This window comes from Danaus plexippus, chromosome 2, assembly GCF_018135715.1.
Source record: "Danaus plexippus chromosome 2, MEX_DaPlex, whole genome shotgun sequence".
NCBI classification, from domain to species: Eukaryota; Metazoa; Arthropoda; class Insecta; order Lepidoptera; family Nymphalidae; genus Danaus; species Danaus plexippus.
Window position 1 is genome coordinate 8,292,683 of NC_083537.1, and position 72,089 is coordinate 8,364,771.

Consider the following 72,089-nt stretch of genomic DNA (forward strand, 5'->3'; position numbering starts at 1 on the left):
TTAAAATTGGTTAAATTACTTAAAAACATACTTGGACTCTCATCAATGTCAGATATACTATGACGTCATTTGGGTGATTGCATTACTATCCAAACTAAATGAGTCATCAAGATTTCTTCATAATCTGTGGACGATAACCGCTCTTTTCAATAGCAATATTGGACCCGAACACTTGCATGCACATGTACAAACATATGTATATGATATATTCTTTTAAATATCCCAAGTTTGATAAAAACTAAATATTATTTTGTTGTCCTCTAAATTTTTAATATAGACTTTAAGTTTAAAGACTTCATTTATGTTCAACTTAAAAAGGAATAACAGTTATTATGTACACATAAATATAGATTGTTATTTTTTTCAAGTCAGTAACGCTAAAATAATCTCGTTTTTGTAGCTTTTACAATATCCCGTGGGTTAACATCACGTGCGAACCATATTTTTTGTTGGAATGAAAGCCATAAAAAATGTTAGCGTAAAGTGAAATAAAAATTGGACTAAATGTTGGCTTCATTTGAGAATTTAATAGTAAAGAATAATTGACAAAATTTACACATCAACGAAATGTCAGAACTGACTGATAAAATTCTGTAGTGTTGTCTGTAAACATAATGTAAGACTGACCTTTTCTGTTGCAAAAGTGATTTAAGCGAATTAAACCTTGTACTCAATAAATTAATTGAATCTATAATTTTTATTTCAGTACTTGGATTCAAAAAGCGAAACAATAATATTAATCACATTGACATAACAATAACATTATATAATATAAAAGGAAAATGCTTTCCTAAACAATTAAACCTTCTAATCAACATTGATATCGATTAATAAAACACTGAAATTCTGAATTCATTCGAGAACATATCCTAGCGGTATTTATAAGAACATCGAACCGGATCTCACGCCACAAGAAAATAGGAAAATAGTGAAAATTTTCCCTTCAATTGATTTCGAATGAAAACTGACGATAGGAGGGTAATTGAATATATTGAGTTAACCTTCGCATAAAGTTATGGCTTTCTTTACATTCGATTCCTCTGTGTTTGCTTACAATGAACTTTGAATTATTCTTATAAAGGTTTCTAGATAACGAAAATGTTATTTAAGTCATGAAATTAAGATGGAGATACTACTACTGAATAAAGCCTCTTACTTTTTCTCCAACTCATCGTCTAAGACATGACAATTATTGTACATTCATTTATGTTTCCAGTGATTAGCGCAGGACGACCTGTGGGTTTGCACTGGATATGATATTGTCCTAAAATGAATAATGTACTTTAATAAGGCTTTATTTCATGAAAAAGAGGACAGTAAAATACACTATTAATTGAACTTGTGAAGTGTCATTAATGAGGGCAAGTCAGTTCAAATACTAGCTGCGTATTGTCATGTGAGCCAGTTTAAGCAATAAGTAAAGCCTAACGAATTTACCGTAAATATTGATTGGATAACATTCCTACATCCTAAAAGAATAAGTCAAGCTATCAAGTACGCGGTATCAAAAGTCAATTAGGGTCGTCTCGGCTAAGCACGTCTCGCGTCAGTAGCCATTCATTCGTGCAAGTATTCGGCAGTTGTTTAGTTTTTTGTTGAGTGTTTCATGATTATCTTGTCGATAAATATTTTGCTCGATTTAAAACGTTGGTCTGCAAGCTGCATTATTGTAATTACTGAGAGTTTTGTAGCCCAAAACAGGTAGAAATTGAAATGTATAGTTACATTCCCATTTGCTAATAAATTATTATTAAAATTTGAAATTTGATCTTAGTAACCGGAATCGTATGGAGTCTAACGTTATTAAGGTCCTGGAAATTACATTTAAAACTACGCTACACTAAATATATCACCAGTTTTTAATTTATTTTATTATAAAATTTCAAAAACATAAAAATATAATATTAGTACTACAAAGCAACTTCACAGCAGATTTCACATTTATTCTTTAAATATAAATATCTTACGAGTCTAGAAATGATATGCAATGTAATAACAACCAGCAGAACTTTTGTAAGATTGATCGTCTTTTATCAATAGATACAGTATAAATAACTTATAAATTTACCAAATTATTTTGGTGGACCAATTTTTCTGACATATCACTTATATAAGTTTTTATATAGAATCTGGAAGAAACAACATTCATAAATTTTGAAGGGTGGAAATAATTGGAAGATAAATAACGTTTAGTTAAATTTATACCACAAATATTGAAGAAATACCTCGTTAGGTTAGCTAACTAATTAATATGTAATTTTTATTTTAGGATACAGACTTTATCTCTTTCCTAGGGATACCAAAAAAATCGTGTTTACGTTCGCATTAGGAATTAAACTTGGTGGGATAGCCTTAGAATCTAAGCCTTAGAACATTTAATTCTTTGACCTTGGATTTATATAGGACTGGATGCTGTTGAAATACTAAAAAGCTACATTTTTACCTTCCTTACCTTTTTAATGCCTTTCTTTGTCTCAACTCGATTGTCACGTTTATTTTCATTAATTCAATAAAACCAGTCGCTCGTGAAACAAAATTTTATCGTCGTTTTTATTACAATAAGCATTATACCTTCCTGTGTAATTGTCACTTCTGATTAGATTTACCTCTCGTTATTAATTTTTAATTCCTTAATCGCATACCGATGTTTTAGATTAAGTTTTTCTCAAAGCAGAAAATAATTATTCTCCATCGTATCCTTACAATTCTAAATTCTTAAAATATTTAAAGTTACTAAGTGAAAAATATCTCTTTATTCTCAAGTTCATATAACTAAATGGCTAGTGACTACTCTCACTCTTTAATGGATACTTGTAACTTGTTGGTTTTTTTTCATTTAAATGAAACTAATATTTTTTGGGATATACTACGACTAGACGAGATGTAGATGTAGACGTCTGTTCGTGATCACGGTTGCTGAAAAGTAACCGAAACGTCGGGAGTATGTAGTTTTAAAATTATTAAATCCGCGTAGTCTATTCGAAATATATTAGTTTCATTTAAATGAATAAAACTCTCGAAAGTCTTAGCTCTCATTGTTGGTTTGAATTAAAAATTAATTTAATTTGTCTTTTTAATTCAATTAATAATTTAAAATTAATTTCTAATCACGTTGAAGCAATATAAAGCTCTTAATGTGTTCTAATCACATTGAGGAGTAGCTTGTATAAACATATTCGTTAATTTTGAAGACGTTTGTTCTTTATCCTATAATTGGGTATATATTTTCATTAATAATTAATATAAATCATTACTACACTTACGTTTATCACCTATTGGTTAAATATTAAGATCTTTCATAGAATATGAATATTCACAAGGGTAAGAAAGACTTTCAGGTAGAAAGACACATTTATTTCAAATTATTTACTTATGTGCTAAAACTATACTAAAAATTGACAAATAAATTTTACCTTATCTAACATTTATAAATCGCTAACACACATTTATTGCAAGCACAATATAACCGGTCTTCCTAGCAATTTATTCCAGCATTAGCCTCTGCGTTCCTGCTCAAACTCCTCCACTTTGCACGGTCTTTAATATAACCGTCTAAATTAAATATTTAAAACATGTTGCTCAGAAAATAAATTTTAGTAACGTTCTTCAAATTTTGAAAAATTAAGTAACTAATAATGAAGTTACACTTTAGAATACATGTATTTAATATATTTATTTATAAAAGAGAATATATTATCATTTCCCAAGACATTTATTTCTCTCATTTTAAGATAAGCTCAATCTGCGGTCGAAGGCCTATCGGTAACTTTACTAATACCTTCTAATTAGTCACATCTGTATGTTCTTTAGTTCAAAAATATTATTAGTAAGTATTATTTTGTATTGAATAAGAAAGACATCGATTTTATTTATGAAATTAATTCTCATTGTAATATTTTATCAAACAAAAAAAAATATACGAAATTGGGACACATCTGGTTAATAAATAATATAACTCAGCTAGAAGTAACGTAACTTAATTTATCTGTAACAAGATATACTTTCTCTGCGCTTGCGCAATTAAGTGGAGCATTGAGAGTAAAATGTACCCAAATTTCATCAAGCCGTTCACCAGCTCCGATAGCCGTGATCGTCTAGTGGTTAGGACCCTACGTTGTGGCCGTAGTAACCCAGGTTCGAATCCTGGTCACGGCAGCGAACAGCTGTCGCGGCGGAGCTTTTTGTTTTCTTATTTAATTACATGAGCTAAGTTAAGCTCAGCATGTCACAGTCGACTTTTTAATTCTTATTTACCAAATACATATTATGATTGTTATCACTACTTAATAAAAAAAAGTCGCCTTCTCTATCCATATATCCCTATATATATATAAATCTTTAAAATTAAGCAACGGATTTTGATACGGTGTTTTTTAATAGATAGAGTGATTGAAGAGGAAGGTTTATATGCATAATAATATCCACTAAATAGTGGAGAAATAGTGTACTAAGTATTGTACACATTGAAAAGGTCTACAGAACACTCCGGGATGGTATATGTCTATCTCTTATGGATATCCCACATTAACATTTTTTGTCATTTACTCTTCACGACAAATAATGGCTAGTTTTCGAAGCGATTTTTACCAATACAGCATTAGTCATTATCTAATTTAATACTTTAAATGCATTGTGGTTTGAATATAGATCTATATGATCCTATATGATTTAAATTTTATACCCGTCGAAAACAAGAGCGGGCCGCTATGTTTTGACATACAACATTCCGAGTTTTTATGTAGTGTATTTAGTATCAGCATTACACTCGTGCGAAGCCGAGGCGGATCGCTAGTATACTATATTCCTTAATTACCATATAATATTTTTAAAACTCTAGTCTCTTATATTCGCAATATAAGGTAGCTGCAAGCGTTGGCTCTAGTTATAATTATCATTATTGACAGAGGGTTTAAATGACAAAATAATTTACATTTTTATAGACATGTGTATATAAGTTCATGCCCTTGTTATTTCAAGAGTATTACTACACTTTTAAATAATGAGGGTATGCTTAAGAATAAGAACAAGAAGTATTGATTAAGCTTCTCTCCACAACATTAGTAAAACTTTAATTGTCACGTTCAGTGTAACTATTGTGTTTTTTTGTTATACCGGAGTGCCAAAAGCAAACGCATTAAGACGCTCACTAACAGTCCAAAGGTTTCCATTGAATAATTCACTACAATAAATACTTATGTCTCTTTTATTTAATTCAAGTTTAAACTGATTCAGTATTAATGAGATCTAAGATTTTCGCGAGTTTTATTCATTTAAATGAAACTAGTATTTTTCGGATAAACTACTACGAGACGAGATCGTCTGCCCGTGATCACGGTTGCTGAAAAGTAACCGAAACGTCGGGAGTATGTAGTTTTTTACAAAAAATTAATCACGCGTAGTTTATCCGAAAAATACTAGTTTCATTTAAATGATTCAGTTTTATTGAGGGATAACATGCTAAATATTTTATCAGTTTCAAAAAACTCTATTAATAACTTTAATAACACAATGATTCCTTTTTTGATGAATTACGTTTTTAATATTAAATCAATTTTTATCCAATACTAATATAAAGTCTTAAGTTCATTCTGTTCTTTGTTTTAATTTTGATTCTATCATAGAATTTGTTTAATATTAGAAAACATTTACATTATAAAGGTACTAAGTATGTAAATTAGCACATCATATACCCAATCCCCACAGACGCTACACAGATATAACTAACTGATATATATGTATATATATTCTACATTAAGTAATTACTATCGAAAGCGCAATTATCGAAACCTTTTAATTTCTACTGCAATGCCTATTTTCTATGCTAGTTTATCGTATAGTATATTTATATTGAATTAATAAATAAATTTGCAATTTTAAATTTTTTTCATTTTGCACTACACACAAAAAAATTTTCAATATGCTAATTCTGCTTTATATTATCTTGTTTCTACCTATTTCTATTAGTGATTAACTTTAAATGAGACTTTATTCATATGTCTGTAATTAATAGACTTAATTTTTCAGTAATTACCATAATTTCATTAAAATATTTGGGTTTATTTGTCATATTTAAATCTACGCATCTCTCACAAGCAGCCACATATTTTAAAATACTCCTTTAATTATTTTGAATTAAACAATATACTTATTTCACGAATACTCTGCATATCCTAGAGGCTATATTTTATTACTTATGACTGATTTAAAAAAATTTAATCTGACTAGTTGCATATTGCAAGAAAATTAAAAAGTCCTTGTCAATTTTAAAGATTTCAGGCTTTATCATGTGAACTTTACACTAAATACGGAGCGAGAACTTGCAAAACAATCAAATTATTAGTAAATATCTTCAAGACGAATTCCAATAATACTAATAAGATATTACTGTTTTTTTTTTTATTATAACTATTGAAATTCGATTTCAAGTCGAACTTCAGTTCACTCGCAAAATTATTTGTTAATAATATTTCTGAACACCAATATTTATTATTAATTTTAACCCTCACTTCATATGAATTAATTCTATTTAAATCTCATTCTTTCAAAGAAAATACTTTATATTTTAAAAAATGTAAGATTTTATTTTTCTGTATTAGTACTTTACTATGGGGTTGTGATTTATTTATTTTTTATAACAATGAACGCAGAGGAAAATAACCGGAAAATTATTTATAATTATAGTATACGAGTATTATTTATTTATTATTTATATTTTCTGACACTTTTGCCTATTACTTCATTATAGATTATAACTATGACAAAGCAGTGGAAGGGTGGAATAAACATGAATAGAAATCGGATTTTAAAATGCAGGTAGTTTGCTTTTCCATTGTTTAACGTTCTATTTATTACCTTTAAAGTTTTTTAACAACAGTGGTTTAGGAATAGTTAAATTTTATTCATGCAAACAAACGTGCATATAATGTTCCCTGTACTAATAAATAGTCTTCAATCTCCTATATGACGTGATCAGAAACTAAGAAAAATCTAAAAATATATTAAATTTAAAAAAAAAAAAGTGAAATTCCTTAAATCTAAGCCAAATAATAAAGCCTTTACTTAAGTGTTCTGTTGTTAGCTTGAAGCTGTTTTCAACCAAATTTAATATGTTTATTTTATTAACTATCTGTGTAGTTTTAATCTCTACGATTTTGACAAAAATATCGACTAACTGGTCGATAACACCTCACACTTGTAAAGCAGACTTTTATCGATAGATTTCCTCTATAGTTGTAGTCGATAGTTTCCCTCTATACCAGCATTTGGCTTGGCTTCAGTATATTAAATTGCGTTCTAAGTTTCCTCTGCAAAAGCTGTAACTGATATTTCTTAGGGTTTGAGAAGGTTCTATTTCTCTTTATTATATTGTGAAATATAATAGTTACTGGATAAATACTTAAGTTTTTTTACTTCATATTTCGAATATATATATCGGCGCTATCAGCACCAATGATGGACGCAACATAACGATAACTTTCGGCAGTCAACAATTATTAAAAAACGTACTGGTATTCATAATTTTTTGTAAAAGTAAAACAAAATCAAACACTGTTTAAAAGCAGAATAGAAGTATGTATGAGTTTTGGTAGAAATACGACGTTTGGACATACGACGATAAGGTCAATTCGTGTGGTCCATTGAAGAATGTGATTATAAAGACCCTTCAAGAAATACGAGGATAATTATAAGAAATGAAGTTTCATTTTAAAATATCATGGAGCCTATTGAAAAAAGTGACGACCTAGCTCGTCTCTCTCTTTAAATACAATGAATTTGTACCTTAATCCGATATAAATATTATTCGCATATATATCGTTATTCGCATTGGAACTCCACATACCTTTTTGATAGCTCAATATAAGTGGAACAAATTTAAGGCTATAAATTCTGCATCCAACCCTCATATTAAACAATGAAGACACATTTACACTTTGTTGACGTCGGAGTCTTATTTACTGGAAAAGTGAAATGAAGTGTAGAAATTTACATAATTGAGAAAATACGTGTCAATGTTAGGAGCAATGGAATGTAAATGTTATATTTTGTGTATGTATTTATTCGATATCTCTTAAAGAATGTTCAAAAACTGACACCGGTATGTATCAGTACTTAATATGAATGTGGTTTTCATTATTTCGGTATAAAAGTATTAGTTATTTAAATTTATAAACAAGTAATAGTTTATCCTAAATTAATAATTTACTTTATTTAAGAAATCTTGTATGTAGCATTTAGAGAAGTCCTTAATAATAAAAACTTATCTAAATTAAATCAAGAAAAGTCTCTTAATAATTTCTTGTTAAATTAATGTGTATAATTTTCTAAGTCTCTTAATTACGATATGTCTAAATATTTGTGAATCTTAAATCATTAATGTAAGAGTGTTCACAGTTTAAAACATAATTTATAAAAGTTCGTTAATATCCCGTCACTTTGGGTAACTTACCCACTACTAGTTATACGATCTATTTTCTTATCAGTTACTTAGGTTCAAAGGAGTGTAAACCAAAACTCATATAGTGGAAATTGAATTAAAAAACTATATCTTTCTTATCCCCTTTTGGCTATTACGCACGACACAGAATCTTTTTTTGTTATATGAGTATATATATATATTTGTGTATGTATGTGTGTGTGTGTGTGTGTGTGTACCAACATTTGTATAATATAAGCAAACAGTGATTTTCAATTTTGCAAGACCTTCCTCCGCGTTTTGTTGTCCGCGTCAAGTATGTATGTATATAAATAAAATTCAAATAAGAAGTGAGAACTTAATAAAAGACTTCCAATTTATTTTTTCCACAAGAAAGTAATAATCCCAATAAGAAAGTTGAGATGATAAATCGCTCCTTAGCATCTTTTGGATAGGTGAACGACATGTTGATGGTAAAATTGGTACATCAATCTACTGATAATAGAGTATACCCTCCTCAGAAATAATTTCTAAATACAATTGAATCCAAATTTCACATAGTGGCACAAAAAATATATTCCTAAAATTTTGTAATATTTCTTACGTTTTACCGTTTAGAATAAAAAAAAAACTATAATCGCCTTATAATTCTTGAATGATAAATTAAAAGTATCATAAAAATTTATCACCTTTTTATTTCCATCCAACTTTTTGATATCAAAGTGGCAAAACATAAAAGTGTTGAAAAGGGTTGCATAATAAAATCGTTTTCTCAATCTACCCACTTACCGTAAATATGTGATTTATGTGAAATAAATCGCCCAGCGCTACTTAATCCTTTTTCACAGTATTTTTTTACTTGGTTCGATCAAATAACGATCAAATGACTATAATCTTACAGGTTTCGTCATCCACACTTTCTTCATACTGGCACGAGAGTAATGGACAACAAAGAAAAACTGGTAATCTAAGGGTTCCGTAACAAAGAATGGATTAAGCGGTGATCGTTTCATTGTAGAAATTCTGTGAAAAATATGATAAAATCCATGAAAGTACCAAATAAAACTATTAAGCAACAAAACTCTTATTTTCATTCATAGCGGACCAGAGCCTTCTGTAATTAACGTTATTTTCTCGCGAGCATCAAATATTCGAAAGCAAGGGAGTAAAATTGGCTTATCTTAGATATTGTTTACTAAGTGTTCCTTCACTGCTCCAGGAAACAGAATTCCTAACTCCTGAGTATTAAATCTTATATTCGAAATCTTTACGCTATCCCAAAAACGATTTTAGCGGACAAGACGATATTCTTTCGGTATTTGTAATCGGATGAAAATAGAGTTAAATATGATGTTATGTTATTTAAAAAAAAATCTTAAAAATTTATATTTTGGTATAGCTTACTCTAGCTACAAGTATTATCAACATAATTGGATGAAGATTTAACACCTTGAGATTAGTTTGAAAGCTTAGAAAGGAGTTTAACTTTGTCTATAACCAGCCATAGAAAAGACACATACGTTCAAATCAAACACAAACAAATACTTTGGTTACTTCAACATAGGACTTTTTTATTTACACTTACAAGAAATTCTAATTTTAATTACATTTAAAATAACTTTCATAAAGCACATCGCGTGGTAGAATATCAACAATTTATATATAAACCCGTCAAAATTAATGAGGTGCAATTAATACTGACAATTTGATTTTGTGATCCACTGAATAATATTAAATTTACCGAAAGTGAAAAGTGACATAAAATAAAAATTCCTGACTTAGTTAAAATCTATTCGAGACAAAACTTAAATAATATTGATGATTCCTGAATTGCTTCGTTATTAATAAGTAAATAAAATAATAATTTCAGTTTCGACAAATACTCAAGTATCCCTTTTTTTAAACAGCCATTACTTTCTTTCAAGAACATGGATATAAAAAAGAAATGTATATTGTATAGGAAATAAAAATACTTAAGATTTGGACGTTTCTTTCATTTAAAATAGTCATTGTACTTATCTAGTACCTCTGCGCTGTGTCATTTATAGCCAGAACAAAAAATTTAAATAATTGGGCCAACAAAATGTTTAGTAATATTTACAAAACTCTATTTATGTGCTTGCTATTTTCTAGTCGTATAGTTAAAATAAATATCATTGTTACTCATTTTTATTTTAATGAAATGAGCATTTGGTATACTAGTAAAGTTAACTTGTTTTTTTCTTACATAAAAGAGTTATGACGCTTATATTTCAATTTTGCAAATGAAAGTTTTAAGTGAAATCATACATAAATCTTTTGTAAATGAATTTTTTGTTATTTTATTTACGTGGCTGTAATTAAGTTCCGAAAACATGCTTTGTAAGTCTTCACTTGGGTTTTGTCCTATTTCTTAGAAATAATTTTTCATTAACTTCACAAAATACACAGCCATAGAAGTTCTAACTAGAAGTGATTATGAATATTTTGACGTCACTAGTTGCAAAACAATCAGGGTACAAGTCAAAAATCTTTCAGACACCACTATTTGCCAATAGTCTTGCCATATCTAGATTAAAATTGAGGAAAACTTACTCATATTGAAATTAATAAATAATTTATTTGAACAATTATTTCTAATGGCATCCTTTTTAACATTTAGGAAAAGACTAAACTGAATGATTTTTAAACCACGATTAAGGATATAGGCTACATTTTTTTATGAGACTGCTGGCAAACGAGCAGACAGCCTACTTGATGGGCAGCAATCACGTTCGATCATTGATATCTGCAACACAAGAGACGTTGCGGATTCGTTGCCAGCCTTGATTATTGAGGACGGCGGAAAGGGTGGGAATAGGGAAAGGCCAGGAAAGTATGAGAACAGGTAAAAGTGAAACCGGCTGTTACTCATCGGACGAAACGCAGCCATTAAACAATTTTGCACGCCGAACTTCCGTGAGAGGGCGGTACTTCCTCCGTCGAGCCAGCCCATGTTCGAGCTGTAGTAACTGACCACAGCTACGCTCTACCACCTTACTAACCTAGGTTCATTTGTTAAAATGTGTATGAACGACCGGACGAAATCACAACCAACAATGGTAAGATGATAGAATAGACCGATAAATAAATTCTTTGGAAAAAAATTCAACAAATATATTAAAGTCAATGAAATATTATCAGTAGTTAGTGCAAGAAATTCACAAAACTAACAAAAAGAAATTCCTATCATAGTATAATTTAATTGAAAGACCACTTATTTACAAATGTCTTAGCAAAAGATTTTACATTGGAAACAAACCGTAACAATAGAAGCGTGTAGTATATCGGGAAAACTAAGTAATATACATTTTACGTAGAAAATGACCCAAGTATCAGAAATAATATTTATATTACAGGTTTAATATTTAATTTTACACATAATACATTTTCTTAATATTACGAAAACTTACTTCACTTATGCGTAATGAGTATCGGCAACATTTAATCAATAAAAAATAACTTAAGATAAGTGTCATCTGTGTAATATTTTAGTAACCGGAATGATAATTACAATTTTACTGGTCTCAGCCACAAAAGTCCCTTGATAAAGTGCAGATGGCGCTGAATTAATGTTTTATTTTTGGAGGGAAAACACGTAATAAAAATAAATTTAAACATAAACGTTTAATGAAACGATTAGTTTAAAAATAATTTTCGAGGGGTTCCCCGAGTATCTGTTCAAGAGTACGAACAGCGTTCTTTGTGGCGCTTTCAATTCTTTGATCTCCGTCTTCAAGTAACTCGGCGAGGAATGGGACGCTCTCCGCCAGTAGAGGGAGCCAGTTGCTACCCAACTGTGTAGCCATTGCTACCAAACAGTCTAGACCAATAAGCCTACAAATAATGATTAATTCATTAATTTATAGTATCACAATTAATAACTGTATTAAATTCTTGTATGATGTATATATAATTCAAAATACCTGATCTCAGCGTCGTTATGTCTAGTCTTTAACAACACTTGATAATTCAACAGTTTCCACAGTGAATCGTCAGCGGTGGCAACGGCAAACTGAGATATGCAAGGAATTATCAGTTCTGTGGCTCTGGTTTTAAAACTCGTAATTCCACCAACTGTATTCTCCAATTGATCTACCACTGGCTGCATTAGCGTCTCGAATCTATCCTTGTTGAGAAAACTCTGATTGTCATATAAGAACACGATGTGCAAGGTCTTTATGATATAATTAATGAGGAGAATATCTTTTTCCTCGGATTCAAAGTAGAGTTCTTCGGTTTTGCTATTATTACAGGCATCTAATAGGTCTGCAGCGTTTTTGACAAAGTGTCCAGCGAATAAAACAAACAGGCCCTTCAGTCTATCTGCTATAGCACTGCTTAACCTGAAAGTCAAATAAAATAGTATGAAGTTTGTAAATGATTACAATTAAAAGATTATACATATAAACAGATATTAGCGCGTGGTGGGACGCTCGATACGTCCAGCCCAACAAAGACGATATATAAAATTGTTTGGTGAAGCTGGGCCTTACAAAAAATACTTATGTATAGAATTCAATACCTGTAAAATGTGATACTTCTATCTTTATGTCCTTCAATGTTTGTCCTTATAGCCCAATCATATATCTTGAAGTAAAATGGTCTGAAACTGGTTTCAGATAGTTTAAGGACCAGGCTGACCAGCGCCTTGACTACTTCATCCTCAGCTGAATCTATTATATTAGCGTCTACTTTTTTATTAGACGCATCACTTCGTAATTGCAAAGCGGTTAAGAAGAATGACGTTAAATCTTGCTGTAAGGCATTGAAGTCTGCAGTTGTGACGTTAGCGAAGCTATCTGCCAAAATCGACATAACAGGCCCCACTGCGCTGTAATTTTCTTTTTCCAGAATTATTTGATGAGTTTCGTTTGTTACCGGTATTAAAACTCGTGGAGGAATAGAACCGGCTATTTTCTTTTTAATATTCACAAGTTTGGACACGACAGCTGAAACTTTGCTGCATTCTTGGTCTTGTTCTTGCCATTTCGCCAATAATATTGCATACTCGTAAAGTATTTTTTGCAAATATGGACTCAAAAACAATGGTAGACTTTCTACTATCTTTGATATCGCAGTGACAGTACTAAGTAAAACTAATTCTGGAGTTTCTGATTTTCTTTGTTTCTTTAACACTTTGATCAAAGCTGGCATGAATTTTCTAAGACTTCCCAAAGCGTGTGCCTTTAAGTTACTACAGAGTTCAGCTAAACATAGAACTATAGAAGCCATGACATTGCCAGGTATCGAAGCATCACATGTGTAATCCGTGACAGTTTCTAAAACAGGTTTGAAAGGTTCGCGGTTTTCTGCGGCCAACATTCTTGCTAAAAGTTTTAATGATAGTAAAGCTGTTTGCTGATTTAGTTCCAATTCCTGAGCATCCATCTCATCCAAATTCGTATCATGGTTTCCGATAGTCTTCACTATATCTAATAAAGCTGGTAGCAATGAGAAGACGAGTTCTTTGTCTACATCATTAAACATTTCTGGACTGAACTGTATCTTCGAATTCAACAATTCCATAGATTTTCGTCGAACAGTTTTCAGTGTATGTTTTAGCAAACCACGGACAACAGACAGAAACATTGGAGCCGAAAGCAAATTTATTGTGTGATCCAACAGATCGTAGCTATGATGCAGCATAACACGCCAGTATTTAGCTGGGTTCTCATCACCAATCTTCGATACACTTTGAATAAACGTTAATATATTAATTATATACGTCTTATAGTGTGACTCCATTACTCTTATATCAGTAGCTAGAGAATTGTGGTGAATGAATCTCGATGACGATAGACAAGTATTCATAAATGTGACAATAACATACTTGTAATGTCTCAACTGTATCGGTGTGTGGCCATTAACACTAAATATTTCACTTGGGTCTATGTCTGATTCCATAGCATTCTCATCTTTTTGCAAAGGCAATGATTTCATGTATATAGTCAGTTTGATAAAATTCTCCAAGCCCACCTCCGGCGGAAACTCGAGTAGGATGTTCTGTCCGAAGTCCATTCTGTTAACGGGAGATTCTTGCTCTGCCAGATTTCTTGGAGGTGCTTTATCTGGTTTCTTACTATCACTAAAATGAGTAATATGGGTCTCCAGTAACAAAGCCAGAAACACCCATAGGAACTGATTTGGGCCGAGAGTTTCTATGAGTTTCTTATAAAGAGGCAATCTTCTATGTTCGGGTACATGCAAAACAACGTCGGCAAATATTCGTAATACTGGAACAACACGTTTTTGTAACTGCTGGATTTCTTTTTCAGTATATTCATCTACATTTTTATCTAACTTCACTAAAATAGGTATAAGGGTTTCGATTATTTTTGTAATTATTTGGAAGCTGTATGCGTCGTCATGCCTTAACACGGATGACCCCATGAACGTGAATATTTCCATCGTATGATGTAGGACTTGTTCTGGTAGCATGTACGCAGCGTGGGACAACAAGATTAATGCATGATGTTGCGTTTGTGGATTCTGAGTTCCTCGGATACATTGCACAACCAATTCAATATCAAATAAGCCTTTCAGCATTTTAAGCTCCTCTTTATCGGTCTCGCTTCCGAATTTCTTACAGAAATACCATAGAGATGAAAGTATTAATTGTTTCGTATATTCCACGTAAGATTGTTCTTCAAACCGCAAACACTTGTTTAGAATTTGAAATAGCAATGATATGAACGAATTATCCACAGTCATTTTTTTCTTATTCTGGACATATTCTAAAATTGTTACTCCGAGACGCCACTCGTCCGTCTCAGAAAGTTGGTACGAAAGCATAGAAACCGTAGCCTTCTTTTTCTTGGACACATTGCCAGCGGGATCCGCAGCGTTCAGCATTCCATCGAGGATAGGCTTGAAATCTTTGAAATTTAAATGTATTTTCTTCATGACTTTTGAAGCCGCACTCGATATGTTGGGATTGTTACTAAAAGTACCGGCGAAAGTAATGAGATGGATCAGTTGGGTTTTTCTTTCATCGGGAACTTTTGAAAATACTTCTTCATTGATCTGTTTCAACATCATCACACATGGACTAACAAAAGTTTGATCTATGTTCAGAATACATTCTCTGTATTCTTTCAATCCGATTTCGATAGATTTCCAGACATTTTCTTGGTCGAAGGTTGTTGCTGTGATTTTGTTTATTTTACTATAAACAGAGCTAATGAGACTCGAATCGTATATATCGAACGTAAATTTCTTATCTAGCTCATTTTGTTTGATAAGTTTCTCTAACCCATTTAGGGCTGGCAATATAAGAGTGAAAGTGGCGGTATTGTTTATAGATGATAGAACTCTTATTAAGCTGTATCTGACGTGAGATGGAGCGTCTCCGTTTAATATTCCTGATAATTTTAGCAAACAGTTCCTTCTAAATACTTTATGGCCTCCAAATGGTTGGCTGAGAATAGTCTTGAGAGCTTGGGGCAGTTGTTCATTATCAAGTAATAATTCCTCTGAATGTGACATCAACGCTGTGACCAACTCCACATAAATATTTTTTTCAGCATTGTTTTTATTCAAAAGTTTTTGAATGAGGTCAATCGTGCACTTCCTTATGGATAAAACGGAATGATTTAAATCCAAAAGTATACATAAAATAAAAGCATCGGAGTCACAGATCCATGTGAAATCATTTTGATGTGATACAAAATTGGTCATTAGTTTTAAACTTCTGAGCTGAAGTTCCGGGCTTATAACGTCCTTTGGATCAACGGCATATAAAATATGCCCGCATGCTATGTTAGCTATGAAGTCGAATCTTTCGTTGGGGGTTTTAAATAGTTTTTCCAGAAGTTTTTGTAGCAAGCCAGCGTAATGTTTCCCATATAATGAAATCCCACAGCCAGTAATGAGTATTTCATATAACTGTTTGATGAGAATCCTTTCTGGCGTCTCCAGAATGTTGCACCAAGGCGTAGTTACAGATTTCTGATCTAACTGTTCTATGATCCTCGAGAATATGTACAACAAAACTTCAAATACAATTTTATCTTTTCTAGCAAGTTTCATGAATTCTGTCATTGAATCGGAGGCAAAAGATGAGCTTTCAACGGTTGAAACAATGGCTCTCGTTTCGACAGATTTCAATATTAAATTCAGGATGTCCATAGAATCTTGTACCGATACTCCGTTCGGAGAACAAAACTTGAGCAGTATAAAAACATACATATCGAGAGTGTTATCTTTATTCAGTAGATTTATATCAAGTATCCCACCAACATTAATAGACTTTTCCACAAAGAACATTCCAAAAATTATTTGGTTCAATAATTCATAATTGTCACTCATAGATTGATTGATTTTCGATACTTTTTCCTCAAATCCAAATCTTCTACCCCAAGAGGAAGACAATATTTTATATGTGATCTCAGCTGATTCTGTTTCATTTGAAAACAAATATGGAAATATTGCCAGCACTATTTCCTGATTAATTGGGAATGTGTCTATGGAACAGAATTTGAGTATAGCCTTTGTTATAACTGGACGCCATTTTTTAGAGTCTTTTGTAACTATGCGAACAAATGTTTTAGCTAGATCATTTTCATTTAATATTTCACTGAGATGTTCGCTCGAGATGTCCAAAGCTGCATCAACAACATCTATGTTATCATCCTCCAACCTACTCAGGATGGAATCCTTCACGAAATCTAAATTTTCTATCTTCAAAAATTCAAATTCCTTTGCTATATAATTGACCGCTTCAACTCTCATTTCTGGATTAATGTGATTTAAATTCTCGAATAAATAAGTACCACCTACTTTATGAGCCACGGCGGGTTTAAATCCTAGTACTTTTGATAGTTGGACCCTTTTCTGTATAGAAATTTTTGATTCTGAGCTCATTTCTTTCTTTATGACCCTATCAAATACATCGGGATATTTGTTTTCTATGTTTTTCAAAAACTGTGAATACCAGGATGTTATTTTATTTGAGAAGGCATCGTCTTCATCAATAATTTCAATGTCACTTTCGTCTCCATTATTGCTATCTTTTGAGGCATGCAATGAACTCAATATACATCTGAAATTGAAATAAGAATTTCTAATTAAAGAAAAACAGATTATTATAATATTTAATTACTATCCAAAGATCGCATTTATATTAATAGATATTAATTAGTTACTTATGCATTAGTTATATTAGATAACTCTTTAAAAGAGTATTGTATGAGTATTTTTGTTACTATCCTTACTCACCTTACAATTCTTTCAGGTTGCTGATTTTTATGATCGACCTCGTCAACAAATATTTCAGGCAACTGACAATACAAACGAAAGTTCTCAATGTCTTTCTGTACGATATTTAAGACACTCGATAGAAATGCTAAACTGAATGCTTGGATGTTTATCTTTAACTCGACCAATTTCTTCAAATGTTTGCATATATCGTTCATGACATCGACTGAAATGTTACTCAGAACCTCGAGCGGCATTTTCGTTAAGTGCTTCTGATTAGTATAGATCAAATTGATAAGTAAAATAGCATCATACGATAAATCGTACTCAGAAGTGAGTAATCGGACTGTTAACTCATTTAAAGTCTTCTTTTTCAAAGTGGCTTTAGTACATAGATATCCCAATACTACATAAGCGGATGACCTAAAGTCCGCTATAGTGGAATCCAAACCCTTCACAATAGTCGGTAACAGCGCATTGACTATAGATTCAGTGACATATTTAGCAGTGTTTATGGCTCCAATAGCTGTTGAACAGAAAAATGCAAAAACAGTACTCAATTGTGTGGCTCTTTCTCCAAATTCAGTCACAAAATTTGATGTTGTTTTAGCTATAAACTGAAGAGTGGCCGTATTTGATACGCATTGATTATGAAGAACCTGTTTAGTGAGTGGAATACCCTTTTTCTGTATTGGTTCTAACCAGTTCCATCTGGAATTAGGTTTGATGTCTAATATTTGAACAAACCTTATAAATATCTTAGTCTCATGATAAGGTACGATAAGCACCATGATGGCCTCTTGGTTGTATTCATGAATGTGGTAACGATTGACTAACCATTCCAAAGCTTTGTGAGTTGATTGAAGTAGAAAATATGGAGATAATTGTAGAAGAAACTTTTCAATAGTTTGATTTAAATTTTGGTTCACTTCTTTACTCTCTACTGCTCGGTTAAAATCTTTTGAGGCAATGCTGTATAGTGAGTCTTCATACACTCGGAAACCTTCATATAATGCAATTAATTCTTTCAAACCACTGAGACCAATTTCATAAAAAGTATCGCGGTCTTTTAAAGCTGCTTCTTTAGGATCGAAAAGTAAGGAGGCTTTTCTTCTGTCATCTTTATACACTGATGATTGAGGTACTGAGAGCTTTTGAAGCTGTTCTACCAAAGAAGTTGAAGCCATTATTATAAATAAAATTCAACACTTAATTCCTTTTAAGGTTAATTACACTGAAACTTTCTACAATTAACTCATTACAAAGTTTTATCGAGTTGTTAAAATAAGTCCACAAAAGTAAAATACTAAGCACGTGGAAGTGACAGTTCAATTGACAGTTGGGATTAACGATAAATTTGTATATTACCAATGTCCAAAAAAATATTACAGTAAAATTAATAAGATAAAATTTAAAAAATACAGTAATTTTTTTTTTTTTGAAATATATTTAAAAAATTATAATTTATATTTTTATTTTTAATATTCATCATTACTGTACTGAGTCTGGATGTCAATGCCAAGCTCAAGCACAACACTTTCAAGTTTCAAGTTTATCATTTGCTTTACTTAATTTATTTGTTATTTTCAAGCTGCAGAAACGAACTGTTTACGTTTATATATTCTAAAAATCTATAGCGTCATTGTGATTTCTTCGGCAATTTGTATTTATCTGATAATTTTAGAATTGCTTGAGTGTATATTTTTTATAAGTACTGTATAGTTTACTTTTTCAATCCTTTGTTTATTCTCGCACAATGAAACCGAACGTTGGTGTTTTTATATTCTTCTCTATTATATGTTTAAGTTTAGCTTATAAGCCTGTTGTCTTAATTCACGGCATAATGACGGGAAGCGGAAGTATGGAAATGATCAGTCGCAGAATACAAGAGGTACATAAACCAAAATACATAAATATATATTTATTAAATTCGTACAATCGAAAATCAAGCACTATTGAATTTAAAATTTGTGATGCTATATATAAATAATATAAATATATTTTTGAATTTATTATACATCTTTTTTTATTTTATTCAGAAACATCCAGGAACAAAAGTATATAATGTGAATAGATTTGAAAGTTGGTCAAGCTTAGAAACAATGTGGCATCAAGTTTTGGAGATTGGGTTGGATGTAGCAAATATATCTAGCCAACACCCTGAAGGAATAAATTTAATTGGTAACTAAATATTTTGAGTAGATAATTTAGTTCAATATTATTTAACTCCCGTAATTGATACCAGTGCTGACACTGTGGCCCTTATGTTATTGTCTTTTTATTTATTTGTGTTATATCTGTAATCTAAATACTAACTTTACTATGAGCACATTTTTTGTGATCATGTAATACTTACCAACCCCTTTTAATATTTATGTCTTTTAATTTCCAGGATATTCCCAAGGTGGTCTGATAGCGAGGGGGATTGTGCAGACGTTTTCAAATGTATCAGTCAGTACATTTATATCCTTGAGCTCACCCCAGGCCGGTCAATATGGAGGTATACAGAAATATATACATATGTTAATACACATTTTTTAAAAATGTAACTTCATTTATTTAGGTTTAAACAAAAACATTGTCAAAATGACCAAAATTTTTTCTTCTATATAAAATATGAAATACAGTCTGAAAACTATAAAAAAAGATGAAGCAACAACATTATTGTTAGTGAATTATGTTATTATAATGTTTCAGCTGGATTTCTCCACATAATATTTCCTGGATTAGTCAAAGAAACCGCCTATGAGCTGTTTTATTCCCGTGTGGGTCAGCATACTTCTGTCGGCAACTACTGGAAGGATCCGTACCATCAATCATTATATGAGTCTTATAGTGTATACCTGCCCTATATTAATAATCATATCCAGTGAGTATGCACATTATATTTCTTGTTAGTTCTTATTAGACTCATATATAACTCTCAGAAAAAACAATTTGAAAATATTTTTTCTTATTTTTACTCATACAACTGAGTTTTTAATTGGAACAGAATCAGGTATTTAAATATTAATTTCTTCCTCGTATAATTCTTATCAATAGAATAAGTTCAAATATTAAATATTGTACAAACAAAAACCATAATACAATGAATATTATAAATTACTTTTTCATTCTACCCAGCGAGCGGTTCCATGGTGTAATGGTTAGCACTCTGGACTCTGAATCCAGCGATCCGAGTTCAAATCTCGGTGGAACCTGTCTTTTTGTGCTTTATCTGTAACTAAATTTTAACGATGTCAATAACAAATTTAATTAATATAAAACATATTACATATTTATAAGAATATCATCTTATTCCATTTGACGACCACATTGTATAATAATTTATATACTATTTTCTTCTATTGATTATGTTTACTCTATTTACTTAAAAAACAGGTCACACGTTCTGACGATGTGTTCGTTGAATATTTTATCACATCCAATAACTGTTTTTCTCCTTGAAACTGACGATAAACTAAATCAACTTGTTTACATCTTACAGCTGCTGTATCATTCGAGATAATGTTAACTAAACGTAATTAATGATATTATTTTTCACAGATCAGCAAAGTCGGATGATTTTAAAAACAACATGCTCCGTTTGAAGCGCCTCGTCCTGATTGGTGGACCCGATGATCAGGTCATCACGCCTTGGCAGAGCAGGTAAGTGAATTTGTCGTACTAAAATAATGTTGCCATTTAAACAATCTATTCAACAGATAATAAATCTTCAATTCGTATCATGTATTTTTTATAATTACATTATATATGTGATGACAGAAATAATAAAAGAACCAATCAAATTAATTCATCTACGTATCTAAATACCTATTCCTTTGTTTCAGCCAATTCGGTTACTACGACGCCAACGAAACTATAATTGAAATGTACGAACAGGATATATATCTGTCAGATAAAATAGGTTTAAAGACGTTAGACAGAACGAAAAGACTGCATCTGGTGACTGTGCCAGGAGTCAATCATTTCAACTGGCATATGAATGTGTCTATAGTAGATGACTGTTTGTTACCTTATCTCGATTAATGTTCAATTTGAAATAATTTTCAAATACTCTATGAACAAAATTTTTTGATACCGCTTCAAAACCATTTTAACTCTTATATAACTGATTGTATGATCATGAATAATATAAATTATGATAATTAGTAATAAAATTAAGTGATCTGAAGTCAGTTCATTTAGATTTACAATGTTATTTATCTAAATCGGTGCCAAGGAGGTTATAATAGTCAAGTAGTATTAAGTATAACTAGTTTTACCATGTATTGTGATTGTTAAATAATTCACCAGCAGCTCATAAAAATATATTCTTAATGAATATGGCATTTATAGAGAATAAGTCATCCCTGAATAACAAGTCTGCTTATAACTCTACTACTTATATTAAAATACTTATTATTGCAATAAATTAATCCATATCAATACTTAGTGGGAACTATCAATATAAAAAATGTGAAAATTATAATGTATGGTAATTGTATATTTTAAACGGAATGATATAAAATTCAAATGCTGTGACGTAGATAGTACAAAGTACAGCTCTGTTTTTGTAATAAATCGTCGCTGACGTTTGAATTACTGATAGTGATGACGATATTTTTTATCTTACTGTGGCTGAATGATAAGGATCAACGTCGAGGGCGCCTTTTAAATAATAACTTGACTTTTGCTCATAAAACATTAAAAAAAAAGATTTATCTACACCTTACATTCATAATAATTAGTATAAATTAACTAATTGCACAGTAATAAGGTATAAATTAATGTCTGTGATGTAATACATGTATTTAGTATTTAACCATCATATTTGTAGTACATTTGGGTTGTTTTAATACTAAATAGGAAATAATATTTGGCTTAGATTTTAGTTAAGACATTACCGAAGTTATTATGTTGAACAAACAAACATCAACCATTACTAGAAAATTATCCTTACAGGATTACTAGAAAATAGAAAAAATATATACATATATATATTTTATTTTTTTAATTATTAATACAATTGAATCTCGTTTGTAATCTTTTTTTTTATATTATTTAATTGAAGCCAAAGTTTTAATGTATGAAATATAATTTTTAAACGTTTAATGTGATCATGAATTTATATCAATAAGTAGACAATTTTACATTTTTATTTTTAAGGTCATGTCATATTTAGCTACTATATATTTATGAACAGTGTTATACTGAATTTCCTTCTTTAAAAATTATATACTGTATTTTCTCTTTAATTTTTGTAATACTCTAAGCTTACTTTATCTCAAACACGAATGTCTCTGTTTTATAGTCTTATGTTCTTGGAGTGTAATTTATCAATAAAAATTTTACACTTTTGCAATATTTGTTTTATTCGATGATATTTAAATTTGTGGCATTATAATGTAAATCATAGCCAACACATCTGATGTCAATGATTAAAAAAATATATAAACAAAATAAAACACATGTTATAAGAGACACAGTTAATTCTGATGTTATATTAGAATATTTTATTTTTATCCTTACCATCAATGAATCATTTACGTGCAAAATGTGTAGTAAGATAATTTGTGACGTATAAGTTCCAAATAATACCGTATGACAGGTGTTCCCTGCTGATAAGATAATCTGACGCAATGATGAATATACATGTTTTTGAAAAAATTACGTAATTTGTTTTTTTAAGCAATTCTTGAAAACGATTGGAGTTGTTCCATTAGATTTAGGCATAATAACGTATTATCGATTATTTTAAGATATTCATACAGTTGAAACACTAGGATACGTAATAATTATAAAAAAAATATGAACTATGAAATCGTTTAATAGTGAAAAGAAAAGGGGAATTTTGTGAAACTTATATCGCTTCCCCTTACAAGAAATCGAAAAAGAGGGGAAAATGTTGACAATAATTGCAATTTACAATAATTTAATAAATTAATATAATTATACAAACGTTTAAAAATCTCTGTTTTCTTTATGCAGTGATACTTAAAAATTTTCTTTATAAGTTCTACGCAATGTAAAGTAATAGTTACCTTTATAAAAAACATTATGGATTCTTATAACTTAATAAGTTAAATAGTCGATTGATCTACCAACATATAATCCATATAAGGGATTGAAAAATGAAATGCGTAAGTTTATAAGAGCGTCAGGCACGCGCATGCGTATGACTCACCCATAGATGCATTTTTCTTTCGCGCCATTCATTCGCACGGGTTGTCATAGATTAACTGTTATATTTTTAAAATTACGAAACATTTATTATATACAAATATATATCCTGCAAATAAAATACAGTATAGTTTAAACGATTTACATATTTCGTACTTCATAAAGTTACAATGAAAAAATTAAAGTGACACCCAAATTTTATTTACTAATGAATAAATAATTGTCTGTATAAATAATTACTATATAATTTTTCAACTGTTTAATTGTGTTTGCATTTATTGTCTGTTCATTTAATCTTTGTCGTCTAAAAGTTCTAAGAAATGCGGTCTCATATGAGTCACTCGTTATATTTTCTCATACTTAAGATTATGTGAATTTGGTAACAGACGTGATTCATCATGTTTGTTTAAGGAAAAAAAATTAAATGATTCAATTGATAAGTTAAAACTGATAAAGTTTACATAGAATTATTATAACTCAAATTATTGTAATTTATTAGAAATAAGGAAGTTGCAACAGGAAAATCGGTTTCGACAGAACATTGTCAAATAAATTAACTCAAAAGTAAGAATTTTAGTGACGACGTTTAATTATTAATTAGTAGGTACCAATAATTTTTATAACTTTATATTTAATAAAAAATGAATATATAATAGATATTAGATACACCTAGATTCACTTATACACAAACAATAAGAACTAATTTTGAATTCAAGCAAATACTGTGGCAATAATGGCTGGGAATTAATATGGGTGTATTGACGTATTAAACTGACAGCAAATAGGAAGCGATACATATCAAAAATTATTCAGATACTTCTATTATTAGTAAATTCTATGTATAGTGCAGGATATAATGAGGGAAATAACATTTTTTAAGGTCATTGAAATCACGGCCCTGTTATTGACTTCCAACCGGATAAATTAAAACGGTATATTTAATATCCACGCGATTATAGTCTTTATGTCTGTGTAATAGTTCTCAAATTATAATAAACAAGTATGATGCGTGTTTTATGTAACACGGCACCTGACACAGTTATTCAAGGCAAACGTAAGAAATTTACAAAATTTTTAAATTGCACGTGAAAACCCATTCTACATCCGCTGTAAGTTTGTGCAATTTATTGCATTTAAAATATTCTGCCCTTAATGACGCATTAGATGAGGCTTATAAAAAAAGGGTTCGTTGGAAAATATTTCAAATATGACATAATCGAATTCTTTCCAAGCAATCTATTATGAGTGGTGATAATAAGATCTGTTAGATTATACTAGAGATAGTAGACATTAGTCATAATAATTATGACAGTTCTCTGACGCGAGCAAACATCCGAAGACATCATTACGCAAATTTATCTATATAATAAAAAAAAAACAACACAATGTTTGCGTTTTACGAATTTTGGTATCAAAATAAACTTTCGCGGAAGTAGAGCTGAGTGTGTTCATTCTAAGGAATTACAAAATGGATGAAAATAATAATACGAAGAAAATAAACTCTCAGATGACATTTTCTTTTAAATGTGTTGACAGCTGCTTTTCTGCAAATTACATACAACAAGCGTGAAATGATTTCAATAGACTAGTGTCATAGAATTCAGTCTAAATATATTCTAATATTGAGAGCGGTAATTCTTGTTTATTAGACACGTTTAGTACTATTGACAAATATATTTTAATGATATGTTTTATTTCACGGGGAATAACAAAACTTTTAATAATTAAGTTTTTAAAATCAAAGCGTCATTAAATAAACTATCATCAATGAATTAAAATGACGAATACACAGGGGACTCCCTTATCGCCCGTGTGCGCGAGCGCGTGTCGCTGAGCTTATAAACACCGCGCCTTCCAAATTTAAATCATTCACTCGTTGGACTCTACAGCGGTAACACGCAACAAGATAATCATTTCTAGTATCCATATTTAAATTAAATCTTTTAAAATGAAAGTTTACTCCATCCTCGGTAACAAGAAGAAAGTAACTATGGAATCAAATCCTACTCGTCTGAAAGTCGTTGGAAATAACTGCATAGTGAGAGTGACGAAAAATCAAGGAGAAATTGAAGTTATCGGAAATGACTGCAAAGTGGAAGTGATTGATAATATGGGAAACATTAGCGTCGTTGGCAACGGAGGCAACGTTATGATTTGCAAGAGATGGAAAGGCGATAAAGTCTCTCTGGTCGGCCCGAACTGCCATCTTATGGTGAACGGGAAGGACAAAACCCCGCCCACTTACGAAGCCCAACTCTCACCGTTCAGCAAAGATCTGGATGACGTCATCGAATCCATCTTCTCATTTGTGATGCGATGAGTGTCAATGTAACATCAAGTAACATACGCTTGATTGTTTTTAATCGTGTTAGATTTCTCGCCAGAGGAATTAAATGGCTTTAACTGTACCCCAAGTGATAGTGTTTCGGCTCTGCTTCAGCTCAGTAAACCAGGGGAAGGATATTTGTACCTGTGTTATTTTATAATAAAATCGTTCAGAAATTTAAAAAAATAAATTATTTCTTCAATTTTATATATAATAACCCAATTTATAATAAAATTTAATTTTAAAGAATTAATGTATAAAGATATAAATTGTCAACAAAATATAATTTAGATTTTCATCAAAAACTATAAAGTAAAAAAAATTAAGAAATTACAAAGAGATGGTATACTATAATTAATAATAAAAGTGATATCAAATATGTAAGCACAGTTTTATAGAAGCTATTTTACCAACCTTAAATATTATTGATTCAATAATGGCGCGTTTCAAATTGTTGTGGAATATTTTAAATTGATTATTAATAGTTTTAAATCTTATCGCTGGCGTTAGTTGATAAGATGTCTATTGAGATACACATCATCTCAATTCTCAAGCGATGTTTAATATAAAATTTTGAAATATAATATATTAATTTAAGGAGTCTCATTAAGTTATTAGTTAGTCACATTATAATTTGTTTATATTTATTTTTAAGTGGACACCGCGGCTTATACGGGGTCGTCATACTATGAGAATATTTTAATTAAAATTACATTTACAAAATAGTTTACACTGCTACAAATTAGCATAAAATTATTTAGATAGTTTGCTTTCTCGATCTGAATAATTAAAAATTTTGTAACTTCGGAAAATGGCGGAGATTTTTTAAATACAAAATCCGATATTACTTGTTATTTGTTTTTTTTTCGTAGATAAGATTTCCTCCATAGCGCTCAAAAATCTTTGGTGTTTGCTTATCTCTTATATCGTTTTGGAAATGTCTTATATACAATGTTATTTTTACGTAATGATATATTTCTATTGATCGAAATAATATAATATATTGTGGAGTGATTTTGAACCATATTTGTTACTACTAACGTCTTAGTTTCTTATAACATTGCCATATATATATTAAAGCACTGGGCTTGAAGTATGACGTGATTACATATTTAATTTTCAGTATATCTTGTTGGAGTTTGTGTAGTCTTCTTTTCTAATACTTTAAAAAATCGTCAGGAAACTTTAAAAGAGTAAATCTATGTTTCAGTAGATACTGTAAAGAATTATTTTGTGTACTTTATACATATATGTATATACAATGATATCAAAGACTTTCACGAGTATTTATTATATTAAAACTACTCGTTTTTTATTATTTTATACTCGGGTAGTCGGTTAGTATGTTGTTTAAAATAACAAAACATCCGTAGTACATCCCAAAATATTAGTTTTTTTTTATATCCACATATTCCGAAATAACATATTAAATATGCTTAAAATGAATTCTGAAGGAATTTTTAATAAAGTCTTTCGTTATGCTATGTATCTATACGTCGAATTTGAGGGCATTTACCTTAAACAATATTGCTTAAATGAAAAAAAATGGGTTTTTGCTTACGTTAGTAACGTTGGATTTTTAAAGAGATACTTTATATACATAAGTATATATATATATAGATAGATAATTCTTGAGACCTATGTATATATAAGTATTCATATTTTATTTAAAGTTTTTACTTCACTGTAATTATACGTGTTTATGATTTGAGTTATTAACATTGAAAATAATCGATATAACATAATCTGAAGAGTTTTAATGTTTTTTTTTTAATAATATGTTATTTAACTCTTCTGATATTGTTATATTGCACCTAAACACGATTTAGGGACTTCACCTTAATCATTCATTCGCCGACAAAAAGTGCATTTTTTTTGCATCTTTGCTATTACGTCTTTAACTACTTGGATCTTGTGAAAATTACTAAAGTATAAAAGAAGTGAGAAAATTTATATGTTTATATATATACACACGTATGTGTATATATATAAGTATATATATATGGGTATATATATAAACACCTAAGACGACGGAACCTCCCACCATTCCATGGATTCGCCGTGCGGGCGCCGGGTCCATCGCGTTGCAGGGATAGCAAATTTAACAGTGCCTAGCAACCCAGGTGTAGGTTTAAGAGTCCCCTATCTGACGTGCCTTTTACGCTCTCCTCCACCGTCCAAGCTCCTTTCTCTACATAACCAAAATGGAAACGAACCTACTAGGGCTGCCTTCGAAGTACGTTCTAACAATGAATTGATGTTCGTTTTGGACGGGCCCAAGCCTTTTAGCAGGTTGTAGTCTGTAGAAAGATTTGGCTGTTATACCTCTCGCTCCTACTTCTACCGCGTACAAATTTACAACGAATCTATTCTTAGTGAGTTCGTTAGTGAGCTCGTAATACTTGTTGACCTAGATCATTGATGACATTTCTAAAATTTACGCAAATTAAATACGTATCATTCAAAACAGTTTACTGTTATGCTGTGCTAAACATATTGTGAAACGAGTGTTTCGTGACGTCACATCATTATCGTCTAGAGTTCAAGTATAGGTAATATCAAGATAATAAAACTAATTAAACCGGTGATTTCCTGAAAGTCGGGGGACTTTTCAGGAAATCACAGCTCTTCAATACGTACCTACCAAATACCTTCAATTTGTAATGCAAACTATCCTAGTATAGATAATAATTATAATTTTTTAATTAAAACTACATCTTTGTGAAGGAAATTCATTCGTAAGTTTATTTTTTGACATGAATGATGACACAAAATACGAATTCAATCATTTCAAAAATATATAATAATAAACTAACTATGAAATATTTTATTATCTTTGACGAGAATTATGAACAGGCACTAATATTTTTATACATAACTTAATAAATAAAATAAAAGGAATATTAAAAACTTATATTTGTTTTAATACAAAATAATTGAATAAAAAAAAGACAGGTTCCACCGAGATTTGAACTCGGATCGCTGGATTCAAAGTCCAGAGTGCTAACCATTACACCATGGAACCGTTGACAATTTCAGTGAAATAGTGTAATGGATTATTTTGAATTGGACTATTTATATTTTGAAATTTAAATCTATTAATATAATATTCATTTCATTAGTACTAGCTTTCACCAGCTGCTTTATCTCCGATTATTAGTTCTTAAAGACTGACAAAATGATATATCTGTAAATAAATACTTCATATTTACAAAATCTTCCATACACAAGATGGAAATACATGATTATGCAAAACGAAGAATAAGGCTATTTGGTTCTCGGTCTTACGTAATGAGATGGAGTTATGAACAAGAACTTATATTTTGTTTATGTTTAGCCCGGTCTCTACAACTCTCTAACTTCAATATATAATAAATAGCAAAAAAAAGCCTTCGCCAGTAATGTTCTGATACGCGTACTAATTTACTTCACCACACCTGATAAAACACGTCAAAAGTCCCGTTAACCCACTAAGAGCCTCCCGGGCCCCGTAGGTTTTAATGAAAAAGCATCAAATTTCATAATTGACTCCGCCCGTCTTCGGGGACTCACAATTTATTAATCAGAAATAATAATTCACAGGTAATGTCGTTGTACGAGTGAAGCTCTACTGATAACAATCGCTCCGTCGTAAAGGGTTGGGTCCGGTTGGTTCGGCGTTAAACCGGGGTTTAATGTTCAGGTTTTTCACATTTATCGGTAGATCATTGTTTCCACAAGTCGCGATAACAATGATCGATCGGGATTCCTGAATAATTTATCTTATCGTGTCTCTTATATTTTATTGGCATCATTGACTCCCAAACGAAGGACTTTTGGAGGAGAAGTGTCGTATGAAGCTTCACCTTGGCGATAACCTCCAAAGCAATCAAACGATTCTTCTATAAAAGCCTTTAATAAAACCATCGTAAGGCCGGTGCCACCGACTCATAGATTTGAACGTGACACGCTAACAATCCCATGGCGCGTGGAAGAGTTGGCATTTTTTAATTAATCTAATCAGTTAATTTGTGAAGGCGCGCCCGAAATGTTTTGTTATAGAATTAATGGATAACGCTTCATGCTTCAAGTCCTCCTCCTCTGGGACGTGTGCTTTTGGTGATGCAAATGAGGTCATTTGATAGGATTTTGGTCGGTTTTAAGGCGTCATTATGTACTACGTATACATAACAGTCATATTCGAATTTATGAACGTACTAAATTTTAAAGCTCTACCGTACCATGCCGTTGATTTGTTTTGAGTAAAGTAAACTTAACGAAAATACAATAAGAATGAAGATACAAAATAATTTTCTAAGTGAACGTCTCTTTTCAGAATAGCCAAAGGGGCTTTATAAATTATTTTTTTTCGTATTTGTGTAATACATATATTACGTTTATACATAAAAAACTCAGGGAGCAACTTAGTTACTTTACTTGTATATTCTGTGACGATTAAATATTATTGTCCTGGTCTCCACACAAAATATCATCACAGTTAATATTATGTTAGTTCTCATTGAACATTCAATATACCCATATTCATGTTCGGAACTACTTTCGACGCAGACAGTTTTTGGATGGGTGACCGCATCAAAAAACTTCTTATTATTTTGATGTTTTCCAATAACAGTATGTTGTAAACAAAAAATGTATGATAACATTTTCCCTGCTATATAACCTGAACTTAATTATATTCTGTTCCTTTGAATAAATTGTTATTAAAATCAACATTTCCTATTTCCATGTAACAATATAATGTCACTTAAATAATTACGTCCTTTAACAAATAATAAAGAAAATAATGGGAAAACTATAATATGTTGGAAAACCTAATTATTAATTACTGTAATAAATTGATAAAACAAAAAGCACTGACCTTTGGCTGTATGAAAAGGTACGGGATATATATTATAAATTATATGCACATATATATTAATCATACTATTGCTTTAAATATATATTGGAAAAAAAAAATGAGCAACAGAAACGCAAATAACCTGTACAAGACATCGATCCTAAATAATATGAGTTTGAACATAAATAAAATGTGAAAAATATTTAAAAATACATTTAAATTCATTTACAAAGAAGCGTATATAAATAATTATTTTAATACTTATGATTAAAAATATAATAAAGTTATACTTTTTTCTTTTAATACGTATTTACAATAAAAAACATAATGATGCTTTAACCAATCATGTTAAGAAAAATACAGGTCCCACCGAGATTTGAACTCGGATCGCTGGATTCAGAGTCCAGAGTGCTAACCATTACACCATGGAACCGGATGAGGCTAAATGTGAAATACAAGTTTGAGTAGATTTAACTAATAGTTACAATACAATACAAACTAATATTTTCAATGGTTAACATAAAATACAAGTAATGACTATTTTTGTAACTTTATCATTTTTTAATTGAACGTCTTTTATGTTTATCTCCCTATAAGAATGCTCAAAGATATTGAAGTTCTATAACTAGTACGGTTACATACAAACTCATTAATTCCATTAAGAAAAATTAGTTGATTTCGTTTCTGAATTATCAGTGACCAATCAATAGAAAGAATATTTGTATGTGTTTAAGAAAAATATGTTAGTCGCGATAAGTTATATAATATTTATTTAATAAAATTATCCCTTACCTTGAAACCACTCAAAGAAAAACATAAGATATTCAATCGCTTTTCGCTTCATGGCGGGCAGCTGTCAAAATAACTAAAGAGGATGCACAACATCGAAACTCTTTACGTGGTTGTCAAAAATTGAACGTAAATTTTTTGGAAAGTGCCGAAGAGTCCCGAGACGGTTTATCCCTCATTGTAACTCGATAAGATATTTATTGGCGGGAAACAGAAATGGAATGGCTCCTTGGCGGTTACTCGACTTCGCCATAACGCTCACGTCCGCTGGCATTCTACATTTTTATTTTGTCAATATTTAATGTGATGCTCAGAAAGATGACGCTCTCCACGTGATATTAATACGGCGGACGTATTCGAAGATATCTTATTTAATATCTACGGAGGCTCTTTTTTTTTGGAATATTTAAAACCACTTTGAAACTATTAAGGGATAAATATTATGTTTAAAATACTGTGTCAAAAGGAAATGGATAAATTAAATACTCAGCTAAGTATATTTATGGAAGATTAAAACAATATATAATAAATCTTTAAAGCCTGTTTAGTTATCTCTGAAGACAGAAAACTATCATCAAGTCGCGATAATTTCATTATCAAATATCTGTTATACATTTCTTATATACAAATCTCGAGATGAAATATTATAATAAGGCCAACGCGGTGTTTAGCGCTGCGGGCTTACATTTCAAAGCGGTCGTTTAGCGACCGACGTAAAATATAGTTTTTTTACCAATACATGTCATACATCAAAACTAAAAGACAATAAAGATCTATTATGTTGGCAGATAAGATTTTCAAAGAAAAAATCTACATAATCAAGTAAATCTACAAACAAAAACTTTATTATTATTATCTGATATTTATTTTATATAATCTCAGCCTTATAAATATATATGGTACATACATTATATTTAGACAAATGTAATTAGCTGTAATGGAATTCGTTGCAGCACAGCGAATCAGTCAAGGGTTGACGGGGAGTATTCAAGAGACGGTATGAAAAAACTTTTCGAACTACCCACTTTTCATTTCGGATGTAATCTACAACGACAAATGGTCCGGACCTGACTACATTTTGTTTTTTTTTTGTTCGTGTCACGTAGAACTTTCTTCGTGAAATCACTAAAGGGGTTGTTATTTGTACTTTTTAAGGGTTGATGTCAATTTTTTTTATTATAAATTATATATTTAGTTGACCCAACAATTGTATAATCTTTCTTTTTATGTAGCAGCTACGGAATCGAATGTAAAGTTTTGCGAAAAGTACATACCGTTGTCTGTTAGACTGTTATTTTGCAATTAAATGAAATTATGTGTCATTGATTTTCAACTGATACTATTAATATATTTTGTATTAAGAATGAAAAAACGAAGAACGAAATAGACACACCTAGGAATCAAACCTAATATAAGTAAGTTCCGAAACGATTTGTTCTCGTGACACGATATTACCAGCAAGACTGATGGCGGGTATGGTTGCCCGCGATAAAATATTCATTCCTGTGAACACAATAGTTTTGCACTCACCCTGTATATTAAAATAGGTGAACACATACTTCTTCTTTCTTTTCATTTAGTAGTTTTATGGCAAATAAGTTGTTGAATATAGAGGTAGTCTTTAAACTGTTTTTCACTTATATTTTAAGATATAATAAGGAAGATTTTTTTAAATTGTTTTTTCAAATTGATCTATAAACATTATTGAAATTAAAAAAGATGGTTGAAATTTAAGAATTTGAAAGAAAGAATGAAAGAAAGGGCGCAGAATAGTTGCGTGATTTATATAAAGATATTCAAACAGTTATGAAACAAATAATTAGATCCAAATCTTTTTATCACAACGGCAAGTACGTCACCACTTTATATCCGGTTCCATGGTGTAACGGTTAGCACTCTGGACTCTGAATCCAGCGATCCGAGTTCAAATCTCGGTGGGACCTGTTTTTAATTTTATATTTTTTGTATTTTTCGTAACTGCTCTTATAAACTTCACGCGATATAGTTTTTTGATAGCACCGCTGCTTATCGCGATGTCATTCAAAATTTGGTACACAGTGCGGAATTTTACCATATAATATATTGTATGTTTCTCGTATAAAACTAGAGTCATATAATTTCAATCTACATACGTACCTCGGGGGAAATTCGTTATCAATATAACATTTTCTCTCTGTCACTCTGCGAGATGAAACCATCACATCCGATCCGATCGAAATCTTAATCCAATACGCCGCGACAGCTCATGATTTATACTGGGAAGAGTTGGTTACACTAAAATGTTACAACAAAAATAAACATACGATTAATTAATATATAGTTAAGTTATGTGAACAACGTGTTCGTGGTACAATTTCTGATTATTTTTTCAATGTTCACCGTTGCTTCATAATTTTCACATACCTACAAGTTGATACTTAAATGTTGCTATTATAAAATTACAATGTTTCAGTATTATAATAAATTATAATCAGTCATAAAAATAATTCTAAGTATTGTTGTATATTATAATTATTACGGTACGAATGTCGCCACTTGTAACAAATACTATGAACTTAAAATATTATATTTTTGATAAATATAATCAAGTTTCTTTTCACCTACCTTAATTACTTTGATATTAAGCTTGGATTATGAAACATATAATTATTATATTATGAGGAATTTTTATTTAGCTATAAATTTTATTTAATATTTTATATAAGTACATTTTAGCGCTCACCGTTCGTAATATACTTCTCGTCCACACCTGCGCGCAATCACATAATCATGGCAAAGGGGATTTTTTTTCTCATATAAACGATAAAAAATAAAAAAATAAAGTTTAATATAACACAATTTCATTATTAGAATTCATTATAACTTTTAATTTTTTGATCAATTTTTAATTTTTTGATCGTAATACCTATCTATTGCTTAAATTTTCTCTGCGTAGGAAATCTCAACATTTAAAAAAATATATATATGTCAGTCGTCTAAAACGACAATCATAGACTATTGTTATTTATCCATTCTATATTTGAAATATAACCGGCAATAGGGAGTTCAATTAACGGAGTCCCGTAATTAATGGGACGTTCCGGGTCCGATTAAACTCAATCTCCGGTAATCCGCGGCCCAGTCGCACTTACTATAGTTAAATAAAATTAATAATAAATTGTTTATGCTCAAAAAATATGTTTAGAACTTTATTAAAATTAAATTTATCTATTTATACATTGGCATTGAGTGAATTCATTGTCAGATGGTTCTTATAACAATTAATGCTGGACGCTGGCTTTATATCAAAAGATTTATTTAAATTCTATAATCGATGTATCAAGTAAATAATAAATATTCACAGTACAAAAACTAACTTTGTAACGAAATAAATATTATTATCATTATTTTAAATTGTAGTCTGCTGCCGTCAATAATATATTAAACAAATGTACACTTGAATGCGACCAAGATAATTTATTAGTATAAACAATCAATTTAATTTAACCGGCAACACTGGGCTCCGCCTGGGGAAGGCACGCACTAATTACCGAAGAGAATTCGATGCAATAAATCACGGGCATAATATAACAGCGCGTCGCGTCGCACAGGAATGCACGCCCCAAATCCAGGGTACAATTCGAATTTCGAATTTCACACAAGTGCGTAATTTAATCCAGTGACACTGGCCACTGGCTGTTCTTTATATGCTTAGGATTTTAAAAAAATCACAACCTATTCCGCTATGTAGTTTACAAAAATGAAGAAATAATTGAAACAGCTTGTTGTATTTTTTTTATTGTTTAAGCTCTTTTTATGATCAATTAACTTTTTCAATTGTTGTACTTTTTATTCCGAATTTTTTCGGAATCTTATATGTATAAGAAAAATGAGCTACACATAGATATTATGCCATGTATATTATATAAGAAGTGAGATCATCACATTAAGGATGAAACAAAGGTTTACAAAAATAAAGTTGCCGTTTAGAAGTGTGTATAATCATTCTAAATTAAAATAACTAACTTGAAGTTGCATTTTCGTTTCCCTGAGGGTTATTTATGAACAGTCACTGAGCTATGTAATAATCTGAGGCGGGATTTAATTTGGCGGACTGATTTCACACTAGGGTACGAAAGGGATGGACTTATCCAGTTTTAAGGAGTTAGAAAAGAAGAGATATAATGATCGTTAGCGGCTGAAAAACGGAAAATCAGATGCCTTACTTTGAGTTCTTTTTCGAGTAAATAAGATGGATTTGTTTGAGCCCGAAACATGTGTGTTTATAAAATGGATGGAACTAACTTCAGCTATTTATATGGAGTTATGTTAAAATTTGTTACATATTTTAATAAATATAATACTTAAAATGGCGTTTGGAGAATTCTTAGTCAAATAAAATTAATTTTTGCTATTGATTTAAATTAGTTTATTTTTCTGTAAAACATATAACTCTGTAACAGCCGCAATTTGAATGTAAAGGTAAGTTTTCTTAGTAAATACAACCGCTTTGTTGACAATGATACAAAACGTTTTTCAGCCTAATTTAGTTTCATTTAATTTCCATAATATATATTTATTTTTTATACATAACCTACAGGATGTTGTCGATTCATATAAACTTAAAATGTTCTTAAACAACCATTAAAAAGTGCTTATAATGAAGCTATATTATAGACTTCTTTTCAAAGGTTTCAGGTGTTATAAAGCCTTAATATTGTTGAAAATTATCTATAGGATCTTGAAAACTATAATAACTATAAATTTAAATAAAATAATATTTGCAAATTATATGTGATAGTATCACTGAAATGTTTTGTTTCTTGACATAGTTCGTATATGTATTTATTACCGTCTACTGAGCATAAAAAATATTAAAAAAAAACTGTATATGAGATGTAAAGAAATTTAAAAAAGGAACTAAATCACGCAAACCTCATTTGTATCATACTTTTAAAACACTTTTATCTAAATAAATATTTTTTATGAAACAGTTCCGCAATCAAAAAATGTTAATGTTATAATTTAATGTTTATTTTGATGTCTGAAGAAAATGTATTTTCATCTTTCCTGTATAATATTTCTAGTATAGTATATTGGTAATGTTATCAATGATACTATACCTTAAAACTGACTAATATTTCATTGATGTCAATCAAAACAATTGCTATGATCTTTTCATCAGGCGGAGTGACATTAATTATGGTTAAAAATAATACAAATTAAACTATCTAATTGAAAGGTTTCTTTTAAATGTTAACATATTTAATTTTTGTTTCATAATTTAATATTATATATATATATTATCAGGATTACCTTGTAAGTTTATAAAAGTATATAGAAAATTGTTTCTGAACCGCTTTCTCTGTCGGCTTTTTAATGAAATCCTCCTTACGTGTACATCAAATCTAAATAGCACAAAATAAATATAATTATAAATTGGTACATTAGTGATGCGACAGTAACACTTGTTCTATCATTTGTTTGCCGCAACACGACCTAATCCCGGGTTTGTTCCGGGATAATCCGGGATCACGAATCATGACACTATTGTTGTAAGTGTGAAACCGACACAAATAGGCCTACGGCTTTGCAAGACCCTAATGTTCCCCTAGCCTCAAATGAACATGGAAAATTAAACCTAATGAAAGGCATGGTACAGTTAATTTTTGTGTATCAGTTTCTTGACTGTGGCTTCGTCGATGTAAAATTACTTTTTAAAAAACGGTTTTATTTAGTATCAATCGATTTTGGAACGTAACATTTCAACACAAGATTCATTTTAGTTCGTTTATATTTTTGTAGTTAAGACCTTTTTCAATCACATGGTTATTGTTTTGGGGCAAGGGATGTGCTTTTGAGTGAATTTTTATTTCAAACTCTCATTGTAGGGGTTAATAACAAGATTATTATTTATATTTAGGGAGGTTTGTTCAAATATTGCTATTGCTTGTTAAATGAATAGGCAAATGTGGTCCACTGTGGGTCCGTATGGCTCTATTTGTGCGGAAAATGTATATAGATATATCAATTGGTCTGCAGACCAAAATTTGTTTGGTGATGTAGTGTACTTTGTGTACATTAAAAATTAAGAATTTTTATAAATAAGTATAATAAAATCTTTATTAAAATAAATAGTATATATATTTCTATTCCATTATTTTATACACTCTTTCAACGGAATCATTTTTAAACTTTTCCTTTGCTGCCTAATGTCTGGTGTCTACACTTGTCATAATCTGACAGGCGTTTGATGCCCGTCAAAGTCAAAAATAACAGAAGTGAGGAATACAGATTTAAAAACTACAGGAGATAATAAAAAATTTAAACTATTCTCTTTTATCGTTTGTACTTAGTTTAGAGTGTACTAAGTTACGATTTATATGCAGATACAAATCCACTGACGCAAAATATTTTCTTACTTAATTTAAAAGTATTTTGTCTTATAGAATATTGAAATTTTAAAGTGATTTAAAAGTAATCAAATGAAATGGGAGGTATTATGATTGCTTTATCTGACTTCACCTAAAAATTATTTAGAGCTAAGTATTGACGTTAAAAAAGATAAAATAATTTATAATAACTGTGAAGTGGATGCAACTACAGTTATGCAAACCACCACTAAACCTTATGGCCTATAACGTAAACGTCAAAGTTTACGACGGCCTACGTCTAGGGAACGCGTTATCGAATACGACACGACAGCGAGACGATATTAATATTAATTACAAATTAAATATTCAAAAATCATGCTATCAAAGTTTCTATTAGGTATAAATTGTGAATATATTATGTAAGTGTAACATTTCTCGCATGAATTGAACTAATTGTACGAGTTTTTCCTGCATTAAATTACGCGGACAAAGTATTGTTTAAAACTGTTCCTATTTGAAATCGGATTACAATGTTCCATTTAATGAAATTATTTAATTAATATAGAATAACATATAAAATATATGATAACATTCATATTTATTTTTCAATCGATGGTTATTTTTATGTATCGATCATATTATGAGATAGATAGCATTAGTTCTTCGCTTTATTCTCTCCCTATCAGACCAAACGTATCGTGTCCGTTCCGTGATATAAAAAACCCGTCCCATTCAAATATATTCGATAATTATCGTCAATACCAAGTTGACGACACTCGTGGGCGCCGTGAGTTCAACATGGCACACTTAAATGGCATGTAAATTTACTATCTGTTGCAACGGCGGCCATTACGCGAATTGCTTTTATCTTATTGACATGTCTGGTTACGTTTTATTGGTTATGAATGGTCGTATTTGAGTAATAATATTTACCGTATATGAGTATTGCCTATTCAATTGTTGCTTGTATATAAATTTATAGGTTTTTTTTTTTTTAAGATTTTCAATATTAATGGATATTTTTTTTAAGTTAATACAAGTTAGGTTACATGTAGAGATATTAGAATTTGTGTTAGTTTTAAAGGGATTTAAAATTTAGGTAAATTTCTTTAAACATGTCTATTGAACAATGCACATATTTATTAATGTTGTATGTTTGATACTTGGTTTAATGTTTATGGTTATAATTTAAAGTGTTAAGGTGCTCGTGCTTCTACATCGATATTCCCCTAATTCAGTTTCCAGCTTTCTTCATTATTAAAGAAGTTTTCTTGTAAATAACCACCGCATCCCCTTTTGCATAAGTAAAGACGCTTTAATCGCCGATAAAATTCAATTCGTTTAGCAACAAATCAATGTGGCGAATTGGCAGGGAATGTGTAAATCTTCATTAACTGAAGATGGCTCCCAGCACGCGATAAGACTTGTGACGAGAGGACAGGCGTATACAATTAAACATACTTTATTTCTACATATGAAAGAAAATAAAAAAAATACGCCTTCAATTTTGTTATAGCAATTCTGTCGTTGAGTTAATTTTTCTACATGCAAGGATAGTATTTTTTAAGTTTTAATCAGTTTCTTATACAATTGAATGCCGTGTTGTTTAAAAGGTAGTCTGTTTGTAAAGGAAATTTAAACTGGGCACTGTAAAGGGTAATGAATATGAAAAAGAAACGAAGTTCCAACTAAATCAGATATCACGATCGCATGCAGTGCGTCAGTTCCAAGTTCCCTGGAGACCAGAAGGCATCAATTATTGCTGCTAACTGCCCGCTTTCCACACGAACTTGTGTCGACCATGTGTTACTATTTTCACGTAATAAGGAAGTTTCTTTTACTTATTGATTTCTGTCATATATTATTAAATATATTCTGTACGCTTTACTATCATTAGTTATTTCACTTTTCATTATTGTTCTAAATAAAATTAGGATTTGTAAATAGAGTTAGTCACAAAATGTTTTTATATTATTGGTTCTTTTAAATGTTTATGGTATACTAAGCTTATGTACCATACATTTGTATACACTGTCGCCAACGTCCATACCACGTTGAATACACCGGTTCTCGTCCGATCACCGAAGTTAAGCAACGTCGGGCGCGGTCAGTACTTGGATGGGTGACCGCCTGGGAACACCGCGTGATGTTGGCTTTTCTCATTTTATGTTTTTGTTACCTTTATAAATAATGTTATATTTTTTGTATTTTATTTTAGCATTTAACTTACTATCATGAAAGTTTGTATTAAAGGACGTATTCTAGTGAGGATATTTGTAACTCTTTTATGTAGAAACTATAATAATATAGATTATATATATTATACGAGTATAGAATTACCATATTTATTCCGCTAAACTTCATGTTCAGAATACTTAGCACAAATTTGCATCGTCACACTACATACGAAGCGTTTCCCGTTTTTCTCTCGATGCCCTACGTGACTTAGTGTTAAGTAATTATAGTTCATGTGTGAAGCTTCATGAATAAAAAGCTGAAAACGCTCTGTGTTGTGGTAAGGAGCCACATTTCGGTTAAGCATTTGTTCTTGTGGGAACACGACATAATAACTGTATTAAGACACGTGATGCCGAGGGTAGATAGAGCTGCGTAGTGCTCAGCACGTTTTTTTACTCAATCACTATTGGAATGTTGCTAAATGTAATTTCAAAGTCCACTCAGACGAAGTCGCATTCATAAACTAGTTACTTTCACATTAATAAGACTTATTTTTAAACTAAGCCTTGTATGGAACGCAATAATTTCTGTCAAGGACGGAACATTTTTAATAATTCCGAGATTCGTAACCGGGGGCCATACTTAATTCATTTCGATATACTCCAGCAACATGTCTGATGTCCATAACAGTAAAACATGATGATTGAGTATCAGGTATAACGGAATGATTGATTTGTATCGCTATGCCGCATAAAATATTGATGTTGTCGTAAAGGAACCCTTTGACCAGGCTCTTTGCATAATTTTCTGCCTCGCGAGATTCTCAAGGGTACAGCCTTTTGAGTGTCATAGCCCATTAGAGTTTTATATTTAACGTAAATGTGAAAATTCGAATACACTAACAATATACACTTTTTATAATGACGACTGATAACGCGCCTGTAAACTGATCATTAATTTTATTATCATAAAACAGTTTTGAGCAGTAGTAAAAACTAAAATATGTGTCTCAATGCGAAAATGATATTTTATTAAAATGGTATCGGCGTTTCATTTAAGGTGCTATTGATTCAGATGTCATTTGTATACAGCCTTGAGTTACGTCGACTGAAAGTCAAATAAACTTTATCGTCCTATCACTTAGTATCGCATTGCCATAAATATTGTCGTATTTACGGGGCACGTATAAATTGTATGATAAAGTTTTTTACTCAAGTAATCACTATTCATGAGCGTTATAGTATTCGGTATTAACAAAGGTATGGTGAGACAACAAAGGTATAGTTCTAAAGTTCTTGCGCAGTGTATAGAAGTCAATATAATGTACACACGTAAGACTCCCAGAACACTAATTAGTGTAGCAAATAATTCGAACGTACTTACATACCTCTTTTGTCAGAATATATTGAAACAATCTATAGACAAATCGAGTTCTTACGATCAATTAAATAAATAATTTCACCAAATAATATTTTCCTTAAAGGCTTTCCACCTATAGTGAAGCATGTTTAAAATATTCAAAGTTACAGAGCACCTATTCCAGGCCTCCTATTATAAAAGATAAAATACGCGTCAAGTCTGCATATTGACATTAAAACTGTAATTAATATAAGTCCCAAAATATTCACAACTCACAGATAACATTCATATATACTTTATTTGAACGTAATTCTTTTATAACTCAATCATATATATCGATATAATTACCGTCACTTAACGGCACATTTCAAGAGAAGATCCTTCCTGATTTGATTTAGTGGTCCGTGATCATTGTCATTCAGAAGGCATTAACGTGAATCAATTACGGGGGGAAATTCAAATGTCTACTGATAGAATTGTCACTGAAGAATGTGCGTGTGATAAAATGTCAGACAATATTCAAAGACGTGATCGCATACGGATGTCTCATTGGTGCAATACATTTACCTGCCCTCATTGTTATCCGATCACCCCCTCACATGACGAGCGCCATGTACGTAAGTTTACTAGACTGTTGAGACGTGAATTATCACAGTGGTGCTGATACAAATGCCTTTTTTATTCCAGTAAATGCGTGATTGAATTTTTAAATATATTATTTATTTATTTTTTTGTCATATAATATATTAACGTTATAAGGATAACGATATTATGGTGAATATTATATAGTAATATATATAAATCCTGAATATAAACATTATGTATGGATAAAGATATTTACTTATATGGTACATAATGCCTTCAGCTTGATACGGTTTGACTGAGGGCGCGTAACTCAATACGCAACTTGGACGCCTCTAGATACAGCTAGGGATGTAAAAAGCAACTATCTATGGTTACAAGACTGAAATAAATTAAAATAGGAAAGTAACAATTCTCATTATGGGACTAGATAACAGCAATTTTTTTTAATATATTAATCACTCGAAATCTGCATTGGTTTGATTTTTTTGTTAAATTTTGTTTATTTACTGCACTATTTTTAGCTATCATATCTGGCATATCGATAGCTCCTAGTCACATCCCTAAAACGGTTCGCGAAAACTGTAAACGGATTCGGCATCTACTAAGCGACAGTTTTAAAGTAACTCCTCCCCTAACTTGATTCCGATGCGTCACAAACTTAGCATTCGTGCCATCTTTATGTAAATAAGACAAAGTTAAGTTTGCGCGCTCCGTCGGTGAAATTACAGTACGTCGACGTTACCAAACTCGTTTATAGGTTGCAAGGAGACTGTGGTCGGACGCCTTAGAAATTTCATCTTATTCTGTCGTGACAGTTTTTTTAATGTTTCAAGTCATAGTTTTGTTTACAGTTAGTCAGTTAGGATGTTTTGGACGTATTATTATTGAGTGGTCGATTTAATAAAACATAATATATCGACATTTACTAATAGTATCAACGACATGGCTGTATTATATCATATAGTATCTTAAATTAATGTATCATTTTGTCAGTCATTTCATCCTTTTCGCATGTCAACTTAAAATAAGTATAAAAGATAATTTGATAAAGTTTCTAACTAAAAGTGCACTACCCAGACGATCACGACACAAAGCTTTTAGCTGCAAAATGCGTTGATACAAGCTCAACAGACGTACTTCAGCCATTTTGCTTTCTCTAGTTCAATCTATATTAGCTCCTATGACGCGCTATTACTCGAACTTTGAGTTCAAAATCGAGTACATATCACCGAGCAACCTCTGCTAAGAGAAAAGGGATGTTACTTTGAGTGCAATAAGAATTTCTATCCATAATCATATATCGTTGTTAGGAATTGAACTCGTGCTTGGCATTCCGAAATGAGCTCAGTTCGCAGTGGATAGAGTGCACTATCGTTTTATTTGAAGTAACGGCAGGTGTGACAAAATTGCGGCGGCGACATTGTACAATTTGAATAAATTTGATAGCGTCGGTGTCTATTGTGGAAGGATGAAGATATCGGAAAGTGATATGGCGACGAAATTGGACCCCGCCACGGATTATAAGCTTTCCATTCCGGCCGACTCCTCTCGAAGGAGACTTTATAATATGACTTGGAGCGGAGCTATTGAACATTCCTTAATATGTAGGTGTGTGTATGTATTCGGTCATTCGTATTTATTTTTTTATAGGTAATGCTTATAACACGTAAATGAACTCTCTGTATGTATTAGACGTTAATTTGGCATTTTTTGGAAATTTATCATTTTGTATAGATTAGTTGAAGTTATGATTTGATTGAGCGTTAAGCAAAATTTTTTATTTATTTCTAAGGAATATAAAGTAATGTCCTTTTATAATTATTTTTTTTGCAAAACATGTGACTGTTTGAACACTTATTTGAAAGTACGTTTAGGCCTTTAAGGACTAGTTATTTTAAGGTGTTATGGTACTTCACGGTATGAATCCTATAAAAATTAGACTGATTTTGGCCTTCTTTATTGTCTGCTTGTTATTTTTCGAAACGGTTAACAATATAAGGATCAATATTATATATTCAGTAGCCAATATTATGAAATATAAAATAATTTCATAAAAGGGATGAAGTAATAAAGCAAATAATTTTTTCGACAAGTTTTCAAATAGAAGCCGTATTTTTCTCCTTCAGTACATTTTAAACGAGGTAATTTCTGACGAAAGAAATAAGTAATAATATAAAAAGTACTGTTCGATCATTAACTTTTACATTTAATGTAATATCCGTAACCGTAACTATCTTTAAGTTAAAGATTTACTTTCATATAGCCATGTACGTATAATCCCTGCAATTTACATGAAAAAATAATGTTCTTCGAAGGAATAATGAAATAAAGCAGTTCTTTTTTCTTAATCAAAGTATTTTGTCAAGTCCTCTAGAATTTTGCCACGTGTATATTGACAAAAGATAGGATTAAGCACTATTTAACGAGTTATTTTATTGTTCCAACAAGTTTAAACACAAACAAAATGTAGAACAGAATTATTTTTAATGTTTATCATTGTACAAAACTGTCCGAAATATTTTATTCTACAATCACCTGAGATAATTCTCTAAGTAGTATAAATATTGCATTTATTTATTGAGACACGATAGCTTAGTTGTCGAAGGAAGCGGAACGCAATATTTCAGAACTTGCTGGTTCAAATCCAAAGAGCGTCGATGAATTTTTGATTTTATATTTTGGTCTAGATTTAGGTCCAGTCTAGATCGCTTGACAGTTTTGTATGGCAAAAAAATGTGAACTATGGAGAAATCTGATTACGGTCAAAGTCTTATCCGGTCCTATGAGTTAATTGCCTGATAATCAGTAAGCTTATCACAAGTTTACTCATCACACTATATACGTAGAGTTTCTAGTATTTCTACAAATGTCAAGATTGATTGAAGTGTGCTTATGTGCTAATTTGCGAAGTTACGGATAAGGTCAAGTATGTGGAAGATAAAAAGACAGGTTCCACCGAGATTTGAACTCGGATCGCTGGATTCAAAGTCCAGAGTGCTAACCATTACACCATGGAACCGCTTATCATATCAAGCATAATTACTGAATAGTCGATTTAAGGTTTCACTGTTAACGGTGACCTGAGACATTGTAGAGAAAGGTGGACATGTTTCGTCGTTGATTCACATGACTTTAACAAGTTTGTTACTAAATATAATATGAACGTTTGTATATTAGTTTACACACAATATAGCATTAAAATTAAAAGAATTCATCATATTAATTTCTTTATTTTTGTCCAAATATTTTCGATATAAAGATAACAAACCTCTTTGGACCGCTGATTACAAGATCTGTTACTTTAAATATCAAATGTCATTCTAATCGATTAAAACTGTAACAAATCAAACAAAATAAGTCATCAAAGCGTCAGTGTCAACAGATTGGCGTACATTATATTGTATTATAATTTGTAAAATGCTTGTAAATCCGTCCGGAGTAAAATCTTAGTGAACCTCATGGGACGCAATCATCAGTCGGCCACATATATTATTCACGTACTGATTGCGTACGGACGGACGATTTGAATTATATATCACCGGTCATACCGGGGGCTGTGGGACGGATTTACGGATATTCTTTTATATTACAACGTCCACTTTGTAAGTTTTTGTCAGCAACGTCCACGCTTCGCCTTTCACATCGAATCATTCATCTGCTCTTAATGAGACAATAATACATTAAAAAAAGTTTGTAAAATTAATTTGATGCTATATTTAAATATAGAATTAGTTGTATCGTAAAATCGTAATATATTACTAATTAATATACAGGTTGATTAAATTGTTCTTCTTTTATTCTACCGAGTATCTAAAATTGACGTATTTCTTCGACATTTTGCAAAGACTTGAGTGATTTTGAATAAAATAAGCTTTTAATTCAGAATTACATTTTATTTTTCATAATACATTCAAATAACAAGGAGCAATGATGTTGATGTCCGACTTCATTAGTCGTATTTGAACAAATGTGAAGTGAAAGTAATTATTTTAAGAAATGAGTTCGGCGCTTGATTTGTGAATATTTTATTATTTATTATTGATATCCGGTTCCATGGTGTAATGGTTAGCACTCTGGACTTTGAATCCAGCGATCCGAGTTCAAATCTCGGTGGAACCTGTTATTTTTTTTCAATTAAACGTCCTGCATTCAGCGAATGTTAACTCAGATTTCTTTTTAAACCACTAGGTATATTTCATGTTTATTATAATATATAACAATCCGCTCCTGTGCGCTAGCGTGAACATTGTCAATACGCAGCAGTGCGTGATAACAGCCGTTTAGATAATCTCCCTCGGGAGATCATACTCCCACCTAAATCCATCTCATCTATGTAGCTCAGACGTTACACATTCCACTTACCACACAATGTCCAGCCTATTCTTAAACTAACACTATATTACAAGGATAGTTAGTGTTTCCTCTGTTATTTTAAATATATATATTTATGTAATTATACATAAAAAGTAATTATTGCTTTATAATTCTGTTAGGATCGATGTAATGCTCACTTCAAATAATATAGAAATATTTCTTTGTGTTAAGAATGATTACTTCTTATCAATATTATGGCCACAGATCTAAAAAAATAGGTTCCACCGAGATTTGAACTCGGATCGCTGGATTCAAAGTCCAGAGTGCTAACCGTTACACCATGGAACCGGATATTATATCTAAATAATCGGATAATTACAACAAATTAATAATTTTTAACTTGAATTTATTGTTTGACATGTATAGAACGTGTGTCTAAACGCAAATAAGACGCTGGTCAATCAGCCAGGGCTGTTAATTTATCGATTATTAGGATGTGGCAATGTGATCCATGTCATTTTAATTTCAAAATAAAAACTTTTTACTAAACGCATGTGAACGAAAGCAAGCTAAAGCTCTACGTTTGTTTCTCTTAGGTAGTCGACGTACTCCTTAAATTAAAGTACGATCTTTAAAATTATTTCTTCAATCGAAATCTCATTGCCCTAAGGTGTGAGCACTCGTAGTTTCATTGTCACCAAGACAAAATATGATCTTCGAAAAGCGATCTTCGAGAAATCCAATGATACCTCGTAATGAACATAGCGTGTATCACACAGGGGAGATCAATATGGGGGTAAAAACGTAGACAATAGTTAGTTAATCATAAAATTTTGGAATCGAGAATTTTGCTAGGACCATTGATTTGAATTTTATATAAAATGATCAGCTGTATTGTAACAACATGACCTGTACTATAGATAATGTTTGTTGTGAATTAAAAATTGTAGTATCTAATTGCTAAAGATATTAAACCAATCAGGCGGATTGTCTGTTTGTCCTCAACGTTTGCGCTGTAATGATGGATGGCTCATTAATATAATGGTTAGATATCGGCGGCGCTGTTAGTGTATTGACAGTTTTTAATACACGTCCACCTTAATACGAGTTTCCATTGTCAGACGACGAACAGACGGTGTGTAGTTCGTCGTACTTTTTGTTTGCACCACCATGTGCTACAATGCAAAGTTTTGGTAATCGTATAAAAAATAATAATAATAATATAAATGCATTTACTTACATTTAGCTTCGATAGACTTAAGATAATTTGAATTAATTTTGAGTTAGTAAATAGTATGATTTACTCTCAAAGTATTCTCTATATATAACCTTGTTTTAGTAGGTATCGAATAAAGCGTAATGATGAAATATATTTTGTATATTAATTCAATTTTTCCATCGGATGTAACGCGGTTGTATTGAGTGCTCATTGCTCGTAGATCAGGTTACAAGGGGCTCTGTAATGTCGATTATTACTCAGAGGGATTTGTTATAAATACATTATTATTGTCATATAATTATCAGTTTTCTTTAAATTGGAATGTATAGAATAGAATAAAGTCTATGAAGTTCTTAATATGAATTAATATGAGGTCAAAGTACGTATTCAAATTTAGTATCAGTAGTTTTTTTTAATTTCTATTAAAAATAGTTTCTGTTAATTTCTCTGATATTGATTTCATTCAAATTTATTCAATTTTTTAACTTATAGTTAGACTTTAAATATAAGCGACTTTTTTATACCGAACTCTACATATTTCATCTCCCGAGTCATATATGGTCTGTATATATTTTTATTTTTAGATTTTTTTTCAAACGTTATAGAAAATTTTCGTAAATGAAAATCTTAATTATAGTAATTCTTATTTAAAGTGATGTTAAAGGAAACCTATTCTACACTGGTAACTGTGGAGGACTTGATCAAAAAATACGAAAAAAATGCCTTACAATTTGGAAATAATCTGATACTCTCTCACTTTTGGAGCGATATTAATAAAACTTTTTTAAAAACTACCCACGGAAACTAGCTTTCAATAAAAAAGTCACATCGATAGATTTAAGAGATACGATGCAACAAAAAGACACGCATACACACACAGACAAACATCTATGTCACACTTATAACCGCCCTCTTCTGAGTTGGGGGTTCAAAGGAATGTACACACTAAGGGTGATTTTGGTCCTCAATTTCAGTTCCCAAGAACAAGAGACTATGAAAATACGTAATTTTAATATTTTTTCCTTTCGTTCATTCGATTATTATTAAATGACACAAACACAATATTACAGCGACAGAAAAGTAGGTAGATACTTAAAACATATTTTTTATATATTTTATTTAAATAGGTGTTTTTGTATAAATAAAATGACGATTTATAATATACATAGTTATTTATTTAAGTGCTAATAATAGGTATATAATAGATATTACAATGACATTTGGATTGCACGTTCGTCTTTGGGTTATGTTAACACGATTATGTTATACTTTATACAATATTTACATATTACGCTCCAACATGAATAACGATTCGTTAAAATCTGATTTCAGAACTTAAAGAATAATATCTCTCAATACACCAGAGGCTATACAAACACGATAAAACAACGTACCTGTAATTTACTAATGAAATACGTAAGTGAATCTAAACACTATCTACAAATGTTCCAAAAAGACCTGCCACTTGTGTGATACTCAAATATTACCTATTTGTATGACTGATGAAAAAAAATCTATATATATATATATTTATAACGTAAACATGAAAATCGTAACGAACTGACGATCTATACAACTAGACACGAGATTATAAGACATTCGTATACAGATTACGTATGAAACTGATTTATTTTTTAAATATTTCTTATATACAATATCGACTATTATTTATATTGTAGTTTGGCATAACGGATTTCACTTGACAACAGATTACGCTGTTGTGTGACAGTAAAGTGAGCGTTAACGTGTGTGTGAGTTTTGAGTTTTTCTTTCAATGTTTTTTTATTATTTATATGTAAATTTAACATCTAATACAAGCGTGAGTTAGACTACTTTTTGTTCAAATTAAATTAAATGTCTTATATATTTTTTTTGGTTGAATCTTATTACAAGCTTTCTATATACTATGTGTACGTAGAGATGTTTCATCGGAATGACTACATTGATCTTAAAATAAATGTTCAACTTATTTCTACCTTGAATGTATCAGTTTTCAGTGCGATTAAATTAATTATATATATAGAGTAAAATTAATTTGTACATAATGATGAAAATTATATCTTCGATACGTAAACCGCCCTCACAATGATCTCTTGTATCCTAATATTTTTTATACATATATATTATCTTGCATTTTATAACGTAGACACAACAGCCAGGAATTTTACACTGAGATCAAAAGCTTACGACATCACTTAAGTTACCTTAAATACTTTACATCTAGAGGTGCTGGTGCAATAGTTCACATATAATGTCTTTGGCGGTATCCTCTCTACATACATAGAAAATAAATTATATTAAAACTCTTACAAAACCTAAAAAACTGTGTAAACACTATAAAACATTTAACATGGAGATGGGATTTATAACTGAAGTAAAAATCACTATAGTTCTTTGGTATTTATGTAGACGGTTAAAAGATTTAACCTCTGACGTGATGGTTAAGGGGTCGGGAACCTTCGGTTGTGTGAAGCCTTAGCGCCATGGCGCGAAGGCGGTTGTGGTTCAGGAAGGCAGCGGCTGGAGGGGGGGCACTCCGCTACTCAACCGGAAATCGGGTTGACGAAGATCCGGATGTGGTTGGCGGAGATCTGTGAATACAGACATCATCAGCACCAAATGTTGTATACGAGTTAATATTTGCTTATATAAAGGATCACTACAGCAGGTAGAATAAAAACTACCATCTTTAATACTTTATTTGTTATCACACTTTATTTGTCACGCGATCGACGGAAGAGTGATTTAATACAAAATTATACTGTTTTAAGACAGTCTTATTGACAAAAGGCAAAAGTCAATCTTTATTAGAAGTTGGAGTCCTATAAATGTCTTTTTTCTTTAAATAATTCTTCTCATGTGTAAAGTAGCCAGTGTTGTTTGAGATGTTCCTAAGAATTTTTAATGGAATATTCTCTAGTAGAGATTTTTTACCTAATAAGAATTAAATATACTTATCGCTACACTACTGTGTATACTGAATGTTCATTAAGGATATAGTTTAGTTTTATTTATTACTAGATTTATTTTACAATCTTTTATATTATAAAGAAAATAAAATATGTTCAGTATCCATATTAATAAAACTTAGATTTTATATGAATAATACTAACTTAAGGTTAATATTTCATGCATGCAACACTCACCCATGCGTTCTCCGACATGCATATCAGCATGCATGGCGTGCACGTCAGTATGCGGCATATGCTGCTGTCTCAGGTCCGCGTGCTGCGTCTCTCTATGCCGCCTCAAGTCGACCTTCCGTTGGAACGCCCGCCCGCACAGGTCACAGGCGAAAGGCTTGAAGCCGGTGTGCTTCCGCGAATGCGTTATCAGGTTTGAGCTCTGACTGAAGGCCTTGCCGCATACTTGGCATTTGTGAGGCTTTTCACCTGAAACAATGTTTAAATTGTCACTTAAACATACTTTAGAAGTTGCATAATCATTTACGATGTGAAAGTTCAGAAAAAGATACATAATCTTTCCTAATAGCGTCTGAAAAGAAGATTTTTTTTGATGACTTTAAAAAAATATTAGTTTTATTCTCATCTCATAGGAGGTTAAAAAAACAATACGTAATAATTAAATAATATTACAGTTATTATCCTTATATAATAATCGGATGGGAAACCGAAATGTATCCGGTATCCAGTTCATTTTACGAAGAAGACTATTAGTAATGAGATCTAAGACTTGCGCGAGTATTCATTTAAATGACACTTATATTTTTCGGACTAGACGACATCTCGTCTGCCCATGATAACGGTTGCTGCAAAGTAGCCGAAACTTCGGTAGTACCAATGTAGTTTTTTTTTGGAAATTAAATACGCGTAGTATAATCCGAAAAATATTAGTTCCATTTAAACTGTTAGTAAGATATTACGGTTTAATTTAAACTCACTAGCCAACGTACGTTCATACTCAAAGTTCACTGTAAACATAACAATAAACGGGACGAGAAACACAAAACATAGTTGTTATTATTTGGTATATATATATATATATATATATATATATATATATATACCAAATAATAATATATAACAATATAACAACTATATAACAATAACGAAACTCAATAAATAAGCAAGGGTTCAATCAATATCGTATATGTTAAAAGATAGAAATATTTTCTCAAATTCGAAACCATAAATAAAGATATTCGTTTAAGATTTCAACGTTAATTCTCTTTAAATAATATACCTATATACTTATAATATATAAAATAGCAACACTGTATAATAATATTAAATGAAACTAATATTTTTCGGATCTCGTCTGCCCGTGATCACTGTTGCTGAAAAGTAACCGAAACGTCGGGAGTATGTAGTTTATCCGAAAAATATTAGTTTCATTTAAAATAAATAAAACTAGCGAAAACCTTAGATCTCACTGTATAATAATATTTATTGATCGGTACTGGATAGTATCTCATAAGACATCCGTGAAAACTATGATAATTGTATATATGGGATGCTGATAGGTAATCTGTGCTGGACCCGTATCGATCCTCTTCACGTGTCTGAAGATGTTTTCTAGGGTTGCCGACGTTTATTTATAAATTTATATAAATTAAACAAATTTATGCCGCCATGTATAAGAAGTTGTTTGAACTATAGTATTTAAATCAATATTAAATTGTATTCTAATAAACTCTATATATTTATATTTATATAACCAACAAAACTGTGATCTAATTTAATATTTCAATGATGTTTTTGATTTAAATTAAATTATATTATACACAATGTTTATTACAGTTATATTTGTGATGACTCTAAGCCCTGAACACATTGGCGAGCGAGTATTAATACGAGTCCCGTAATCTGTGCGTACGGCATTACGGATTCTCAGCGCAACGGACTACAAAAATTTTATATCGTTATATACGGCCATTACCAGTTTATGTATCGAGATTCTCGGGAATTTAATATCGCCCTTTGTTCGCGATTTCTTTGTCGCGTTCACTCGGACCGAATGTGAGGAATATTTTTATAGAGCGCCTCGACAAATATAACAGTTTTAAACGAAGCTGAAACATTATTGTAACTATTTTACGTAATACTGTCCTTATGAAGATCAGTTCGGTTCAAAACGTCGATCGTATAGTGTAATAAATGATAATACATAAAGTAGATATACCTATCAAATCAAGTCAGCGATACCTAACAATTAGGTGGCTTCCGAAAAAGGTCCGTTGAATCCGTCAATCAAGGGGTCTGGATACTAGCGACTGGCGACTGGCGACTTCATTAGAGGAAACGAGAGGCCTCTCCCATCTTGTTCGTACTTGTCGCGAACAGACCAATTTATATCCGTCGTGCTATTGGCCGTGATTGCGGGAGCTCCACCCCGCGTCGCATAGCAACGGGGGGGCTCCCCACAGGGCCCACAACGATATGGATCGCAATTTTCCTTTGAATTGGAAATCAGAGTTCGCCCTCGTTAGTCCTCCATCTTTGAGAGATTTCACTGAAGATGTTTCGGTTCTCGCTACGAATAAGCCGTTCTGATGATTGTTTATCTCATATACGACACATATCAATACACGTTACACGCTCATAGATAATAAACTATAGTTGGTCATAATCAGTGATATTCTATAACAATGTTAATATTATATATTCTCAAACTGTATGATTAAAGCGATGTATGATAATTCGTTCCTAAATGCAAAACAGAACAAGCAAGAAGTTGTTAAACACGACGTATTGCGGCGTCACTCGTTACATTTAAAGTCCGCGAAGTGCGTAAAATCTTGTTAAGTCTTAACACTGTAATTACTGTTAGGGACCGAGTTGTTAATAGCGCTCGGGGCCTTTGAGACCCGACGAAGGAAGATGCGAAGACAATCGACTGTTTGGGGAAATTTTACGGAACTCTGACATTTTATATGAACATTTTTAGCATCAAATCGCTTCAACCGTTTGAAGTGTAACGTGAAACTTAAAGTACTTACGTATTGAGAGGCTGTGACAGATCGCAAAACATACAACATTAGATAGATATAGATGAAGAGACATAAAGATATGGATTATAATCGAATTATTTCACAGGGGTATAGTTTCGTTATGTACAATATTAATGTGACGTCATTTTTGTGACGTCATTTTCAAAGTTACAATATGAAATTGTTATTATGATCCGTTCTCCAGGCTGTTATCCGTTATAGTGTTGTAAAGGAAGCTGTGTACCTAACGACCGGTTCCACAGATTTTTATGTCACGTCGTTATCATACGAATTTAGAGCATGCACTTTATTATATATGTTATATGAATATTGTATGTAAATATTAGTGAGGCTTATATGAGTAATATTTTAAACGATATATACATATATCGTAATTCGTAAATCTATGCAAATAAGTATGATGTATCGATGTACATACATGCGGTACATATATATATATATATTTTTTTTTTATTTTTTGTCTGTCTGCCACATGTAAGATTGTCGACGTAATAATCAGTAAAATAGGCGTAACTTTTATTTTACAAAAAAATATTTATTTCGGATCTATCATATACACAATAATAAAATACGGTTTCCGCAAAGACGAAGTCGCGGGCACAGACAGTTATACTATAAAAAAAAATTATAAACTTTGAACTTCACGAGTGTTGAGCCACGATATACTTAACATAATAAAGAAAAGGTTTAGGTTAGACAAGGTTCACATCAGAATATATTTTTAGCGTCTTCTTTAAAGTCCAAAATGAAATACGTTGTTCATTAATAAAAATCGATAGATTCATACAAAATCCAATGGACCGTGTTCTCTACGAGCGAGGTTTAAAATTCCTCTCTTAAGTATCGAGTCCTGATTGAAGCCGGGCGAGAGATAACCATAAATCCCGGGTATAATAAATCCGGATACCGAATCCCGGATAAAACACAGAGTTGTGTCTAGAATAGATCGCGTCGGCGTTTTACTTCAAAAATGATTATAAATATTCAATATTAACAAAATTAACGAATGTACAATTTCTATGAAATACACAACACATAAATATCGTCGAAAATTTTTTTTAATTTTTTTTTAAATCATGAAATCCAAAGCAATCTTATATAAAACACGATCGTAATATTTCATATCTCATCCACAAGTATAATGATAATAAAAATAATTCATACTCTAACTGTGAAAGCAATCTCGTCCCCTAAATCATTACCGGCCATTATCGAAGCTATTAGCAATAAAACAGATATAAATAAAATTAAATTACCAAATCCGTCCCTGGCATCTGTACAGCGTCACCGGATTTTTATGGAGACTTGGCTTTACTGAATTAAATATTATGCTCGAAATTTAAAGTGCTATGGTTGTAAGATTTCAAGAAGCATATTAAGTGTGGCGTGATTATCAATATGTTTTAATAGAGAAATAGAAATGAAAAGGTATGTACTACCTCTATGGAAAAATTAACTCGATCCGTTTTCTATAGCACAAAGCACTAAGTACAGCTGGCAAATAAAAATGACACACGGAATTTGTACCTAAATTTAATTCAATTATTTCTGAGGCGTGATTTTCTTTTTTTTTTTTTTGGTTTAAAAAAAACCTTCATGAATATTTGAACGGTATCCGAACACTTCGAGGTGCACGATAACAATAATTTGTGCTTTAATAATTCACGGGCTTAAAAAAACGGTTCAGAAAATTGGGGGGATGATGTACCTACTACATAACTTCATTTCGAATTCTTTGTTTTGTGAGTTTGTTGAATTAAAAAATATATGATTTTCGTCCCTATAGCAGTTCTAATAGAGTTCAACGCGAGTGGTTTTTTTAATTGCTTTTTTTTATCCCAGTAATTTTATCCGCGATGATCTCTTAATGACTTTTATAAAATACTTAGGACCTTACTTGATGTAAAGTATAGAACTATTTAAATATAGGACCTATACCAAACCTTCAACTGTCCACTTGAAAACTATAACAAGCATTATCTACAAACACTGACACTCCTACGATTGTATACGTCTATAAACACCAAATAATAAATGTCAATCTGACATGATATTCAGTAAAACACGTGTATTAAAAAAATCAAAAGCCAACAAACTGAAATCGAGTAAATTTATGTGTATAATGTGCACTTTTAATCCACCAGCTGTGCTCGCTAAGTGCACATAGAATTCAGCTGCGCTTTTTGAATTAAAGCGAGTGCACACTACTTTATTCCGGTAGCGAGATATATTCATCTTTTGAGATAGCGCAGACGCTAAAATATTTACAAAATCTTCATATAAAATTAACGTATTTTAAAGAATCTTGTAGATGTATTCATATTGTATCGTTTTCATCGTACAATGACTGGGTAGTAATAATACCGTATGTGGCAACACAAGTTTCCTCTGCTATATTTCAACAAATCCGCACAAGCTGGCGTGATTCTCGCGGCCAGTGGAGTGCGGATTTCACGAGAATCCCGTTTTACGATCCAGCGACCCACACGTGGTGTGGGGGAAGGTGTTTCAGGGGGTGGAGGCAGCATGGGAGACGTATCATCGATCAGGGAGCGAAACTTGTACTTTTATTTAGTGACACCATATACCGAGCCTGGGCGCTTTTCGACGCTTCTGACGCTTTTGGTCCAGTTTCCGAACGAAGATCAATTTTTTAAGTATTCCCGTTCGAAATATATAGGTAACGTCAGACCTATTATCTAATATTAATGGCGTTTAATGGTATGTCACTGAAGTATATTTAAAGTAGCAATAAATTCAATGTTACGTGCCAACTTATTTCCATATATGTAAACGACATTCCAATACATTGATGTAAACATATTGGTAAATGTATTGCCATTGTAAATAACGCTCAAGTCCATTAAATCCAACGAATTTCAGTTAGCAAACAAACCAGACTAAAATAAACGTACAACAGTTCAATCTTGTCGCTTTCTGTAATAGAAAATGGTTCAATCTTGTCTTGAGAGCATCGCAAACAGACTTTGTGTACTCGGGAATTTCCTTGAGAAGTTTTTCCTTCAGGTATATAAGGACCTGCGGAAAGTGTTGCCATATATATAGCACATTCTCGTTTGTCTAAAGTGTCACTTATAACTCAATGAACAATATATAGACCGAATAGGATGGATTCTAAATAACAAAAAACATCAAAACAAGTCTATAAAAGCTACGCGGAGGTCGCAACTCACAAATGTGGGGTCGTTTTCCTGGGACGTTTACGATTTGCCCCGTACTCGTAAGATATATTATGTTTTGTGTAAACGCCACTTATGAGGTTGATTTATATGTCGACTATTGTATGTTTTATATGAGAAGTGTGACTTTACAGAGACGTTATCGGAACTTATGACCGCTAACATGCATTCAACATTAATTATTTATATTTTGATTATTATTTTTTTTTTATATCAAAATCGTTTGATATTCATATCTCATATAAAGAGTCCTGTTAAAGCACTAGTATATTAAAAAGTTTCCAACCTTTAAATAGATTTTGACCCCAAAACAAAATTATACGTCAAGTAAACGTCGCTGTGAAAATGATTATTGGTGTTCCCTAACTAATAAGACCCGCGCTGACAGTTGACAAATTCGCTAATTCGTGGCCCTCGACTCAGGGGAGACAAAATAGAATATTATTTGAAAGAATGCCTTAATTTCAGGTCAACTGAATGTTTGGAGGAACTGAGCATATACTCTATATTAAACTTTATATTGAATAAAGTATAGAGAGTACTGAATGTGCATTTCAAATATAATAATCTGAAGGCCATATAAAGTGTATGTATGGATCGTATCTTCGAATGTATAACACTATTGCATTTCCAACATATATTTTAAACAGCTCAAAGTATCTGAGTATCGGTGTTATAACAAGGATATTACTGAGAACAAATATTATGTCCGAACCGAACAGGTCAAAGTTCGGGGGTCAAAAATAAAAGCGGATAAGCATTCTGTAATCAAGTGTGGATATAACACAATATGGCGTACGGTCAAGTATGCAGCAGATTGTCTCGGCGGGATTGTTCCCAACTATTCCAGAATGTTCTAGTCACTTGCCTTATTGCGATGTATTTGTGACCGTTAGCTTGGAATTTGGGATTTTAGTCCATTCACCGGTCGTTCGGTGAGTCGCCGAAATATATCTGTGTCGTTTTCATTAAACGTCTCTCGGTCGGTAAGAATATATGTATGTATATAACAGTTATAACAAAGGAACTTTTGTCATGTTATAAATCAACGAATACCTAATAATGTATATTTTTTTGGAAATATAAGTGTTATATTAATGAGTAATTTTTGTATTTGATAAAGCTTAGTCGAAACTTTAGAAAAATTATGAAAAGAATTAACATTAATTTGATATAATTTCTACTCCACCTATACTAAAACCAATTTCAAAGAAATTCAGAAAGCAATCCTCTTTATTGCAAACGAGAATTAATGTTTTTGATGTTAAAATCTTTTGGACTTACACAGCTTATCCTAGGCATAAATATTTCGATACGAAATCAAATCTAAATAATGTATATATTTCAATAAAATCCCTATATCCATTATCGATTTGTATTATAATATATTCGCTCGAATATTAATATCAAAAACGACAGATCAAAACGACCATCCGTATAATTTGAAACAGTAATCCGAAAAATTAATTCATAGTTGAAATCGCATCAGTTAATATATACTGGCATACAATATAATATTTGGTTCATAATTTGACACCCTACACTAATCCCGAATGTATTGTAGATCCAATATAAAATGATGACAAAATAAATTGCCACTCAACCGCTAGGAGACAATACGCAAAAGGGTTGGCCTGTTATTTAGTAGGATTATATCTAATGCGGTAATATCGGAGAAAGGTTATGACTGGACACTTGACGCTCGTAGTTCGTTATATAGGGCTGTTATATCACTACTGAGAATTTGTAAAGACATAGTTGCTTTGAAGTTGAGAAACACATGAATTTTTAATTATTTTTTTTTATAAAAATTCGGCTAAAGGAAACATATTTCATACTGTTCAATGTTTTAAAATTGATAGATGTTTTGCGTTCGTGATATGTTGAAGTTCAAACCAATTAATATTGTTTAAACGAAGTCATTATTTTCACAATTCGAAATTCGAAATTGGATATTCGAAATTCAAAATTCGTGAAATCATATATTTAAGATGATAGTCAAAATAATAATTAGAATTGAATACATCAACTACAGTGGGAGAGTCGTGACATATTGAAGCCGTGTAATAACCGGTAAGGGGTTTATCGGATCATATTATGCGATGTAAATCAAACGAGACAGTGAGGGTGGATGGTTATGAATAGAGCATTTCTAAATGTATTATATCGACGTTACATATATTATCGAGAGTATTTTCATAGAATTTTCTGATAATTTAAGTGTAGACTAAGTAGAACATCCCGCAACAAATCTGCCTGGGGCTGGCACGTGTGATACGTGTCGGTAACACGAAATCTCTCTAACGGCTTGGGTTTGAAGCGGATGAATTATTTCGAGTAAGGTCTCTGAGTAATATAGATTTTACCTTGACGATGTTTCAAGAACATATAGGCGGTAAAAGCTATGTAGGTACCAGATTCAATTACTGAGGTAACAAATTAAAAAATATCGTTACAAACTAAATGGCCGACTAGATTTCGTATGATTTTAACAAATGTACTGACATTTGGCTCTGTTATTGTTGCACTCCAATGCACTTCCACATATGACCTCTCAACTCTTTTATATTGTAGACTTTATGCTGGTGGTTATAAAGGTTATCTTATCGGGCAGGAGCCTCCGCTGGTTTGAGAAAACACTTGAATGCTGCCGCCATTGTTCCAACGAATCGTAACACTTGAGACCGCGAACACCGAGCGGCGTCCAATCAAAACAGGGATAATTCGATTATTGAATGCGTTTGTTATTATAATTAATGTGCCACAAGCTTTATATTTTGGTAAATGTTTAAAAAACAGCTACACAATAATACAGGAGGAACGTAATAATAATAGCGCAGAGCATTAGGTAATTAAAAATGGTAAAAAAATCCTTTTTCTAAAGCTTAATCTAATAATTGCGTAAAAAAAGTTGGAAGCCACGCGCGTGTCACGTGCTGTGCTCCGACAATCGCGGAGCTAATTTCATTATAATACGTCGGAGTATTCTTTGAAATAACTTGATATTGACAATCGATTGAGACTGAAGTGTTGCATGTAACATGTACGTAGGTAAAATGGACATAAGCCAGTCATATTAACACATTCAAGCCCCTAGAAGAGAAATCACGTAGGTTTTATTTATTGAAATTCAATAAGTACATTTATTTATACACAACTGTTATTAAAAATTACACAGCAGATGGCTCAACCTGAAATTATAACCATAATGGATGGATCGGATTTAAATTAAATTTATTGTTTCAATAATCGTTTGTGGCTGGTGTATGGCACGCGTTGCGCACGCCTCACACTAAGTAGTATTTCATACTACCTACTAGTTGGGTCACATTATTTGACGCAAAGAAATATTTATTGTTCTGAAAATTAAGTTTAAATTTTGATAGAAGAATAATTTTATTCCTTTAAAAGAAATTTAGGTAACGAGATCTTAATGGGATCCTGTTGTAACGAAAAATATAAGCGCTCAGTTTTCAATGAGATCGGATAGAAAATAACGATTTTGATATACGACATAAAAACATAGGCGTTTAGTGTTTAGGAGTCTCGGAAGTCTCGGAACGGAAGCGTGCATGCGAGATAAAAACAACTAACATTGTAACATGAATGACTTATTCATTGATTGTTCATCGAAAGCATTGATAAATCGCAGCAACATACATTTTTATGGAAACTAAACTTAACCCTAAACCGGGCTATTTAAATGAGACCTCATGATTAATATCAGCAAATTATCCAAATCAGTTCCTTCGGGAGTGCTTTGTGCTCTGGGGTCGTTGAGGGCACAGCGGGGTTCTCACTAGCTAATCGTGATAATGTGTTTATTGAATTAGCGGCGCGTGCGTTCTCCGGTTGCACATGGGTTGATACTTGTTAGGGCTCGCTGGCCCCAAAGACCCCAAAGAACAAGGGTTATCTTGACGGTTTTTATTAGGCAGACCACTTGTAAAGGGCGTAAGGTTTAAATAATATTTATAATAAACAGAATGTTCTGTAAAATTCTTACTGTTTGGAGACATCCGTTTTCTTCTTCTTCTTCCTGGCAATTATCCCAGCATTAGCCAGGGTCTGCCTTCCTGCTCAAACTCCTCCACTTTGCACGGTCTTTAGCATCCGCGGTGGTAAGTCCATTGGCTCTCATATCCTGCTTCACGGTGTCCAGCCATCGCTTTCTTGGGCGTCCTGGGGGTCTTGCTCCAGGGACCGACATGTCAAGGCAAATTTTTCCGACGTAATTCTCAGGCCGGCGTGCAACGTGGCCATACCATCTCAGGCGACTCTCTTGAAGCTTATCCGCTACGTCACGGACTCCAAGACTACCTCGGATAAATGTGTTACGTATACGGTCAGCCCGCGTTACGCCACACATCCACCTCAGCATCTTCATCTCCGTGACGTGAAGCTCCTGAGTGTGCCTGGACAGTGTTGGCCAACATTCGCTTCCATATAAGAGAACCGGTCGGATTATGCTCTTGTATATTATTCCCTTGAGCTTGGTAGGTATTCTGCGATCGCAGACCACACCTGTGACCTCACGCCATTTCGCCCAAGCAGCGCTGATCCGGGCTTGGACATCGTGATCGATGCCTCCGGACTCATGCAGAATAGATCCAAGGTACCTGAACTTTTCCGACTTAACGGCTGGTTCAGGACCTATATGGATAGTGCAAGAGTCCGGGCTTCCGCAAGCCATGTACTCGGTCTTCGTCACATTTAGTTTAAGACCACCGTTCTCAAGCGTACCCTTCCAGAGGTTCACTCTTCGCTCTAGCGTCAACCTGCTCTCATCAATGAGCGCTATGTCATCGGCATACATCATCAGCCATGGAGGCTGGTCCTGGATGTTAGCCGAGACAGTGTCCAGCACTACATTGAACAAGAAGGGGCTAAGAGCCGAGCCTTGGTGAACCCCTACTGAGATCGGAAAGGGTTTTGTATCGCCAACAGCAGTCCTAACCATTGAAACGGAATCGCGGTACATGTCTCTGATGATGTCAATATAGGCCTCAGGGATCCCTTTGAATCGCAATGCCCACCAGATACATTGACGAGGCACGCAGTCAAAGGCCTTCTGCAGATCTAGGAATGCGACATGCAGAGCTCTCCTTTTTTCCCTGTATGCCTCCATCAGAGTTCTGATGGCAAAGATGGCGTCCAAGGTGCCCGATCCTGGCTGAAATCCATATTGACATTCCGAGACAGTACACTCTCGGCGGAGCCTGAGGTCGATCATACGCTCAAAGAGCTTCATGGTGTGACTCATGATCTTAACGCCCCTATAACTACCACAATCTTGAACACTGCCCCTGCCTTAGTATATAGGGGTAATGTAACTATAACGCCACTGATGTGGCATAGTCCCAGTGTTCAAGACGCGGTTAAAAAGGTCCGTCAGTATGAGCACACCAAGAGAGCCCAATGATTTCCACGCTTCGATCGGAATATCGTCAGGTCCCACCGCTTTCCGATTCTTCATGCGTCGAAGACAATTCCGAGTTTCGTCAGGTGTTATCGGGGCAATAAGTCCAAGATTAGGAGGTATTTCGGTTGGAAGACTGCACGGGTGCTTAGTATTTAGCAACTCCTTGAAGTAGCATCTCCATCTCTCCTTCACAGAGGCATGATTACACAGCAACGTGCCTTGGGAATCTTTGACGCTAAGACATTTTGCGATATCTTGCGTCGCCTTATCCCGAGCTCGTGCCAATTTGTAAATGAACTTCTGCCCCTCCGCAGTTTCAAGTGTATCATATAATGGTGATAACCTATCACTGCGGGCTCTGGCAACAGCCCTTTTACTGGCACGTTTCGCTGCTATGTACTCTAGTCTGTCTTCAGGAGAGTTTGATTGCTGCCACTTCTTAAAGGCAGTCTTCTTTTCACGAATCACCTCCTGCACTTCGTCATTCCACCACCATGTCTCCTTGTCAATGACCCGTCCTCCCTTAGAAAGGCCTAGAACTCGTTTACCTGCTGTGATAATTGCTGACTGGGCTCGATCCCAAACTTCCTGAGCAGTTTCGGTATAAGTCGACAGATTTTGACTCTCAACCTCTGCCCGAAAGCTGGTCTGCATCGTTCCATTCAGCAACCACCACCTGATGCGAGGCTTACGTTTCTCGGCCACTTTCTTTTTCGGGGTAACGACATAGTCCATGACAAGAAGTCGATGTTGGGCCGTCAGGCTTTCACCAGGAATGACTTTACAGTTAGTCACCTTGCTGATATGACACCGTCTGGTCAGCAGATAATCTATTTGGGTTGAGTGGGACCCGCTCTTATACGTGATATGGTGCTGTGTAGTCTTTTGGAAGAACGTGTTCACGACGGCTAAGTCAGACGCAATACAGGTTCTGAGAATATTTTCTCCCTCTGCATTGCGGCGACCATAACCAAAACCACCGTGTACACGATCAAACGTTTCCGCAGCCCTACCTACGTGGCCATTTAAGTCCCCCCCAACTATGATTACTTCAGCAGCTGGTATAGCACGTAGAACCTCTTCAAATTGCTCCCAGAATGACTCTTTTTCGGACCCGCTACATCCAGCCTGAGGAGTATAAGCACTGATCAAGTTAGTAATCACTCCCTCGATCAGTACCCGCACCCGCATCAGGCGGTCGCAGCGACGATCAACTTCAAGAAGACCATTCCGAAGCTCTTCAGATAGCACTACCGCTACACCAGCTTTACCTGAAGGCGACCCAGTGTATATCAGCCGGTAACCCTGTCCGATGTTCCGAGACTTATTGCCCTTCCAGCGAGTTTCCTGGAGGAACGCACACTGGACCCGACGTCTCATGAGTACATCTGCGAGTTCTCTGCATCGTCCGGTTAGAGAGCCAATATTCCACGTTGCAAAGCGGAGTTTCCTTTGGGGTACTAACGTCTTTAGCCGTGCCCGTACTTGACACGGTAGCCCTTGCCCACTTATCGCAGGTGTAGGGCGATGTGCCTGCGCGTCGTTTATCGGCGACGCCCTAGCCGTACCCAGTCCATAAACTTTTGCAACCATAAGAGTGGCGGGAGTGGTTTTAACGGAGCGACTGCCGTCTGACCTCCAAAACCCCGTTTTCCGGGTAAAACCAGGAAAGGAAAAGATAGAGAAGGGGGGAAAGAGGTTAGGAAGGGGAATGAGGGGAGGTACGGGACACCACCTTCATGGACTGAGGATAGAGGTATGAAAGTGGTGGCTCGAGGATCCGGGGTCGCGTACCCGTATGCCCAAGGCTAAATATCGGAAAAATACTTAGTAGGACACCCTCTGAATGAAACATCCGGAGACATCCGTTTTGAACTACATATATTAATTGGCATTTTGACGTCAAGTTCTATGAAGGTATGTCTATGAAATAAAAATCATCTTTAATAATGAAGCGAAGGAAGTGTTACAAGATAAGATGAAAGGTGTAAGAGATAGCGAACAAAGAGCAAGACGTCACCAACAGTTTGTAATAGAAACAATGCAGGTGTCGTGTTACGAGGAGGGCTGGCATTAATTTAATTGTCCCCCTCTCGGGGGAATTGTATGGGAGTGCACGAATTCAAATGTCAACTTTTTCGCGTGAGAAAAAAAAATCTCTCAAGAAAGCAAAAGTGATTCCTATCATCCCTCGCGACGATCGAGTTACGTGCGTCCCGGAATATAAATCTGTTGATGTTTTTATTGTTTTATTCCAATGGAATGTCAGGATTCCTGTACACTTATACAGTGAAGTTGATCCGTCACTATCAAAACCAGTAGCTCTAAGTAACTGCATCATAACTTACAAATTTACCAAAAAATAAAAAATCATTAGAGTTTTAATATAAATTATTCAACAAACAATAACATTCATTAAACAAATACATTTGAATGGTAAACAATTAAAACGTTCGTCAGGAGCGTCTAAATTTATTATGTGAGTGTGTTTAAGGAATGAAAAGAAAACGCCACTAAAATCGAAGTATCTGAAGACCCTCTAGAGTCCTTAATTAAACTCGAGGCACGTAGCACTCCTTGATTCAGTTCCCGGGGGCCCCCCCAACCCCCCTTCCTTATGGACCGCTTAGATTTCCTCCCAGTCGGTACTGCGGACAGAATTCTCTAAGACTTGAATCTTGTACACGGAATTGGTTTCGAGATTGGACACTCAGTTTAGATGATTTTTCCTTAACCTCGAGTTTATTTCGCCATAAAATATACGGCTTACATTATAGTATATAACTACGTGTTATACGTTAAACATATTTAAAATATAGCGTAGCGAGAATTTACATTGAACTTTGAAAATCTTGGATTTCCACCCTCATTTGCATGTCATGATCGTTTCTACTGACAATCGTCAGCGTCTTACGGATCCAATTACACAATAACAATTTCTTTTAAAATGTCTTCAAATGTCCTTTTGTTATTTTTAGCAGCCTTTTCAATGTAATCAGAGGGTTTCATGTAAATATAGGAAAATTTTGTAACAGTCCTATAAATTGAATTATTTTTTATAGACCAATATTATTATGGATTCTTATATGAAATATTAGGTAGTAAATAATGAAACGTCAACTACCCAAAGTGTTGAACCAAAACGATTTATACATAATATATTGTATTGCATCAAAAATGAATGGTTATAACACAGATAGTAATTATGATCGTCAGATACGAGCGCTGCTATAATTTAATCACTTAATTGCATAGCATTGCAAACCAATTTCCTAAATGTTCCTTAATTCTTCACCGCAAACCGCGACCGGGATCGGGAAGTAATGGCAAAAAGGCTTAAAAAGGGAAGAGAGAAATTCAGCCTCTGTGTAATTATCGCAAGAGCTAATGTGCCTGTTTATTCCCTGACTAATTAAGAGAAGGAAAAACGTTTAAAAAATTGCCTCACCGGAGCATTCCGGAAATCAAACATTCATAACGCGGTGGTACCTCCATTGAATCCATTCTCTTATTTCAACGTCTATTTTCATTTGAGTCCTTCTCGTTTAAGGCTCTCATTTTATCTTTACTCAATCATTCCAAGCGGAGTGTTGTGTTTATTTTATATCTCCACATTTAAGTGTCATTGAATCGCTAATTGGCTATCATGTAATTATTAATAATATTAATTTATCATTTAAAACGTACGTACTTACGTACGTACTTCCGTACGTAACACGCGTCCCACACACAAGTTTACAAATTACTATCAGGTAGGGGTTGAGAGTAACAAACTTCGGCTCAATTAGCGTCGAATTAAACCGGTTCTAAGAGGTGACAAATCGCGCTCCGCGGTCTTACGTCCTGACGTTGACTAATAGCTCCCCATTTAATTTAGCCGGCGCAATTATAAATAAAATTTCGACGATAAATTGCATGGTGGCACATTAATCAAGAAGTTAGGACGCTGATTAAAATGCTGTTCGTGAACTATTTGATATTGTTAATAATTAACACGTAGGGCGGGGTGATCAGACACGAGCCTAGAATACAGGATTCCACCCGATCCCACTTCACAGTTATGTACTCAACACTATTTCTGCGGCCTACATGATGGATTTGTACGATTTGGAGCATTTTTTTCTATGTGTTTTAAATAAATATTATTGTACGATTCACTATATGTGAAATGATATATCTTTTACATATATATGTATATAGAAATTAAAGTACTCAAACAAATAAGGAATACAGCTAAGCACTTAATAATTCTTGGTTAACTTGATTAGTTATACATATGAGCCAAGTGTAAATATAAAACATACAACCTCCTGTATATTATTTGAATGAGTACATATAACCTCTATTTAGGATTTAATTTGATAATAAATTAATGACTGTTAGTACATAAACGTCCAGTAAGTAACTCGTTACTATGTAGGTGCCATCAATCTATATTCTATAGCACTAACGTCCTATAGAAACCGATCAATCCTTCCAATAAACAGTGGTCACAGCAATCAAAACAACATTTCAGTTCAAGTAAATTAATTCACCACATCTACAGACATAGCCTGAAACATACGCAATAACTAACCAGACCTTAGATTGTTCGTCTCTATCACACACTATAGTTGTTATGTAGCTATCTCTATCACACCTACAGGAGAGCAATGAAAAGCGAATCTTCGCAGAATCACGGAACCCCCACCCATCTTAAATGAACTGGGGTGAAGTGTACATATTTTGATAGGTATGGATGTTGAAAGCTCGGTATTTCTCTAGCGTTTTATGTACATGATAATTTAATTATATTTTTATATATTACTTGTATAAATTATATATGCCTAATATTTTACATATGTCTAAAATAATAGATTTATTTCTTGATCAAAGTATAATGTTATTGTAATATAGACTATAGGTAAATAGGAGGCTATTATGGTCTAGACTCTAGATGGTCTGAGACCTAAGTGCTAGTACTTGATCCGTTATCTTCACAGCGGATGTCATTATCAACGAAGCAAGGGTCTGAATCCTGAATTATTCATTGGCTGCCTCTCCCTTAAAGTGAGTCGTTTGATGTTTTTTTCCAGTGGGGTTTCAAAAAAATCGTTTTTGATTATATACAATACCGGAAATTGTTTCTAATAGAGTAATTAAATTACCTAAACATTATCTACTGCTATTCATATAAAACATTTTATAAAACAAAATGGCTGATACGATACATTTTTTTACTGAAATAGTGTCAGATAATAGCTTTAATATCGTTGTATGTCAGTAACGATTTACCCCATCCATTGTCAAAGAATATGAGAATCTCAAAGGCAGTTTAGGGTTAAGTAGTCGTAAGAGCGTCACAAGGATCTTATCCCTTGGCTTAAGTGTTAACGAAACAACGTCATCCCACCGCAGCATCTTGTATTCATGATCATCAAACACACTGATGTTTAGTTCGGACGATTTGTTCTTAAAATATTTTACACAAACAATATACGCTATATAATTCGATGTTACAATAACATACAGGACGCCGGTGATGTTTTATATGTATATCAATGTTCGTCGTTATTATAATGTCGGATATTATCTTAAGCCGTGTGTATTTGTAACACAATCGCTATATAACGCTCCGCAAACGGCCCCGTCTTCTCCGTTATTATAAAACGCCCTAACTCATCTTAGGTGTTAATGTGCATTAATTATGTGGAAAGTCCCTAAGATGTTGTGACAGATATCCCACTTTGATATACTGTGGGTGTAAATGGTTAAGTTACCTTGAATTATTGCTATCTTAGTTAGTGTTAAGGGGATTATGAGATGGTTTCGTTGATATGTACGTTGTTTCATGATACATGGACGGACATTTAAAATCGCTTCTTCATAACAATTTAATAAATAAATATATATATATATAATAAACCAATATTAAAATTTTATACAACCTACATTAATATATTTTCTTACATATAATTAATTTATGAATGGTTTCTCTTAAATCGATTATATATTATTTGAGCTTGATGAAAATTTATTATCACGGAGTTCGGAAGCAGTAATGGACTAAAGTCGAGTTAAGTTTTAAAGTAGGTATATAGTTAACTTAAAAATTATAAAAGCTCACCAGTGTGGATGTACGTATGCTTCTTCATGTCGGATTTCTGATGGAAACGTTTGCCGCAGTACTGACAGGGGTAGGGTCGTGTGTCCGAGTGTATCAGGAGGTGTGTCGAGAGAGTACTAGATCTCTTGAATGTCTTCCCGCACTGCTTACACTCAAACACCTTCTCCACGCTGTGGACAGCCCTGGTAAATTATTGAGCTAATATTAAAATGTTCATTTCTTCATATTAGTTTGGCGAAAATGTAACGATTTATATATTGGTACTCGATGGACTAAGCGTGTGTTAGTCGATATGTTGAAACGAATAAAATTGCTTACCTATGTTGACTCAGGCTTATTTCGTGGCCGAATGTCTTGCTGCAGAGCTCACAGGCGAATGGTCTTTTTCCGTTGTGGGATCTCCTTGCGTGGACTTCTAAACCATGAGGTGTACTGAACATCTTCTCGCATTTCACGCAAGAGTATACGTCGCCGATTGGTAAAGGTCTTGATAGAGGACTTGGAGCCCCGAGTACTGCTGCCCTCAACCTTAAAAGTTCAGGACCCGCAGCCTGAACTGCGTGCAGGTATAAATTGCTATAGCCTCCCCATCCCGGTAAACCAAGATTTCCTGCATCTCTCAAGAATTCAGCAAACGGTAACGGCGGATATAAGAATGGTCGCTGAGGCTGCACCCTCGGCGCATCGGGTCTTAATAAGGCGCTCACAGAAAACGCCTCGGATCTTTTTAATGGTGGCGAAGTATCTGGCGGTCTTCTTGGCGAAGATGGTGGGGAATCCACTTCCAGTTCAGGGGAACTTGAACGAACCGAGCGAGGGGAATGAGGTGATGGATCCCAACATGGACTACCACAGCGAGACGTGGGTGATAAGTTTTCAGCTCTGGAAGTCCCATTATTATGGGACTCGCTATCTTCTTCGTCAGTTCTTTCACCCACCAAACGATTGATGCCAAATTTAATTTCATCTGAAAATAAAAAGTAAATCATTAAAACTTATTCCACTATGTAAATATTTGTTCATGAATCCTCATTGAATTTGTATCTGAGTATCAGTATGTTTGATACGGGACGTTTAAAAGACACAATGCAATACAGTATTGTTTGCTAAAAGAGCACAAAGGACGTCGGAACGCCCCTAGGCCCGTGAAAAAGCGCAGGTGCCGCACTTGTCGCTCCCGACGAAATGAGCCGTATCATGTCGCAGCAGCAAATTGACTTTCATCTACTCTACCCCTCGTCCAACCCTAGTAATTAACACGTCCTAAGGGGGGACGAGGATCTTTTTTACGATTCACTAATCCGCGGGCGGGAGCAAACGAAACTACATTGTTCGGTTATTTAGTTTGGCGGGTCGCTTCGTTGATTTTGAATACCAGAGAATCATTTTGTTAAAATAAATATATAAATAAGGAGACATATACATTGTTATAATAAAGTAAAAATTGCTTATCAATATTTTGCTTACTTTACTGTTCGCTTTACTGAAATTGTTTACTTGATAAAGTTGGTACTATGAAATATTTCTTTTTAAATTAATACCTTAATAATTCTATAAGATCTTTATTTTTACGAAGCAAGTATGAAACGTTTCAATAAATTATTAAGATGTTAAGGGCGATCTTCATAAATAATGTACACATCATCAAGTAACCATCAGCCGCAGACTCACGCTGTCCAAAAACAAACATCCATCTCGAGAGGAGACAAGCTACACTAATGAAGAGCGACCCTCATATCTGAAACAGTGCAGCTGTCGTCATTCAGAGCGGAACCAATCGCTGGCCTCGCCAGAACTCCGATATGACTTCGTCCCTCAGAAAATTTTACGCTCGGGCCATCAGAATCTGCACAGTTTAGGGCTGCCTACACTTGTTTGTTTGTCCCCTACGCGACACGGTTTTATTACCCCATAGTATTTATTACATATTAATGGTTATTTAGATTCATTGTTCCGCTGCGACAGTATGCTCGAATTCATAGTCTTGCGAAAAATTGAATGGCACCCCATTCATCGCGATGGGGTGAATTGTAAAGATGGATATTGTGCTAATATCCACTGTTTTGTAATAAGATAATTTAACTTATTTGAACATTTCATTATTATGGGTCTATTCACGCCTTATTGTTTACTAACATTACCATTGTTATTACGCTACTCTCATTATAATAAAATTGTTTTATAAAAGCCGTGTTGAAGAAAATTATACATACCTTTGAAAGAATTAATACTACGTGATTTTCACTGAGTTCAGTTAGTATTCTACTGTTAGTTAGTCTTGTTACTTACACTAACCATATAAATGTCAGGCGATTGCATTTTTATCCAAACATTAGCATTAAGCGTCACTGCTATCCAGCTATTTGCGAGGCTAATGCAATTTTAATTGTAAGAGGTGCGGCCACAAATTGCATAATGCATCCAGTATGCGAGCTGACTTCAAAATAAAGTGCCCTAAGTCAAAGTGTAATAAGTGAATCATAGAGTTAGGAAAAGTCATTTTACTTCAAAGTATTACATTGGAAAATTTAAAGTTAAAATGTTCATCACTCCCTGACATTTTCAAGGCAAAAAACTCCTTAAATAAAAAGGGCTTGTACTGAAAGCTAAAAAAAAAAGATAAAAATAATAATTCAGATAATTTTAAATTAAATAATTTAAATATCCTTGATTTTTATATATGTTTACTATTTGTATATAATAATGAATAAGAAGCAAAGTAATTTAACATACGCAATTACTTTGTTAAGTGCTTTTTATTACTTTGTTGAGTGCATGTTTTTTTCAGTCATAAATATAATTATATGACTTATATACGTTAATAATTTATTAAAAATCAATTCATTCACTTTATTCAGCTATCGTTATATTTGTACGAGTGTATCACTATTCAATTCGACAATACATTCAAATAGGTCGGAACATGCGGAGTCACGACGATCATTAATCAGGATTGGTGGAAATTAATGTTTAATAATGATCTAACTTGTATGGGGAGTGCGGTTAATTTCATTTTTAATAAACAACCCGCTCACAGAGGACCCTATAGCATGTTTGCTGTTAAATTAAACCATTCTTACACTGACCCGTGAACGGTATTAGTTTAAAAATATTCTACTACACTCTATTCATAGATCAAATTTAATTTGTATTCGATGGCAATATAAAATTGATCTTAAATTTTGCAAGTATTATTTCAGATTTATCCATAAACAATGATATCCTACTTGCATATAGATATACAAACTTTAGCCTTAATATTTTACGTAGAAAAGTACATTTAATTTTATAACTTATTATATTTATTTTGATGTAACATTGAAAAAAATTATTTGTTTTAAACACATCGTTTCAGTGCTTGTTTATCAACATTTTAAAAAATCTATAAATCAAATGTTATCATTCCATTTTAATATCTCATATCAGTCGCAATAACATTTTAAATCCCATTTATCAACGGGGATTAGCCAAAATTTAGATTGTAAATTAATTTACTATATAATACATCAGACTATTTATGTTTTTACGGAAGAATCAAAAGATTATCAACAAGGTGCCAATAGTATATACTTAAGTACAAAAAAATAAATCGAAATTCGATAGAATGAAGTCTTTATATATTTGAAAATTATAAAATAA

The 72,089-nt window shown here is 32.6% G+C and overlaps 4 protein-coding genes and 9 non-coding genes across 13 annotated transcripts in view; 7 read left to right on the plus strand and 6 right to left on the minus strand.

Moving 5' to 3' along the window:
* Positions 1–4,083: 4,083 nt before the first annotated feature.
* Positions 4,084–4,155, plus strand: Trnah-gug (transfer RNA histidin (anticodon GUG)). Its single transcript has one exon. It is a non-coding gene; the product is annotated as a tRNA-His (tRNA).
* Positions 4,156–12,039: 7,884 nt separating this feature from the next.
* Positions 12,040–18,950, minus strand: LOC116779394 (HEAT repeat-containing protein 1). Its single transcript, XM_032673653.2, has 4 exons — positions 17,651–18,950; positions 12,957–17,474; positions 12,358–12,777; positions 12,040–12,268 (listed from the first exon to the last, which is right to left on the minus strand). The coding sequence occupies exons 1-4, from the start codon at positions 18,814–18,816 to the stop codon at positions 12,076–12,078; spliced, it is 6,297 nt and encodes a 2,098-aa protein (XP_032529544.2). The 5' UTR covers positions 18,817–18,950; the 3' UTR covers positions 12,040–12,075.
* Positions 18,951–19,163: 213 nt separating this feature from the next.
* LOC116779395 (lysosomal thioesterase PPT2 homolog) lies at positions 19,164–22,973 on the plus strand. The gene is made up of 6 exons (XM_032673654.2): positions 19,164–19,520; positions 19,669–19,810; positions 20,022–20,129; positions 20,327–20,498; positions 21,176–21,277; positions 21,460–22,973. Exons 1-6 carry the CDS (start codon positions 19,386–19,388, stop codon positions 21,656–21,658), a joined length of 858 nt encoding a protein of 285 aa, XP_032529545.1. The 5' UTR covers positions 19,164–19,385; the 3' UTR covers positions 21,659–22,973.
* Positions 20,758–20,829, plus strand: Trnaq-cug (transfer RNA glutamine (anticodon CUG)). The gene has a single exon. It is a non-coding gene; the product is annotated as a tRNA-Gln (tRNA).
* Positions 22,974–25,646: 2,673 nt separating the features above from the next.
* Positions 25,647–26,307, plus strand: LOC116779659 (uncharacterized). Its single transcript, XM_032674053.2, has one exon. The coding sequence runs from the start codon at positions 25,740–25,742 to the stop codon at positions 26,109–26,111; it is 372 nt and encodes a 123-aa protein (XP_032529944.2). The 5' UTR covers positions 25,647–25,739; the 3' UTR covers positions 26,112–26,307.
* Positions 26,308–29,070: 2,763 nt separating this feature from the next.
* On the minus strand, positions 29,071–29,142 carry Trnaq-uug (transfer RNA glutamine (anticodon UUG)). The gene has a single exon. It is a non-coding gene; the product is annotated as a tRNA-Gln (tRNA).
* A 2,173-nt stretch (positions 29,143–31,315) lies between these two features.
* On the minus strand, positions 31,316–31,387 carry Trnaq-cug (transfer RNA glutamine (anticodon CUG)). The gene has a single exon. It is a non-coding gene; the product is annotated as a tRNA-Gln (tRNA).
* Positions 31,388–33,614: 2,227 nt separating this feature from the next.
* Trnaq-cug (transfer RNA glutamine (anticodon CUG)) lies at positions 33,615–33,686 on the plus strand. The gene has a single exon. It is a non-coding gene; the product is annotated as a tRNA-Gln (tRNA).
* Positions 33,687–40,132: 6,446 nt separating this feature from the next.
* Positions 40,133–40,251, plus strand: LOC116765387 (5S ribosomal RNA). The gene has a single exon (XR_004353173.1). It is a non-coding gene; the product is annotated as a 5S ribosomal RNA (ribosomal RNA).
* A 4,914-nt stretch (positions 40,252–45,165) lies between these two features.
* Trnaq-uug (transfer RNA glutamine (anticodon UUG)) lies at positions 45,166–45,237 on the minus strand. Its single transcript has one exon. It is a non-coding gene; the product is annotated as a tRNA-Gln (tRNA).
* Positions 45,238–46,265: 1,028 nt separating this feature from the next.
* Trnaq-uug (transfer RNA glutamine (anticodon UUG)) lies at positions 46,266–46,337 on the plus strand. Its single transcript has one exon. It is a non-coding gene; the product is annotated as a tRNA-Gln (tRNA).
* Positions 46,338–46,808: 471 nt separating this feature from the next.
* Trnaq-uug (transfer RNA glutamine (anticodon UUG)) lies at positions 46,809–46,880 on the minus strand. The gene has a single exon. It is a non-coding gene; the product is annotated as a tRNA-Gln (tRNA).
* A 2,024-nt stretch (positions 46,881–48,904) lies between these two features.
* LOC116765212 (zinc finger protein Gfi-1) overlaps positions 48,905–72,089 on the minus strand; it is a 37,201-nt gene continuing 14,016 nt past the window's right edge. The window contains exons 3-6 of the mRNA XM_032654625.2: positions 68,769–69,417; positions 68,451–68,632; positions 50,898–51,143; positions 48,905–50,342 (exon numbers count right to left, since the gene is read on the minus strand). Coding sequence (XP_032510516.1) covers positions 50,257–50,342; positions 50,898–51,143; positions 68,451–68,632; positions 68,769–69,417 — 1,163 coding nt within the window. The 3' untranslated portion in view covers positions 48,905–50,256. The remainder of the gene's footprint in view (positions 50,343–50,897; positions 51,144–68,450; positions 68,633–68,768; positions 69,418–72,089) is intronic.

Bases quoted from the DNA above. Each gene is read 5' to 3' on its own strand.
- LOC116779394 (XM_032673653.2), bottom strand. From the start codon at position 18,816: ATGGCTTCAACTTCTTTGGTAGAACAGCTTCAAAAGCTCTCAGTACCT. The intron at 17,475-17,650 runs GTGAGTAAGGAT...TTTCAATTTCAG, and splicing joins CAACCTGAAAGAATTGTAAG to ATGTATATTGAGTTCATTGC. The intron at 12,778-12,956 runs GTATTGAATTCT...TTTGACTTTCAG, and splicing joins AGAAGTATCACATTTTACAG to GTTAAGCAGTGCTATAGCAG.
- LOC116779395 (XM_032673654.2), top strand. From the start codon at position 19,386: ATGAAACCGAACGTTGGTGTTTTTATATTCTTCTCTATTATATGTTTA. The intron at 20,130-20,326 runs GTATACAGAAAT...ATAATGTTTCAG, and splicing joins CCAGGCCGGTCAATATGGAG to CTGGATTTCTCCACATAATA. The intron at 21,278-21,459 runs GTAAGTGAATTT...CCTTTGTTTCAG, and splicing joins ATCACGCCTTGGCAGAGCAG to CCAATTCGGTTACTACGACG.
- LOC116779659 (XM_032674053.2), top strand. From the start codon at position 25,740: ATGAAAGTTTACTCCATCCTCGGTAACAAGAAGAAAGTAACTATGGAA.